Source organism: Cupressus sempervirens, chromosome 10 (genome assembly GCF_028749045.1).
Source record: "Cupressus sempervirens isolate cs-2001-9-10 chromosome 10, ASM2874904v1, whole genome shotgun sequence".
Lineage (NCBI taxonomy): Eukaryota > Viridiplantae > Streptophyta > Pinopsida > Cupressales > Cupressaceae > Cupressus > Cupressus sempervirens.
The window spans coordinates 220899545-220971633 of NC_143127.1; positions in this window are offsets into that span (position 1 = coordinate 220899545).

Consider the following 72089-nt stretch of genomic DNA (forward strand, 5'->3'; position numbering starts at 1 on the left):
TGCCACCGAATTTAGGAAGCCCTTTAATGAAATCCATAGAAATATCAGTCCAAATCCGTGTAGGGATGGGCAATGGTTCGAGCAAGCCAGGAAGGAGGGTCATTTCACCCTTGTGGCGTTGGCAAGTATCACATTCAGCCACCATCTGTTGAATCGTCTGTTTCATCCCTTTCCAAAAGAAGTTTCTCCTTGCTCGCTCATAAGTTTTGAGGAAGCCTGAGTGCCCTGCTGAAGGAGAAGCATGGAGTTCATAAAAAATAGCCTGATGTAGAGCTGGGTTCTGAGGAAGCACTAGCCGACCCTTGTATCGAAGAGAAGCACCATCCCAAGAGTAATGTGGTATAGCAGAAGGATTATTGGCTAGCTGGTGAATGATTTGAGATAAAGAAGAGTCACTGTCATAGCCCTGCTGAACAGACGCTAACCAATTGGGAATGGGCATAGAAATAGCGGAAAGGGAAGCTTGATTATCAAATGTGCGAGAAAGAGCATCTGCCACAATATTCTCCTTACCCTTCTTGTAGGTGATCTCATAATCATACCCCATGAGTTTGCTGACCCATTTCTGTTGTGTAGGAGAGGATACCCGTTGTTCCAGGAAGTATTTCAGACTTTGGTGATCAGTTCTGATGCAAAAATGACTCCCTAAGAGGTATGGCCGCCACTTCTGTACAGCATGCAAAATAGCCATCATTTCTTTTTCATAAGTAGAGAGGGCTAGATTCTTACCAGAGAGGGCTTTGCTAGTGAACGCAATAGGATGGTCATCTTGCAGGAGAACAGCACCCAATCCATTGCCGCAAGCATCACTCTCAATAGTGAAGGGTTTGGAAAAATCTGGCATCGCGAGAACAGGTGTACTGCACATAGCCTGTTTCAGTTGTTCAAATGCAGTCTCAGCAACAGGGGTCCAGGAGAAGGCATCCTTTTTTAACAGAGCTGTCAATGGTGCTGCAATTTTCTCGTAATCTTTGACAAACTTGCGGTAGTAGTCAGTCAACCCCAAAAAACCTCGAAGGCTCTTGAGAGTTTTAGGATGCGGCCAAGTTTTCATGGCATCTATTTTTGTAGGATCCACCCGCACTCCATGGTGTGCAACAATATGCCCGAGATACTCCACTTCCTCCTGGCCAAACACACATTTAGATAGTTTTGCACAGAGTTGATGATCAGAGAGAAGTTGCAAGACAAGCTCCAGATGATGGAGATGCTCAGCCCAAGTTTTGCTATATATGAGGATATCATCAAAGAAGACCAGAATGAATTTCCAGAGGTATGGTCAAAATATGTTATTCATCACTGCCTGAAATGTTGAAGGAGCATTCGTGAGGCCAAAGGGCATGACTAAAAATTCATAGTGACCATCATGTGTGCGGAAGGCAGTTTTAGGTATATCCTCCTCATTAACCCGAATTTGATGATACCCAGAACGAAGATCTAACTTGGAGAAAAAATGAGCCCCATGAAGTTCATCAACAACTGGAATGGGAAACTTGTCCTTTATAGTGAGATGATTAAGTGCTCGAAAATCAATGCAGAGTCGCCATGACCCATCTTTTTTGCGAACAAGCAGAACTAGAGAAGAAAAGGAACTGGTACTAGGGCGAATAATACCTTGCTTCAGTAAGTCACGGACAAGTATCTCGATTTCGGTCTTCTGATGAAATGGGTAGCGGTAGGGCCTGATGTTGGGCGGAACACTGCCAGGAAGGAGCTGAATACGGTGGTCCTCTGGACGAGAAGGAGGTAATCCCACAGGTTCAGCAAATACACCAGAATACTTGTCCAAAATGTGTTGGAGATCGGCAGGAGTGCTAGAGACTGCTGATGGCTGCATCTGAATGGAATGGAGCTGAGCGATGACACCATGTGAATTCTTCTTAAGAAGTTTTTCCATACGGTGTGAACTGATGATGCTGAGAGACCCTGGTTGTAAGCCTTTCAAAGTGTGTTGGTGCCCCTCGGCTGAAAACTACATCCAAAGTTCAGCAAAATCCCAGAGAATGGGGCCAAGAGTGCGTAACCATTGGGCACCCAAAACCACATCACAGCCACCTAAGGGTAAGGCAAACATGTCAGAGCGCATGTTATAATCTCCAATAGAGAGACGCACATTGCGACATTTCCCTTTACAAGGTAAAGTGCCCCCATTGGCAATCATGACTTCAAAGCTAGAGCAGGGATGGATAAAGCAATTAGCCTGTTTGGCTATTCGTGGATCAATGAAGTTATGAGTGCTACCAGAATCAATGAGTATAGTAAGAGGGATCTTCTTGAAGAAACCCTGGACCCGCATGGTTTGTGGAGTAGTGACTCCTGCCAAAGCATGGACAGATATCTCTGGTGGAGCTTCTGGTGAAGGAGGTTCAGGCTGGTGAGGCTCAACCTCATCATCCACTGTTTCCTGAGCATCTACATATTCTTCCAGTTCCAGTGGAGAATCCACATCCAAGAGATAGAGCTTTTGCTGAACACATCTATGGCCCCGAGACCATTTCTCATCACAATTATAACAAAGCCCTTTGTCTCGCCTGACTCGCATCTCTATTTCAGACAAGTGCTTGATCGGAGTAGTTCTGGGAGCTGGTATGACTGGAGGGTTGTGAGAACCTGTATTTCTGAATGGAACAAAATTAGATCTAGAGCGTTGTAGAGCACTAATCTTGTCTTCCGCTAACTTAGCCAACCCAAGGGCTTCCATCATTGTAGTAGGTCGAAACATTTTGACTTCTGAGCGAAGTGCATCCTTCAGACCACTGACAAAACAACTACGGAAGAATTCATCAGACAAGCCCTCTGTGTAATTAGCTAATTTTTCAAACTCTGTCTGGTATTCTCTTACAGTGCCTGTTTGCCGCAGTTTAGTGAGTGCTCCTGTGAAATCATCAAAGGAACTAGGGCCAAAGCGCTCCAAAATGAGGGTGCACAATTCTCTCCACGTTGGGCCTACATTAGCCTTGATGTACCAACGGAACCATTGAAGAGCTTCATGTTCCAAATGAAAAGATGCAAGGGGGACTTTGTGGTTATCCAAAGTATTATGCAAGCTGAAATACTGCTCTGCCCTATAGATCCATCCAGTCGGATCAGAACCATCGAAGCGTGGAAAATCAAGCTTTGGTCCACGGAAATTGCCAGAAGAGGACCCAGTATCTCCTGAATGGTTTCGGCTCATGGCTGACTGCTGAAAGTTAAGACCCAGAATTTTGTCATCCAGATCTTGAAGTTTGGTTTTGAGGGATGCAATTTCCTCTTCCATGATTTTTGCTCCTGTACGTGTAACAACCATAAAGCAAGGTTTTTTTTTTTTTTTTTTTTTTTTTTTTTTTTTTTTTTTTTTTGTTTTTTTTTTTTGGAATGGGTAGAAGATGAGAAACAAAAACTTTTTTAGTTACGGCAAACTTGGATTTGGGTAAAACTCATATAGGAAATGGGTGTTCGACGGGTGGTGGGAGACTATCTGGGGACAAGGGAAAAAGAAAAATGAGGGTTTCAAGGGTAGGGAGGCGAAATGAGGCGAACAGTCCAAGAGGGATAAGGGAGCAAAATGAGGAATTGAATCTTGTGGCTCAGTTTGGTGGTGATTGGATGAGAGGTGAAAAAGATAGGGCAAACCCTAAAATTAGATAAATGAGGGATTTAGGGCTTTGATATGTAAAATTTGGGGTTGGGTCGCCAAGGAAGGAAGTATGCGAAATGATATTGCAGACGTTCTGCGGAAGTATGAGCAGAAATAGAAAGCAAACAAGGAAGCTACGACTAAAAAACAGAAAAATTTTTACTCTTTTTTTTAATTTTTTTATTGGAACAGTCGACTTAGAAAAATTCACTCACAGACAGAACAACTGAAAAGAGTTATTGCAATAACAAGAGATATTAGAAGTGAGAGGAACCTGAAGGCCACGACAGAAAAAAAATTTGATGTAATTTCCACCCAGCGAGCCCAAGAGAGTGCTCTGATACCAGATGTGAAGAACCTCCTTATAGCAATATCGTGAGAATGCTTGAAATAACAGAATACAAAGTGATAGCAGAACTCAGAATGAATCTACTGATCGCAGGCCACTTCGAGGGGGTAACCTCCTTTGAGCAAGCTCAATACAATAAATTCGTCCGTGCCCATCAAGGGCCTCAACCTATTCTTATATACTGAGTACGATCTAGAAAAGTAATACTACCTATGCATGTGGGATAATAAAATATACTCACGGGACGACTTACAAAGCATATGCGTCCAACAACACTACTCTGACAAAATAAACAGAAGGAACACACAGGTTCCTAACACTAAGATTGAATGCAATATTCATCAATCAACTTCTTAGTGGAACACTTAACAATTTTACTAATCCTCCAACTTTTAACTTTAATAACTTGAATTAGTTAAACCTCTAATTTATTAAATATGTAATCAATACTTGGCCTTCTTCATCTTTTGACTCCTCAAGTCATGCTCATTCCAAGACTTATTATATTAATTAAATTTTCAAATATATGTATATATTTCTTATCTAATTATCTTCCTTGGCAATTCTAAATTTAAATACCCTAATATAAGTTAAGCACTAGATACCCATTGAACCTGGCCACTAACTAATTTGATTACAACATTCCTAATTTAGGAAACTAATTTCTTAGCTAAATAATCTATTAATTAATGTTTCTTGCTAACTACAATAATTAAATAAATATGATTGTTCTAATTATTAACTATTTACATGCTACTCACAACATGTATTGCTAACTATCCTAAACTATCTAACTTACATCTAAAATGTTCAATACTTCTAACACAAAAATAAAAAACTTCCTATCTAATTTTTTAAAGCATTAACTAAACTAACTTATACAATATACCCATGCCTAAATAACACGTATTAAACTAACATTTTAAATTAACATTAATCTTATGCACATGAATTTTCTACTAACCAAACCTACTCTATACTACCCCCATCCCATCCTACATCTCTCCCTAACACCAAGGCGTCCAAGTTGTCGAGGCATTTATTTTGACCTTTTTACCATATATGGGGTGTTTGTAGCAAAAAATTTAAACTCTTTATTATCCATGCACTAGGCGTTTGGTGCTCTTTTAATGCATGATGTGATGGTATTAAAAGGGAAAGCTAAAGATTTATATTTTAAACTTTATCTTTCCCCAAAAAGGTGGATGCCAAATGGGAGGCTTGCTGACTTATGTCAGATTAGTAATCAGCCCCCATACTCCAAAACTCTCGTGCCCAAGGAATGAAGAAAAGGTGGGGATGTCTAGTCCACATCCAATTTTTATAATAATAATTATTTTTTATTTTGAATGGAGCTTTGATTTGATAGAAACTTATTATTTGGTAGAAGCATTTATAGTTGTTTTTTTATGTTTTTTTTAGTGTCTGCATGGATACTATAGCATTCATTGAAATGCAACTGTTCCATTTAATTGTCCAATGAGATTTGAGTATTTTTTGAAAACTTTTTATATTTCTAAAATTTTAATATAAATTGAATTTTTTAGAATTATAGAGAAAACATTCAACTTCAATATGATTGGCTGCTTTTTGCTACAGTAGTATTTTTGGCTCACTCTTTATAGATTCCAATGTGGAAAAAAAGATGAGTAATAAATAAAGTTGAAAAAACACCATAAATATCTTGTACTTATTCTAAGGACAATAATAAATGAATTTTTAAAAGTATCATAAATATTTTGTACTCATTTGAGAACAATAACAATCTTGAAAATTTTTTATTTTATTTTTTTTCTACATTCCACAATATTGTTGAAGTATTTTGATAGATCAATGTAATTATCCAAATAAAATAAACCTACCTCTACATTATTTTTCAAAAACTATTATTTGTCTTGCTCATCATTAATTGCTTAATACAAAGTAGACATTCTCTTGGTCACATATGATTTAAATGTATTTCTATATTTATCTTTTACCACAACAAAATCAATATACATTATGTACAAATGACATTTCATTTTTTTAATTTTATATTAGCTTATTAGTCAATGTTGTATTTGCATATACAAGTATAATACAATTTTTTTTTTAACTCAAATTATTTTACGAACTAACTGTATGACTAATGCAATAAAAAATTATACATCGACAGGAACTAGACGCTATGCGTCCTTGTTATAACTGGAATCTACACTAATTATGTTTTATGCATATTTTTTTATTTATTATTATTATGTTTGTATAGGTCTTACCATGATCTAAAGACATGAGATTCAAGGCTGACACCATAATAATGAGGTGGTGATTTTAAAACTATTTATTTCTATCTTCTAAATTTCCAAGATATTATTATATTATTTAGGCTTATTATTTTATTGTTTTGTATTAACAAGAGACATTATTTTATTTGCTCAAGTATACAAGAATATTCTCTATGAAGTAAATATTGGACTGTAATAGACATCCTCATATTTTGTTTTTCCTCATACATTTTCTAGAGAGTTGAATAGGCACCTACAACAAGTTCATATTTATGCATTCATGTCAACCATATATTGTCCTATATCTATGTTTCAAAGTATTCATAATTTTTTTTTGTAATGATAATTTAGAAGTTACTTATTATGTCATATATAGTCTAGACTGGTGAACTTATTGATTCATTTAGACAATATCTCAACACTAAAGCCAATATAGAAAACATGTCAAAAGTCTTATATGAATAAAACAATTATTCTTATCTTGCGAATAATGAAATTTGGTAAATCATCTGCTCAAGATCTAAACTAACATTGTATTCACACGCAAGGATCCACTTAAATGATGCATATACACTTATTATTCAATATCATTCCATAAAACTAATTCTCCTAATATGGCTATTTTTCCATGATAATTAAATTCAATCTTGCAATCTACATAGAAGTAAAGGAGCTCAATAACTTTAAGAACCAAGATAACTTATCTTTCTACACACAATATATGTTTCCTCCAATAATCCTTACAATGCACAAAAGGTGGTGAAATCTTCATAGTATGATAACACAATGGAAATGCTATTCACTAAACATAGATGTTTCAAAAAATCTTCTTGTCAATGAGAAGCAATAGCACTACCCTTGTAATGCATTTAAATGCCCGCAACAAGATGGAGTTTTCTCATAGCCTCAACTAAAATACAACAAGGAATGTCTTCATCTCCTATGCACATGGAAAGACAATAAGGCTCCAAGTTTTCAAGACCATACAATAAGGACCTAAAAATGAGAGATAAAAATGATGAACCATGGAGGCTCACCTCCCAACCTAGGCCTTAAGGAGACCACCCCCTTGTTAGGGAAAAAAGGCTCAACCGAGATACATTCAAACAACATCACAATAACAAGAACCAACATGAATACCATAGTTTAACAACACATTTACAATCCCCAACCAAGGCTTGCACAATGATTCATAGATGGAATCATAAACATTGCATGAAGGTGGGCTCTTTAAGAAGGAGAATGTCATATCCTTGTGAAACAACAAATCTTGCAATTGCAATATTTCAATAATGCTTCCAAGAAACATGCCACAAAAGGGCTATCAATAACACATGCCTCAACAAGGCTATCAACACTTACTCATCTTCACATTTCCTCACTTATACCTCCCATAGAATAATAGAAAGGCATATGGCTTCAATGAAACCCATACTCCATGAAAACTATCCCCTCTCCAAGAGAAGGGTTTCTTAATTCCATTGAAAAGCCCAACTAACCCCTCTACCCCAAGGCTTCTCTTCCCTCCCAAGGGTGAGTGAAGCCTTCACACCCAACACAACACACAATCCACCACAACAAAATCAAGAAACAAAATCAAATGCAAGTGAATCCAACATGCTCATTTACATACACAACAACTACTACATACCAAATGCAAACACATAGATCTTACAAGAACATTCTTCCAACTTTCATGAGATGAGAGATAACATGGCATGAAGCACTAACCTCTTTCCAAGCTAGGGTTATGAAAAATGGTGATGGAGAGCTTCCCTTCTTTTCTTCCAAGTTTCTCCCTTCAAACCCTAAGTGTCTCTATGATTAGAGAGTGGGTGAACAACCACTAAGTTTGGCACAAGCTCCCTAAAAAGACCTCCACTTCCATCCCCACCTACCTCTCTTACACCCTTGTACCTTTCTACCAATAGGAATTTGACCAAGTGGTGGGATGAGGAAAGAAGTCATGTAACACTCTGATTTTCGAATTGGTTTGAAAATGACTAGTTTAGAGGGTCTCCTAAGTCTCCTAGACCAACTTATGGGTATATTTAGACCCCCAACCCATACTACTACATGTGGGTGACTTATTTTTACCAAAATAACAATTGGGAACCACTTTTAGGCTCCCTAAAGTTCTTATCAAATTTAATTTGAATTCCATCATGAAGGTGACTCATCCTAACACTTTCTAAGGTGAGTTAACTTAATTTCATAATGGGATTAAGTTTAGGTTAAGTGACTTCATGCCCAAAATCCTACATGACTTGTCATTTACACATAAACATCACAAGTGTCAAATGACACACACACATTAAATAATTACACATCACGATGACATGTCAAAAATTAACCATGATCTTTAAACTTATAACACCCATGCACAATCACATTATGAAATAAACACATTACAATGAGGTTTTGAATCGTCCAAAGATTCACCTTGGTTGTATCATGTTCACATAGGTTTGAACTTTGTTTCCTTGAATAATTTCCATGGTTCATCTTTCTTGCACACTCAACTTAACCATCAGTAGCCCAAATAAAATATTATAGAAATACATACAGATGAGTGCAACATGATTCAATATCACATAACTCACATTTGTATATGAGAAATATGTTAGCAAGTAATAATAATCTATTAAGAAAACAAAGCATTAACTAGCATAAAAGACATAACATATATGAGAGACAAAGTGAAACCCTCAAATGAGAATATGAGCCATGGAATGGCTCTCCCAATGAGGATAGTCACTTGATTTAGGGATGAGTCTATTTGATAGGATTTGGGATGTATGCTCAAGCTTCAAACTAGCTTCAATGGAGATTTTTGAGATTTTTGGTGTGGATGCATGCAAAAGTATGAATTTTGGCTTCAAAATGGCATTATAACTTTACTTGATGGATTGTGATTGAAATGGTTTGGGATAGGATTCCTTAAATAGGCAAAGGGATTGAGGGATGGAGGGCTGAGATGGAAGGAAAGATGAAAGCTTAAGGAGCGCTGGGATGTACTCAAAGGGGAGCACATGGATTGTGCTTGTTTAGCAGCAATCAGGGAGTGACACATGTCACAAGGTGAATGGATGGAGGAAAGGGGAAGGATGAGTCAACAAAGGACGCTCAAAGGATAATATCTTCATAAAGACCCTTCTTTATGGCTTGTAAGAGCTTGTAAGAGTCTTTATGGATTTTGTAAGAGCATTCATTATTGGGTGGTTGGGATATTTTGGAGGGAGTTGATATTGTTGACTTTCCTTGGCTTAAGAAAGTCTTAAGCTTGCTTAGGGAATGTGACAACATTAGGGGGTGGATTATGCTTGGGTTTAGGATTAGATTAGGGATGTTAGAGATTTGCAAGTGGATGGCATTCATGAGGGTGGGTGAGTTAGTGGCTAAGCTTAGTTAGTATGGGTGGATGGGGTGGATTAGGCTAAAAAGGGGATTTAGGATAGGTTAGGGGGTTATTAGATTTGAGGGTTTTATTTATCAAATAGGTTTATTTAATAAATGGGGATTTTGGAATTAGATAGAAGAATAGGATTTAATTGATAAATAATAGGTTATTTGATTTATCAATTAGGACTATAGATGATTAATTAAATCAATCAGCTAGGGGATGGCAAAGGATTAATTAAATAGGAATTTAATTAATGATGCCTTTAGAGATAACTAAATAGGATTATCGATTTCTTCAAAGGTTTAACTTGTAGCGTGTTGTGTTCTGTAGCTTATGTCTATTTAAGAATTTTAATTTCAAGTTATTTGATTTCATGTTATTTTCTTTTAGTTTCATTATTTTCTTTGCTAACCCCTCTATTAGATTAGGACCTCATACTAGTTGCATTGATAGAGTTGCATTCATTGAAAAATAGAAAATAAAAAACTATTGTTCTTTTGGTGTGATATTTTGGGATAGCGAACAGATTTTACTTGATTCCAAGGTAAAAGAGTTTTTGGAACCAGAAAAGGCTTCCTTGTGAACATTCACATTTATCTTTTATTGAGCAAATTTTGGTACATCGCAAGACAAACATTGAACCTTGGAGCAGATCCTTAAAAAGATTTTCTTTTCAAGAGAGGAATTACACTATGGATTCCTACCATTGACCTCGTGTAAAATGAACACCCGACAATAACCATCAAGATATTGATGCTATTTGATATAATGTAACTTATTATTATTTAAAGTATCATTAATCACCTCCAAAATACAAGAAATGTAATATAGTATAAAGAAACATGAGAACATGAAATTGTGAAACCAATAAATAAATAAATTATAATAACTACAACATGTTAATTTTATAACAAGTAACTCTAATAATATACTAATTTGAACTTCCAAATTGAATAGATCAGTCTATGCATCAAATCTCTAAGGTAAAATAAGTATATATAATTGTTATTTCCTTTGATTATAATTGGCATCTCTTTGAGGTAGTATTGTTAATGACTAAATTAGTAAAACAAGTTAGTTTAGTTACTAACCAATTTTCATCAGTGAATAGCCATTGATTTCATGGAATAAAATTAAGGCCGACCTAGAGAGGGATATGTCCTTTCAAGGACATGTCCCCTGGTTGTTGCATTTATGTAGGATATAAATGTGGATAAAGGACACTTAGAAAATAATCTTCTCTTTTAGCATCTACAACCTTATATGATTTATAATAGGTATAAAATATTTGTAGAAGAATTATTATACTCCAAATAACACTTCATGTATAGGTCTGATATATTCAAGACCATCTTCAACAAGTTAAGTAAGGCATTAGATCAGTTTGGTTGTTCAGAATTTATAGAAATTTTACATGGTATTAGAGCTTTGGTAGTTGAACCTAGGTTCTAAAAATTGACAATCAGATTTAAAATATCTAGAAACATTCCTTTACCTTTAATGGCTAGCATAATTAGACTTAAAGATAGGTTTGATGGAAGAACACTTTGTTGCTTGGAAATTTAGAATTATGATGATTCTTGAAAACAATGATGTGAAAGAGTTTATTGATAAAGAATCCAAGCAACCTAATGTTGATCCTCATAAACCTATCTAGAGTAAACAAAATAGGAAAGCTATGCAAATCATATTAGATGGAGTTAAAAATGAAATAGTACCTATGATAATGAAACAACAGACACCATTTAATATGATGAGTGCATTATTAACTGTCAATGAGGTTAACAATGCAACTAGAACCCTTTCACTAAAAAGACAACTAAATCATATACAGATAAAGAAAGGAGAATCTATGAATTCATACCTCCTAAGGGTGGCTAGTCTAAGAAATGAACTTGGAAGTATAGGGGCCATAATTGAAGACAAAGAGCTCACACTTATGGTTATAGATGGGTTACTATATTCATGAGAAAAATTATCACAAGGAGTAAGTGCTAGAGACAATCTTCCAAATGAGATTGCCTTCAAGAAGAATCTAGGAAATCAAAGAAAGGTGGAAAATTGAAAATTGAAGGTGAAGAACTTCATGTTCTCAACACAAATTCCTATATAGGTAAGGAGAATCGCTTCAAGAATAAGAAAGGTAATTAAAGAAATGGAAATCCTAAGAGAGATTTATCCAAAATAAAATGCTTCAAATGTGAAAACTTTTGACACTATAGATATACTTTCCCTAAGAATACAAAGAAGCAACTAAACTATACAAATGTTACTAGGAAAAAAGAAAAATATGATCCTGAGAAACATTTATTGTATTCTACACTATCAAATGAAGTATCAAGGAAATCATAGGTAATTGATAGTGAATCATCTTGATACATTAGAGGATACAAACAAATACTAGACTCAATATCATAAGAAGTGTTGGAAATATTCAAGACTATGCTAAGTTATTGAGAGGGGAGGGGTGAATTAGTAACTTCTAAAATTTCTACACCAATTTTAATTCTTGAATCCAATAAACCATTTGACAATTAAATTATCACATCATATCTAATTGCATGCATGTGAAACTAAAAATATAAAAGCATCCACAACACTTGAACACAATGATTTGGTGACCCAAAAACCTTCCAAATAGAAAGTAAAATTGGGGTGGGGATGAAATCCACAAAACTTCAATAATATAGCATAGAGTTGGCCTATTAAGGTTTACAATAATCATTTCTAATGATTTTCCCTATTAGGAGCAATTAGGACTGCTAGGTCCACCTTGATAGAGGTTTTTACAAACACACAATGAAGTATGCACTCTATTAAGAGATTTAAGAAAGATTGTTAAGTCTACCTTGTTAAGGGATTATGATTAGTTCACCTATTAGAATGAAATAGTAGATCTTTGACTTACAACTAGATTGTTGGTAGAGATTCCTTAATTGCACTGATCACATTTTTGTGATAGATTTTTCATTGCTGCTCCTTATTCTGATATGGCCTTCATAATTCACTTCTTATCTCCTGTTTAACTTCACATTCACATTATTACATTCTTATTATCTTTCATTCTACTCCATTGGATATGATACAATACTACATATATATACCAATCCAAATTGCAAAATTATAAAGTCAACGATCATACAAGTTAACACCAAAATTACAAAGTCAGCCCAAATGAGGATACTCAGGTTCTGAAGACTATCTTGGTGAATTTTTGATACTCGACATCATCATGCACTCAGTAGACATAGAGGCTCAGTCCATACTAATCACTTCAAGGTAGTCTTGAACTCAGTCTGCACTGGTGACTTGGTAGATACTTGTAACTTGACATAATGTGAATCACTTGATAAAAACATAAGCTTAGTTTACACTAGCTTCAAATTCAATGAATTGTAAACTTGGTAGAAATTGTAATGCTCAATAACCACTGAACTACTTGAGTTGAACTGCTAGACTAAATCTGCTCGGTTTGAACTGTTGGGCTTCACACTAACTGAATATACTTGGTAACCATTGAAATGCTTGGTAGCCACTAGATTACATGGTAAACACTATAGAATATTCAATGAGCTTAGTAGCCATACAAAATCTGAATAAGTGTGTGTCACTAATAACAAACTTGACTGATATTTCAACAATCTCCCCCTTTGGCATTAGTGACAAAAACACTAATTAGCCAAAATCTTATATACATCACCATGTGATACTAGCTCGGTAAAATATAGTATTTTGAGATTTTTCAAAATTTATCTTTGTAAGGTATACTATACACCATCTATTTTATGTGTTCTCCTCATAGCATGTTTCTCCCCCATACTATGTGTCTTTATATACAACATATCATGACTCAACAATAATAATCTTCCCATTTTTGACAATAATGCCAAATAATTATTCAAAACTTATTTACATGGAGATATCAATATGAGATAATAAAAAAAATAGAATGTACCTTAAGAATAGGTCCAGGGTTTTATCCCATTTTTCTTGCAAAATCTTGCATGTATGTATAGTAATTTGCACTTTTGCAGAGAGTTCTATCATGTGATCTGCAATAGAGAAGTTGTTGTCATGGATCAAGGTTTCTGAGTAAACAATATGTTTCTACATTGTATCCATAATAGGAAGGATCATATTTTGAATATCAATCAGTGATGACCAGATCCTTGCTTCTTCTCTCAACAACTCTGCATGCATGTCTATCAAAAATTTGATCTTCATATAATGTGCAGTGCTTGAACTATGGTCAAGTTGCAACTGTTGAGCACTGGCTTTCAAATCCTCATCATTTTTTGACAGTTTTCCCTTTATTTTCTTATTGAAATCAAAAACATCACATAAATTCACAAAAAGTGATCTCACATTGGTGCAAGATGATTCAAGATTGGTCAAAATTGATGAAAGTTCAACTTGATGGATAGTAATTTGCTAAGCAATGTGCTCAAGCAATTTATTGTCAAATTTCTTTTCGGCTTTCTCAATTAACTTATCCTATCCACTAGTGTCCTCATTGAACTTTTGGACTACTTCTGCTAATTGCAATAAAACAGGTTGAGAAGAATCTACCTTAATACCTATTGCCTCAGACAAAATGTTTTTAGCATCATTAATAATCTTATATTCTCTATCTCTTTCTTCTCTCAATTTCTACTGCTTTGCCTTCTTCTGAAGGAGTTCACCAACTATTTACATTTGGTCTGTAGTAAGATTATCAATGTCCCATTTGGTAATTTCTATTTTCTCATCTAAGTCTATGTCCTCATCTATCTCCTTTCCTCTACCCAAAAATCTTGTACTCAGTTGAACCTTAGGTTCAACTATCCTTGTACTTAATACCTTTGAATCTAGGATGGAAACAATTGTAGATATACTAAGACTTGTAGTGAAAATTGATAAAGTACTAATCGATGGAATACTAATAGGAATGTTTGTTGAATCCAAAATTGAAGTAGATAAAATTGTAGTATTCAAAACTAAAGTACTTATCATTGAAGAGCTCAAAATTGTAGAAGCCACTATATCCATACCTGATGACTCAGTAGCTAAAGAAGTGAGACGTTGCAGCTCAATAGATGAAGTGGAAGTCACTTTTGTTGTAGATACATTGGGCTCAATGGGGATGATGAGTCATTGGAAATTTGAAGTATTTGTGGTTGTCACAATCAAACTTACTGAAGTTGTCTTCAAGCTTGATATGGCTATTGGTTTTCTTGGAGAATGAGGAAGTGAGGCAATGATTGTCACTTCTATCTTCATTGGGTCAGTCTCTTCATCATCTTGTTTTTCTTCCTCGGTAGCTTCCTCCTCTGTATCTTCTTTAACTTCCTCATTGTCAAAATCTATGGGCTCAATGTAAGTTACTTCTTTATCATCATCACTATCATCATCATTATCCTTAACATCTATTGGGAAGCCACTTTGTTTATGTAGATGATAAAAATTCTTCCACATTCTTTTGACATTCTTAACCACATGCTCTATATCCTTGATCAAAATTAAGCATTTATTAAATCTAAGAATCATTTTTTGTTCATTTTTCTTCAAAGACTCTTTTACCTTAACATCTATCATGCTAGGTAGCAATTGGCTAAGGGTTTGTGCATAAATATCTTTAGCTATTTCCATTGCAAATTCCCATCTTGGCTTTATTCTCTCTAATAATTCATAAGAGATTTGAGAGGCTATTTGATCTAGTGAATACTTCCATTTTCCCATTTTGGTCAACACCAATTCTTCAACCTGTTTCTTCTTTGTCTCTGTCCTTATTTCATACTTCAAAGATTTGAAGTTTTTTATGCCTTCACCTTCTTCCATTTGTTTCAATTTTTCCTAGAAGGTGGGAGGAGGTTTGCTAAAGATAATATCACTGCCCTTCTTCCTGGACCTCCTTGTGAAGATAGCAGTGGATGGCTTGGATGGCTTGGTGATGATCACCTTGGCTTTCTTCTTCACGGGTTCTTCTTCCTTTTTTGATTCCTCTTCATCCTTTGCCTCTTTTAGATCTTCTCCTTTACCTTTAGTTAACATGAGGGGTGTACTAGATTTTAGTTTAGCTATCCTCCTCTTTCCCTTATTAATTGCCTAAGGGAGTTTTATCTCTAGTTCTATTTTTGCCTTGGCCTCATCATATGTTCCAAAGTATTGTGACTTTAGATCAAAAGGTTAATTAATTAGAGCCTCAATAATATTCTTTGCCTCATCAATATTTACCTCATAAGGAAGATGTTATACCCATAAAATTTTGGGCTTCACTGCCTAAATGTAAACTCTGTCATAATCAAACATAAAGCATATATCATCTTTGTAATCTTCAACTAACTTCTTAGGTATTCTAAACCTATTATTCATTTTCTCTTTGAAAAATTTGAAGTAGTTGTCCATAATGCTAACATATTTCTCTCCCATTTCTGCAATGTATTTATTTATCTAATATAATATAGGCACATCTTTCTTCCATACTACTGTGCCTTTGGATGGGAAGAACTTCTGAACATAGAAGAACAAACATGTCAATAGTGAACTGAATTTATAGGGGTTGTTCTTTGATGTCATAATACTTTCCATGTTCTTGTTGAATTTCCTTAACAATAGATCTACCAAGTCATAAGATAGATTATTTTTCACCACTTTATAAGCTAAGTCCACAGCTTCACAGGATACACTATTAAGAAGGCTCAAACTGTATATCTCATGTGCTATGACATGAATTCCAAATTTTAGTTTTGTATCTGTTACATTGCTAATTTTATGCCTCTTCCATCCCACTCTACTAGGGTTTTCTTTTTTAGCTCAGCCCTATTGGGACTCAAAATTGAAGCTCCAATTTTGAGTACCATTGAGAATTTAAGCCTTATAAGCCCTTTTTGATGCATATGTACCTGGCTATCCATTTGAAGCATATGAGGTGTTTAATGTTTCTAACATGTTTCATTCAATGCGTATATATATTCTATGAAGATAAAATACCATTCTGAGCAATTTATAATTCTGCATTTTTGCCCAAGTGTCAAACAACAATAGGAGGCTATGTTTGTGATTGAATATCTCACACCCAATAATGTTTCATGACTTTTTGCTTTGGGAGTGTTTAGTTTCCATACTAGAGAGCCTATGTTTTAGATTTTGAGTCATTTCAAATCTATTTTCCTAGGTTTTGGATCCCTCAAAGTTGGTCATTTAATGTTGTCATGCTCATGTAGTTAATTCTAAATTTTGGGAAGCCCTATTTGACATGTTTTAACTTTGACCAAGTTGACTATTGAGAAAATTTATTTTGCATTGAATTTTAGAGGTCAAATACTTTCTATATTTCAAGTTTGAGCTTATAAAAAATCTGTTTGATTAGTTTTCAAACATGATTTCAAATGCAACTTGTAACTTTTAAATGGTGTCAAGAAATGCAGATTGATCAGTACCCCTATTCATGATGTCATAACTCTGAATCTATGATAGGTGAGATCAAATGGATTGTGCCACTATGTTCTCCTCTAAAAATACTTTAAGTGTGTCAATTTTCAAATCATGTCAAATCCATTTGCAAAAAATGTTTTTTGTCAGTTTTTCCAGTCTATAAATTTGAGTAGCCCACTTTGACCGCTCACCAAATGCATCGTGTTATTTATCATGAGCCCAAATCCAAAATTTATACTCTCCTCATGATAGTGAACCAATACCCCAGTTTTCATACCTCCAAGTGTTAGTTTGCTCTATTTTTAGAGCTAAATCTGAATGCATTTTATGGTTTTTTGACTTTTTTTCTTATAGGCAATTTTAAGAGGACAACTTCTATGGTCAATATCTTTTGACTAAGAATCCATCATGAGACAAGACTCGACAGAGTAAGAGTATGTAGAATAGAGAATCATTGTGTTTGATTTCAAAGCCTAGTCAGGTGTTGGTGTCAATTTTTAAAGCCAGTTAAAGGACCTCCTGGCACAAAGTCAAAAAAATGCAAGAAAGTGATAAAATGAGCTTTTAATGACAAAGCACTGGTCAAATTTGTTTAAAATAAGTATCTGGCAATTGGTGGACTAGTTTGGAGTATCACTTATTCAGAAATGATTTTTTTTTTAGTCTGACCCTCTATGGGGCCCGATTGAATGGTGTTAGACTGATAAGGTATATTGGAGATTAAAAATCTTCTAAAGGAGAGGGTTATAATGATTGTAATAATTATAAATTCCAATATGGGTGCATGTCATTCATGAGGTATATGAAGAAGAGAGTATGTAGGGAATCATGATTGATTTGAGTTGTTTTTCCTTCTCGGTTGACCATTTTAAGTTTCTCAAAACACATTGGAACCCTTGTTCATGGGAAGGCCATATTTCTTGAGGGAATAAATTTAGAGGTGGAAAATTGATTGTTTTCCTTGTAGGAACTTGTCAAAAAAAGGGGAAAATATCAGAGGTGTATAGTTCCTCACATTTGAACAAAACTTTGGATATGAGAGTCGATGTGAAGTTTGTAAATCAAGATGAAGCTAAAAGCTTGTTACATAACAGGGTCATACCATTTTGTATATTCATAACAAAATGCAATATCATCATGGCCTCATCAAATCATGTTATCATGCTCCTCTCTTTATAGAAAACAATGACAATGACCTTGATATATGAGTGGAAAACCAAAGACTATAAAATCTGAAGCTGCAACAATACATAAAGGAACAATAGGCCATGACATTTGAAGGGGCAACAAGTATGTAAAAAGGAAAGAAATCCCATGTCATGGGGAGTCCACATTGAAAAATGCTATAGGTAAACAAGGATCCACACACTATAAAGAGCCCATACATGAAAAGAACAAGGGAGCTAAAAAGAAAACAACAAGCAAAGCCAAGGAAGCCCACGCAAGGCATGAACAATAGGGGCTAACTAAATGTAGAAGCCATTCGAAGGGGAGACACCTATTACAAATAGGGGGAAGCATGTCGTATATAGCCTGGAGAAATCTACTAGTCAAAGGTAGGCAGCCCACATAGGGAAATAAGAGGACCAAGCCACAATTTGAAGCAAGGAGCTGCCTTTGAGTTATTTTAAGAAAAAAATGAGCTTCCCTGGAACGAGAATTAGTGTTGTGTTAGTCATTCTCAATATAGAGAGTTGACAAGGTAGTCTACAAGCATGATTCAGATGCACAAGCCATGAAAGATGTCCTTGAAGGTATGAACAGATGTGACTTGGATGGAAGAAATATTACTCTAAACCATGCCCAAGTCAGAGAAGGAGAGTGAGTGGCACCAAAAAAGAAAATGCAGGGGCAAGATGAAGCCACAAGATAGAGAAAATGCATGAGTGATATATCCCACATTGACCATGATTAAGATTTCCTATGTCTTTAAGACTGCCAACACACAATTGGTAGGTGTCTCAAAGGCACTGTCTTTTAAAAGGCAAAGTTGCTCTGCATGGGTCCCAGCCAGCTAAAATGGAGGAAAGTAATAAATTTTGAATGAACATGCTGATGTCATCACTAAAAAAGTTAGAAAAGGTGCTGAAAAAGTGGAAGTTTATTGATGGTTTCCATGTCACCACTGAAAAATGGGAGGGTCTCATTGGTAGCGACATGGAAACCTCTCAAAAAGTGGAAATTTCAACAAGCAACTTACTAAAAAATTTGGAAACTTTGTGAAAACAAGGTGTGCAGTGACTCAGCAATGATGTGGAATGACTAGACCAACCATAAGGTGCCATGTGGCACAAATTTTGAGGAAGGCTATGATGTGGCAATCCAGATCTCATGGTGCATAGGATGGTGACACATGGCACACCCAACAATGGTCGTCATGTTGCCAAGGAAAAGATGCATGACCATAAACATAGCAACATGGTGACCCAATGAAATGTCGACACATGGCAGTGAGCTAGTGGTGAGGTGGACTGACCACTTGGTGCTAATGTGGAAGAGGATTACACATGTCGCAAAGTCGCTATGTCATTGATGACGTAGTAGAATGCTAACTAGGATAGCGACATAGCAACCATGACATGGTGTGATGACATGGCATGCTTATGTGGAAAAATAAAAAATGAATCAAATGATTCCACGTGGCATCTAGGTGGTAGGGATGGATAACCAAGCATAGGAATGAGCCAATTAGAAGATGACAAATGGTGAGGTTGGTCAAACTATGTTTGACCCGAATAAAAAATGAGGGAAATTTCAAAGTTAAAAATTAATTTTTTATTATATCTTTCCTGAATCATGTGCAAGCCAGAGATTTTTAAATAAATGTGGATTTTCTTCTATAGCTTTTAGTATTGAAAAAATCAAATATTTGTGCAAATGTCATCTTGAAGCCTAGTAGGAGCCTAATTTTCAAATCAAGATTCTGGGAGTTCTTGATAAGCAAATATAGGCTTATTATATATCGTCAGAACTGGGAGAAGACAAACTTCTTGATTATGGAGTTTGTTTTTGCACAAGTCTTCACTGGTTTGTGCTATAAGTAGAAATGTAAAATTTGGGCTTTCTCAGTGGAATTGGTAAAAATTGAAAGCAAAATTATAGGCTTGGTAAAACATGGTAAAAATGTAATTGGGGTCAATTTTGGTCACCTTCAAATCAGTTTAAACCCAAATTTTTATCATCTTTCATGATACTTTGAAATATTTTGGGCAAAGAGAATAGTTTTCATCATTGAACAAGAGATATTTCAAGTTTGTTATAGAGTAATGAAGAAAACTAAATCAAATCAAAAAGGGTAGAAAGAGGAGAGATGATTTACAGTTGCAAAGCATGGAATTTCATGTGGACACATGTCATCTTTACAATAGATCTAGGAATTCACTTCCTCCTATATCGTTCTCTTTCTTTCTCATTGTAGGGGTTCTAGTTTTTGGGGAGAAAAATCACTCACTACTGAGAGACCATTCTTCAACAATTTCTTCTTGTATGAATAGCAAGTAAGGTTTAATGTAGATAGTTTGGATTTGAAGGGTGATTTGTTAGGTGATTTGTGAAGTATTTTTGTAAATCTTTCATGTATTTGTTTTCAAGGAAAATAAATAAAGCACAACAAAGGTTTTACATTCATTTTGAATCTTGTCTCCTATTTATGGATCTATAATTTCTTCTAATTTATGAACCAAGAGTGTAAATTAGGTTGCATTTTGTTCAAAAGTGTATATGATTGAAGTATCTCACTGATGGACCAAAGAGCCATGTAATTGCTTGATGTTTATCATCGGGTTTGCAGATTTCATGATGGGATAGTTTGAGTATGAGATTCATTTTGATGCAGATGTCTATTCACAAGGTGAAAGATAGATTAGGGATCTTGATGTAGGGTTTATGTCAAAGATTTCCAAAAGATGTATGGTTGTAGTTCATGTAATTTCCCAATAGATAAGGCACTAATCAGAGATAAGATCATTCAATTTTGTTGCTTATACCTAGGTCTTGCTAGTATCAATATATTAAATCATCTTTTCCCTTTTATGTTGAAAGTTATTCAAAGTTTAACCCTCACTTAGCTTACTAGTTTCATGAGTCATGCTATTAGCTATTTCATGCTTGTGATTTCTTAGTTAAGTATAGAATATTTAAGGGTTTCATCTATTATTCTAGATCCTAATTATCCTCATTGCACTAGTCACATAATTAGATCTTAAGACGTTCACCCACCTAGGTTTTGTAGAGCCTAAAGTACAAGAAGGAGTGTAGCCTTATAGTTGGCCCAGGTTCTTGGTGAATTGTGTCCATTATTGGAGATAGCTGCCCATAGATGCATTCTTTCCTTGCATACTTGGTTATTCAAACTCTGTTAAATCAAGAGCCAACAAGCCTGACCTAGGGTTTTGGTGGTTTTGGCTTTAGTGAGCATGGGGAGGCTAGTAATGTGATGGATCATTTTCTTTATGATTACAACTAGTTTCTTAAGCCATATCTGACCATTATGCACTCAGCTTAGAATGTATCTAATCCACTTGATTTGAAAACCTTGGGGCATATGAGGAATATGCGTTAAACCTTTGTCTTCCAAGTGCTTATGCTCAAGTTTGAGAGTTCTATTAACACATAATTCACCTAGGGAATCATCCATTTCTAGGGTTCTAATTTCTTGAATAGAACAATTGAAATGAGTATGAATGTCATTAATAATGAGTACCTTTGGAGGAATTTGCAATTAAGCTTTGGCTGAGTCAAGGGTTTGTGCAATTGTGGGCACAAGTTTAAAATTTGGCACTTTCCATTTGACTCCTTGAACCAACATCTTAGACCCTCTCTTCACTTTGCTACTACTTGATGCCATTGTACTCAATAAATTATGAAAACCTTGATAACCTATTTAAGGTTGCTTGATCACTTTGTAAATCGCTTCTTCTTAATAATACTATAGATTTCATGGTGAAAAATGAATTTGATTTCATGCTTTTTGGAAAAACTTCACCATTAATGCTCAATATAAAGGTAGTTGGGTTGACATCATGCTTGACATTATTTTCAATGGCCTCTCATCCACTATTTTATTAAGTACTCAATGTAGGCTTTGTGATTCAGTAACCATGTGTGTTTTGTTACTCCTGACCTTGCTTGGTAGAGTCTATGACCTGACCTTACTCGATATAGAAGGTAACTTGGTGATAACTAATACTGATCTTCCTCTATAATCCTTTTGTATCTTAAATACCAATTTGGATCTTTGTCACCTTTCAATTGGAATTGTTTGAGTGTGATATTGAAAACATAGTTCTAGTTTTCCTTTGGAAAACTAGTTGAAAATGGTGGAGTCACCCATTTCTTGAGTGACATGACCATCATTACTTGAACTAACATCCTACGTAGATTTAGGAATCCATTGTTGCCTCATCTACTTCCAAATATTATCTACTTTTGCATTCTTTTCATCTTTAATTTTACCTATGTTCATGCAATTTTTGGCTAGATAACTAAGTTTGGTACAAGTGAAACATCTTATGGTGGTATCTCTTTTCCTTGTCTGATGTTTAACACAATTCATGCCAATGTGTCCACATTCTCCATAGTAATGACATCTACACCAAGTATTGAATATTGCTTTCACAATTTTCTTTGCTGGATTGAATGACTTAGTTATGCAATTTGATGCCTTGTGACCTTGTTTCTTTCATTTGTGACACTTACCCTCAAATTTTGGTTTCTCTTTGCATTCATTAGCCTTGTGACCATGCTGACTACAATTGTAGCATTTACCATTGAATTTTTCTTTACCATTACTCCAACATTTTTTTTATGTATGACCTAACTTACCATAGTGATTGCAAGTAGTTGTTTGATTCCTTTGAGCACCTTGTTCAAAGGATTCACCTTCTTCTTTGTATCCAATTCCCACTTTACCCTTTTGTCTATAGAGATTTTTCTCATTTAGTTGAACCATGTTTGCTTAAGATTTCATCATTCTTTCATTGATTTTCTTTTCAGTGTGTAGGTAATTTTTCAATCTTTCACTAATTTTCTTTTTAGATCTCAACTCATTTCTTATTGTTTCATTGGTTTGTCTTTCTAAATTTAGATCATTTCTTAATCTTTCATTGATCAGTCTTTGGCTCATAATTTCCTCATTTGATTAGAAATTTGATCCATAAGATCTTCATGCTAAAGGGATTGGTTCTAGATCTCATTATTTCTTCCATCCATTTCTTCTTTCATCTTGTTCCTATTGGAAATATAGAAGGACAAACTGAGAGGGGGGTGAATTAGCTACCACAAAAAAATTCCTAGATCTCCTAGATGTCAACAATAAAAATTGATTGCTGCTGATATTTGGTAAATACACAAAAAGCTATAACTCAGTAAATGGAGAGTGTGATTTACTTTTAGGTAATCTTAAAGTACTAGCAGTAATTTATTTGCAAGCATAAGAGAAATAATATGAACACATGAGACACTAGAATTTAATGTGGAAACCCAATATAGCAAAAACCACCAATGTAACTAGTTACTATTTTCACTCTTTTGAAGTGAGCCCTGATCTGAGCCAACCTGGTTAAAGGTTACAAAAAACACAGTTAGGTGTGATCTTGTTAGAGGATTTTATCACCCTATAAGAAGTGGCCTTGCAAGAGTTCTTAAAACAATTCAATGGAACTGTCAACTTGTTAGAGGATTTACAACTGGCTATTAAACCAACTCTATTAGGAGATTTTACATCACTGCTACAATGGTTAGAGAGTAATAATGAAATGACCTAATTGAGATGCAATTAAATTTCTAATTACAGATCTCTATTTAGCTTCATACTTGATCCTTCTTGATCAAATAATATTTTTTTGCTCCACAAGGATACTTGCTTATCCTTCAAGTTTTCTCACACTCTTTCTTTCTCAATATAATCAATACACTTGCACACACACTAAAAATCTCAACATCACCATTCATTTATACCATCCAGATTGTTAAGTCAACTCAAATTCAAATTAAAATAACTAATAATCATCACCATAGTTAGCTAGGAACAATACTTAAAATAAATAAGCTTCTCATTCCTAAACAACAAAATCCTTCCTTGGCCAACCCTGCTTGGTAAACACTGGTTCTAAGACAATTTCCTGTGTTAACTAACAAAAGCTTGGTTAACACTGCAAACTTGCAAAAATCCTTTGGCAACCAAGTGAACTTAGTGAACACTAACTATGTACAACTTTCCTCTACTATCCATGAGAACTTGGTTAACACTATTTCTTGCCTAAATTCCTTCAATGCCCGAGTGAGCTTGGTAGACATTGTCTTCGTAGAGTAATCTTCAAGAACACTTGGTAGACAAGGAAACTATCTTTTTGACCAAGTGAGCTTGGTAAGAACTAATTGACAACTAATATGACATTTGTGTAACATCAAGATAACACACAATTAGACAATTGCATCCAACAATCTCCCTTTTTGGCAACACAACATGTCATAGCACAATGAAATTTGAGAACAAGACTTTCTCTAATAGAAAGTTTCTTTCTCATAGATTTTTACCAAAAAGCTTCTTCACTTCCATGCAGTAATCTCCCTCTATAAAAGAATTACATAACTTCTATGATAGTATACTTCTCTCTCAAAAGATATAAACAAATTTTAGAAAGATATGATAGTAATCATCTCCCTCTTTGACAACACATGCCAAAGATAACACATACCAAATGAGTATCAATGCACCTTGAGTACTGATTCATGTGCAATATTCCCTTTGACTATGCTACATCAACTTATTGATCTTCAACTTGGTTCCTATTGATGCATCACTAAAACTTTATTTAGTGAGCTTTAGTTAGGGGAATGGCCTCTAACTTACCTCTTAGATACATGAATGCATCTTTAACTAATGGCTTGGTGAATGTATCTGCAATTTGTTCTTTTGTGTGAGCATATTCCAATTTGATTTCTTTATCCTACACCAATTCTATGACAAAGTGGTATTTTATAGCAATGTGCTTAGTTTTGGAATGCATCACTGGGTTCTTTGATATGTTAATTGTGTTGGGGTTATCATAGTATATGACAACTAGTTCTTTGATCTCAACCTTCATGCGTTCCAACAACTATTTAAACCAAACAATGTTAGAACAATTCACTACTACTGCAACATATTTTGCTTCTACTATAGATTGTGATGTGTAGTTTTGCTTCTTGCTTGTACAAGATACCAACCTTTTACTAAGAAAGAATGCTTCACCACTTATACTCTTTTTGTCATCAAGATTTCCAACCCAATCAACATCAGTGAATACATTTAGGTCTAAGTTTCCTCCAATTTTGTACCATAGACCATAGTCATCAGTACCTTTTAGATATCTCAAAATTATTTTGATTGCCATCATATGCTTTTCTCTATGTTTAGTTGAGAATCTTGCCACTATCCCAACTCCTAAAGCAATATCAGGCCTTATATGAAATACATATTGTAATTTTCCAATCATTGATCTATATAAGGTCTGATCTACCTCTTTTGAATCATCATCTTTTCTAAGCTTCAATCTAGTACACATGGGGGTTCCAACTAGTTTAGAATCTTCCATTCCAAATTTCTTGAGTATCTCTTTGATATACTTAGATTGAGTAATGTAGATGCCATTCTTGCTGTGTTGTATTTGAAGTCCAACAAAGAATTTTATCTCACCAAACATAGACATTTCAAATTCTTCGTTCATTTTTTTCTAAAAATTGTTTGCATAGATCATCATTCCCTATAAATAAAGTATCATCCACAAATATTTTTGCCAATACAATCTTGTTATTTGGTCCTTCCTTGGTATACAAACTATTGTTATCATTAGTTCTCTAAAAACCGATCTGTATAAGGTAGTTGTACAACCTCTCATACCATGCTCTAGGAGCTTATTTCAGACCATACAGTGCTTTGTGTAATTTTTAGACCACGCTCCTTTTGTCTGGATCAACAAAACCTTCTAGTTTCTCAATGTAGACTTCTTCGTCAAGAATACCATTTAAAAATGTATATTTAACATCCATCGAATATACTTTGAATCCTCTATGAGCAACATACCAAAGTAGAGTTTTAACACCTTCTAATCTTGCAACAAGAGCAAACGTCTCACCATAATCAATTCCTTCTTCTTGAGAATATCCTGTACACACCAATCTTGCTTTGTTTCTTGATACTTGTCTGTCTTCATTTAGCTTATTTTTGAATACCCATTTTATTCCAATCACATTTTTATCTTTAGGCCTAGGAAAAAGGGTCCAAGTTTTGATCTTCTCTATTTGTTCTATCTCTTCATTCATATCCTTAATCCAACGTTCATTTTCCAATGCATCTTTAACATTTTTTGGTTCAAAATCAGCAAGTAAACATGTACCATTTAGCTTACTTCTTGTCATAGTCCTTTTGATTTATCTCCAATAATCTGATCAGGTGCATGATGCCTTTTGACACACTTGGCTAATATAGGTTATTTTCCTTTTGAATGAATTGTAATGTCATTATTTTGAATTCCAACTTCTAGCTCTAGTTGCTCAGACTCGATATGCATTAGCTCGGTAGCTTCAAAATCTAACTCAGGTCCTTGTGACTCAGTTTGAACTTCTTGCAACTCGGTAACTGAGGAAGACTTGAGAGTAAAAATATCCTTATTGATAGATGTGTCTAGCAATGTATCAGGTTCAAAGTAAAAAAATCTCTTGTAATCTTCTAGTTCCTTTTTTCTTTCCTCTTCAATCCTTTCTACAAACTCATCAAGTCTTACATGTGCACTTTATATAATTTTATGAGTAGACAAATTCAAACATCTACAGACCTTACTTCTGCAAAATATCATAAGAATATACCTTCATCACTTTTTACATCAAACTTTCCTTTTCTAGAATCTTTCAAGATATAATATTTACTTCCAAATACCTTCAGGTAACTTACATTAGGTTTATAGCCTTACCATAATTCATAGAGAGTTTTATATGAGTCCTTCTTTAACTAAACTCAATTCAAAGTATGAACTATAGTGCTGATGGCTTTCTTCTAGTATTTGATAGCAACATTCTTTTCAATCATTAGAGTCCTTGCACAATCCATGATAGATTTGTTTCTTCTTTCAGCTATTCCATTCTGCTTAGGAGAACCAAGGGCTAATACCTATCTTTTAATTCCTCTTTCAATGCAAAAGTTATTGAATTCATTAGAGATGAATTCAGCACCTCTGTTTGATCTTAAGAATTTTGATATTTTCCCTATTTCCTTCTCAATTCTTGCTAGATACTATTTGAATTTCTCAAATGGTTTTGTCTTTTCTCTAAGATACACAATAGTCATCATTCTAGAATAGTCATCAACAAAAAGAATAAAGAATTTTTCTCCACTATAGCTTTCTATTCCAATGGCTCCATATAGGTCAGTATGCACAATTTTCAATTCATCTTTAGACTAATAGTTTTTTCTTTTAAAACTAGTCTTTCCCATTTTGCCCATTTGACAATTTTTGCATAAACCAACATCTGGTATATTCAAACTAGGAATACCTCTTAATTTTTTGAATGTTATTATCTTGACTATATTATAAAATTTTACATGACATAATCTTATGTGCCAGAGCCAAATTTCTTCTATTTGAGCAATAAAACATGAACAATCACGAAGATCAAGATAAAATATGTTACCTCTTGTTTGTTTGCCTGATCCAATCGGATTTCCTTTATCATCCATCAATCTTGCCTTGTCATGCATGAATTCTACCTTAAATCCAATGTTAATTACTTGTTCCACACTTAGCATATTATGTTTTAGTCCTTCAAACCAATAGGCATTATCACATACAAGTTCTTTGGTTAAATAGATTCGGCCTTTCCCTTTTATGCAATAGGGTTCATTGTTTCCAAACCTTACACTATCACCGTCATAGTCTTTAAAGTGTTCAGACTTTGTTTTTTCTACATTCATATGATGTGAACATCGACTATCTATGATCCATGTATCATTTTTTCTGACATGAGAGATAAGCACCATCTTATCTCCTTCTTCATTAGATTCATCCTTCACAATAATTTCTACTATTTCATCTTCATTATTATCATAACTTTAGCCATTAAACAAGTTTTCTTACTTTTTTCCTTGAATGATTTGTGATTTTTGAAATCCCTCTTGTCATTGCACTTGTGACTTTTCTTCTCATCCTTGCTTTCTTTGTTTGGGCACCTGGTAGTAATATGACCAATTTTTTCACATGAAAAATAGAATAGGGAACTTTACCTTTGTATTTTCCTCTACCTCTAAAATATTTTCTTGCAAGTAAAGCTTCAACAACTTCAAGATTACTTTCAAAAATTTCCTTTGATTCCTCTTCACTTTCTGACTGAATGTCCTTTATTTTCTTGTCTTTTTCCTTAAGTGAAAGTTTGGCTTCAAATGCAGATTCAATATTCTTGGAAGCTAGAACATAATTGTCATAGTTGTCTAGCTCAAAAGCTATCAATATTCCTACTAAGGTATCCAAAGTTATCTTGTGATTTGGCTCACACCTCTTTTCTTGAATAGCAAATAGTCTAATTGCATAGATAGGAAGTAATGTTCTGAGAACTTTACTTACAATGGTTTCATCATTGATTTCTCCTCTAGAAGCTTTGATTGCACTGACACTAGCTTTTATTCTTTCCACATACTTGGCAACATTTTCATCTTCTCTCATTTCATTTGATCAAACTATCCTCAAAGGATTTCTACTTTGGCTCTCCTCACATTTTCATCACCATGATAGATGTCCTTTAGCTTGTTCCACATATCAAAACTAGTTTTGCAGTCATTGATCTCATCAAATTCATCATAGCTAAGAGTAGATGCAATATCAATCATCATGGTGTTATGATTTTTTTCTCAACAATATCTCCAATAGATAATGTACTAGTAGGAGTTGTGTATTCTTCATCAAGGTATTTCAATCTTGAATCACTAATGGAGGCTAGATGAGATTTCATGAGTCCCTATCATGCTAAAAATTTGTCTTTATTTAACTTTGGAATCTCTCTTTTGTAAGACATCTTGATCTTTAGCTTAGGTCCTTGAAACCTTCTTGCAAGCACTAAATGCTCTGATACCAATTGTTGAAAATATAGAATGAGTAACTAAGAAGGGGGGTGAATTAGTTACCAAATTTATTTTTTTCCAGATCACTTAGATGTCAACAATAAAAACTAAATGCTACTAATATTCGGTAAATACACAAAAAGCTATAACTCGGTAAATGTAGAGTGTGATTTACTTTTAGCTGATCTTAAAATACTAAAAGTGATTAATTTTTAAGCATAAGAGAAATAACATGAAAAAATGAGACACCAAGATTTAATGTGGAAACCCAATATGGGAAAACAACCAATGTAACTAGTTATTGTTTTCACTCTTTTGAAGTGAGCCCTATTAGGAGCCAACCTAGTTAAAGGTTACAAAACACACTATTAGGTGTGACCTTGTTAGAGGATTTTATCACCCTATAAGGAGTGGCCTTGCAAGAGGTCTTAAAACACTTCAATGGAGCTATCACCTTGTTAGAGGATTTACAACTGGCTATTAAACCAACTCTGTTAAGAGATTTTAGATCACTGCTACAATGGTTCGAGAGTAACAATGAAATGACCTGATTGAGATGCAACTAAATTGATGATTAAAAATCTCTATTCAACTTCATACTAGATCCTTCTTGATCAAATAATACCTTTCTTCTGCATAAGGATACCTACATATCCTTCAAGTTCACTCACACTCTTTCTTTCTCAATATAATCAACATACTTGCACACACACTAAAAATTTCTTGACCTTTCATTTATACCATCCAGATTGTCAAGTCAGCTCAAATTTAAATTATAATAACCAATAATCATCAAAATAGTTGGCTAGAAAAAATACTTAAAATAAATAAGCTTCTCATGCCTAAATAACAAAATTCTTCATTGGCCAACCCTGCTCAGTAAACATTGGTTCTGAGACAATTTCCTATGTTAACCAATAGAAGCTTGGTTAACATTGTGAACTTGCAAAAATCCTTTGGCGACCAAGTGAACTGATTGAACACTGACTATGTCCAACTTTCCTTTGCTAACCATGAGAAATTGGTTAACATTGTTTCCTACCTAAATTCCTTCAACCCCTCGAGTGAGCTTGGTAGACACTATATTCATAGAGTAATCTTTAGGACTACTTAGTTGACAAGGAAAACTATCTTGCTGACCAAGTGAGCTCGATAAGCACTAACTAACAACTGATATGACATTTGTGTAACATCAAAGACAACACACAATTAGACAATTGTATCCAACAATTTCTCTATTCCAAGATTTCAGATAGCCTTACTAACTTAATTTCTTGTTCTCTTTTGAGCTTTCTTACTTCTTCTTGTAGGGAACCATTCTTCTCTAGGAGTTTTTTAATTGCATCATTTTCTTCATCTAAACTGCTTAAAGGGAAAAAGTCTTCAATTCTTTCTTCAATGTACTAATGATCATTTATTTTATTTGCAACTCCCTTCCTTCTTTTTAGGGATTGAGAAAGTTGCTCCTGAGCTTTCTTGAGTTGTGCAATGGCCATTTCCAGATCCAACTTTTCATTGTTAATTTCCTTATCAAGTCTGAATATCTCCATATCCTTGATCTTTTCTCAAGCTTTAAAATTTCTCCTGAGAACCAAAAAGCTCTAGTACCAATTGTTGAAAATATTCAAGACTATGCTAAGTTATTGAGAGGGGAGGGGTGAATCAATAACTTCTAAAAAATGTATACCAATTTTAATTCTCAAATCCAATAGACCATTTGATAATTAATTTATCACATTAGATCTAATTGTATGCATGTGAAACTAAGAATATAAAAGTATCCACAACACTTGAACACAATGATTTGGTGACCTAGAAACCTTCCAAATAGAAAGTAAAATTGGGGTGAGGATGAAACCCACACAACTTCAACACTGTAGCATAAAGTTGGCCTATTAAGGCTTACAATGATCACTTTTGATGATCTACCCTATTAGGAGTATTCAGGACTGCTAGGTCAACCTTTTTAGAGGTTTTTACAAACACACAATGAAGTATGCACTCTGTTAAGAGATTTAAGAAAGACTGTTAAGTCTACCTTGTCAAAGGATTTTGACTGGTTCACTAGATAGAATGAAATAGTATATCTTTGACTTACAAATGGATTACTGATAGAGATTCCTTGATTGCACTGATCACCTTTTTGTGATGGATTTGTCACTACTACTCCTTATGTTGATATGGTCTTCATAATTCATTTTTTATCTGCTGCTTAACTTCACATTCACATTCTTACATTTTTATTATCTTACATTATAATCCATTGGATATGATACAATACATTACATTTATATACTAATCCAAATTGAAAAATTACAAAGTCAACCATCATACAAGTTAACACCAAAATTATAAATTCAGCCCAAATGAGGATACTCAAGTTCTAAAGACTATCTTGGTGAACTTCTGATACTCGACATCCACTGTCATTACTTGGCATCATCATGCACTTGACAAAAATAGCGGTTTAGTCCACACTGATCACTTCAAGGTAGTCTTGAACTTGGTCTGCACTAGTGACTTGATAGATAATATGTAACTTGACATAAACTAAATCACTTGATAAACACATAAGCTCAATTTACACTAGCTCCACATTCCATAAACTACAAACTTGGTAGAAACTACAATGCTCGATAACCACTGAACTACTTGGGTTGAACTGCCAGACTAAATCTACTCAATTTTAACTGCTAGGCTTCCCACTAATTGAATATACTTGGTAACCATTGAAGTGCTTGGTAGCCACTAGATTACATGGTAAACACTATAGACTATTGAATGAGCTCGGTAGCCATAAAAAATCTAAATAAGTGTGTGTCACTAATAATAAACTTGACTAATATGTTAACAAGAAGTTAGTGATGAAGTTACCATAGGTGATAATTCCACTCATTTAGTAAAAGGAATTGGGAAGTGCACTTTGAAATTGAAGTCATTTATTTCTCTCCATCTTAAAAGAGTACTCTATGTACCAAGAATAAAGAGGAATCTAATATCTATTACAACACTTGAAGATGATGAACATAATGTTGCATTAATGGATGGTAAAGTAATGACTTGGTCTAAGAACTCTTCATTTAAGAAATCAAAGTTGATTCGTCAAGGAAGGGATACTTGTATGAATTAAACATAGAACCTATTCAAATCTTAATTCTTGAAGCTACTAATATAAATGAATCATTCCATAGAAATTTAGGACATCTAAACTTCAAAGCCTTATAGACTATGGAGAAGATGATTGCTATTTTACCTAAGTTGAATAAAGCTCATTCCATCATATGCAAAGGATGTGCTCTAGGTAAGTTCACCAAAAGTCCATTTTAGGATAGCATTAGGAAATGTAACAATGTTTTGGAATTAGTCCACTTAGATTTATGTGGACCTATGTTTGTTCCTTCTCTTGGAGAATTCTAGTGCTATACACTTTTTACAAATTATTTCTCTAGGAAAACATGGATTTACTTCTTAAAATGTAAAGAATAAGAAGAAATCCTTAAGAGATTTAAAGAATTCAAAACCTCAATTGAAAACCTATTAGGACAAAAAATTAAAACTCTGAGGACTGATAATGGAGGGGAATATACTTTAAATTTATTTAAATATTTTTTTAAAGAAGAAGGAATTAGGATGGAGTTTATTGTTCCTTATAACCCACAACAAAATGGGGTAGCAAAAATAAAGAACACAACAATTATAGAAGCAACACGAACTATGATATTTGATCAAAATTTAGAATATTATCTTTGGGCAAAAGCCTCATGTATTACTATATATATTCAAAATAAAAGTCCTCACTCCCATCTTATAGATAAAACTCCTAAACACATCTTTTCTAAGGTTAAACCAAATATAAGCCATTTTGGGATATCTGGGTGCCCAGTATACATACATGTTCTAAAAGAAAAGAGAACTAAGAAATTTCTCATAGGAAATGTATTTTTGTCTAGTATAATGAAACATGTAAGGCATATAGAGTTTTCATACCTGGTTAGGAAAAACTTAAACTTAGTAGGGATGTAATAAATGAAGAAGATTTTCCATTCAAAGGAGCCCTTAGTTCTAAAGGTCCTACATATGTTGATCTCAAATTGGTTTTGACAAGTGGGTGCCAAGACACTTAAGTCATTTACTTAGTTCATGCCAAAATAGCAATGCATGCTGAGTACGACATGTAAATATTAGACCATGCCGAGTTGCAATGGGTGTTAAGTCACTCATGTGCCAAGTCACTCAAATGCCAAACAAATAGATCATGTCAACTGATTCAAGTACTAAGTAAGTAGTAGATAATGAGTAGTTCAAGTGCTAAGTCAAAAGAAAAAACATAGTGTATGCTGAGCATCAGAGACTCCATATGTTGAGTAGCATAGATTAGACATATTTGTTTGTTATGGCACAAACAACTACATAAACCATTTTTTAGCCAAACCAAGGATATATTTTGATATTTTAGAGTTAAGGACAAATCTATATGTGGATTCCCCATGCAATTAAATGTAGACAATTAGAAAATGGGAAGGTTTAAGTGGAAAAATGGATGAATCTTAGCTATAGATTTGTATCTAACCCTAAGCCACCTATGTTTTCTTAAGGAGGATAAAGCTCTAAATTTTTAATGATGTTGAGAGTAATGTAAAGGGGTGAATTATCGAATTGGAATGGCAAACAAGATAGTTTGCAAAGCATTCAAGGTGACTTAGTAGTAAGAGTGAATTGTAGAATCAGTATATGAAGAATAGAGGAGGAAACAACATTTATACATCAGATCATAAAGGATCAAATGAGAGATTGGACAAAGGTGATCTATTACCAGGCAAGCAAATGCTAACCATAGGATCTATGTTAAGACATTTTGATAAGTAATTTTAGTTAAATCTCTTAATAGAGTAGTCCTAATAGGTTGTATGAAATTCTTTAATAAGGTGCTTACTCAATTGTAAGTTGAAGTCCTCTATCAAGGCACACTTCCAATAGGGTGTTGAAATCCTCTAACAAGGTGGGACTTAACTATCTTTATAATCCTTCAATAGGGTAGGCCTTTCATAGGGTAGATCATGATTCATGGTCAAACCATTGTAACATTAATTGGATACACTTTATTGCTATCATAGTGAAAATTTGTGGGTGTCATCCTCACCCCAGTTTTACCTTCACATTTGGAGGGTTTCTGTGTAATCATATCTAGTTTTAAGTGTGTGTGTGTGTGTTTGATTACTTGTTTACATGATTGATGGATATTTTTTATATGTTATTTCAATTTATTATGCATGTGATGTATGAATGGTGAAAGTTTTATGGGTCCAAGTTTAAACTCGTGTTCCAAACCCACTCTCATAATTTTACTCCTTTCCCACTTGTAATTCCAACAATTGGTATCAAAGCCTTATTCTCTAAAAGAGAAACTTTGCAGCTTAGAGGAAAGATCCTAAAATGGAAGTCTAAAAATTAGGAAAGACTATTGAGAACCATGAGATTGAAATACATCTTATACTACATCAACTAAATGAAGCTAGAGATGCTTTAAAGAGTTCCTTGAAGAGAAGGAAAGAAATTTCTATTATAGAGAATGACACATTATACAAAGAGATAGACACCACGAAGGTATTTGCAGATGGTAATTCTAGTGAATTTGATGCAATAGTTACAGATCTAATGGAAAAGAATAGAATTCAAGTTGAGGAAATTAGAAATCTCAAGTTAGAGAAAAAATCACAAGCTATACTGCTATGTGAGGTGAGTGAACAAAAGAAGAAAGCCATGGAAGACAAAGCCATGATTGAAGAAGACAAAAGTATTCTAGCAAATAGATTAGAAAAAAAGTCAACAGAGCTAACCAAGATATCCAACATGCAATTGGATACTCTAAGTCAAATGATGAATGCTAACTATGAACTAAATTCCAAGGACATTGAGATAACTACATTGAAGTTGCAAAATGAATAATTGCAGAATGACATGAAAAGAGAAAAGGAATTTGCTGAAAGTTTCAACAAGCCAAATGAAGCCATCAAATACTTTGAGAAATTACTAAGATCCCCTGGATCTAATAAATATACATCAATATTGGGCTACAAAAGCACAAAAGAAGGAGAATCATCAAAAGTTGTTGAAGAAAGGAACAATAGAAGTAAGAACTCTAAACCTACTTGTCATAGTTGTAAAAAGAAAGGATATACTACTAATGTGTATAGGAGCAATAATAAAAATTAGAATTCCAAGCCTAAGAACATGATTCATTCCCATAAGTGCAACAAACAAGGTCATCAAACACATGAATGCAGAACTAGGACCATGAACACACAAAGATTTGAAGGGTATTGCTACGATTGTCAGAAGTATGGACATAGAGCTTTTGAGCATAGATCCAAGTCCATGTGGTCATCAAACAAGCCAACAAAGGTAAGAAGATATGGAAACTCTTATAATTGGGATTACAATACACGATATATTTGTCACTATTGTCAAGAATATGGACACGTACCTAATAATTGTATTAGAACACACTTTAGTGGTAACTACAAAAAGTGGTTGAGTCAAACTACATGTTTTAGCTATTTGAAGACTTGTCACATTAGTAAGAATTGTCCAACTAGGTCAAGGGCACCAAGTTTTAAATTTGATAAAGGAAAAGGAAAAGAAAATATTGAGCACATCAAAGATGAGATGAACAAGACATGGAAAAAGAAAGATGCTTGAAGCACATCAAATGCAGAAGAGATCACTTCACCCAATGGGTCAGGTGATCACACCTCATCAAATTGAACAATCAAGAGGTATGTGGGACTAATATTTAAAGTGTTATATCATACATTAGTTCTAAAAGAAGTTAGTACTAAAAGGACTAAATTAGCATGAGTGAAGATGCAAGATGTTGGTGAAAATTCAAGATTAAATCTTTAAGTTTTCATGTTGTTTCCAAGCATGGAAAGTTTTCAATGTATGCCAAGTGGAATGCTAGTTGATGCAGAGCTTCTAGGCTAGCTAGTTGATGTCAAGCTCATAGTAGTTGTCATGTGATGGAAATGTCTATGGATGTCGAGTAATTCTGAAATTGATTTATGCTAAGTTTATACCTATACAAGCACTAAGCATTAAATGCAAGGGTTTTGAAGGGTATAGGAAATTTTTCACTCATTTTTTGTCATTTTGAATTCAAGAAAAGAGCAAACAAAGTAGAAGGAAAATCAAAAACTTATTCAAACTGTTTGCAAATATTTTAGTGATGATCTCAAACTAGCATACAGATTTTACAAGGTATTTATCACAAGCTAAGATGTGGAGTTTTATTTTGCACAAACACTAGTTTGACAAGAATGGTATCTAGTTCAAGGAATTTAGAAGGGAAAGAGGTTTTAAATGTTCATCTTGTAAATAATGAAGTCAAACAACCCATATTAAAGGCCATCCCTAACATAGCATATAAATAAGATCCCTTTGGTGCACGTTTAATGATCCTACCAAATGTTATTATGGTTCAAGATGTAAGGAAATGTTACAATTGTAAGATTGGTGGCATTGGAGACCTATAAATCTGAGAAGCTTATGATATATTATGTGATAATGGTGTTCTAAAAGAGGAAAATAAAATTTTTGAGAGAAAGAGTTTGACCTAAGCCCTATATTTTCCTAGTATTTTCAAGACTGAATGGATTAGAATTGTCTTAATCTGAATATATGATGGATCCTTATGGCTAAAAGGAGGACTGATTAAGATATCAAAGAGGATAATCCATAGGGTTACTAGCTACCCAAACCTAGATCAGCCGAAGACTTTAAGGAGTGACTCCAAGGAAGTGATAGAGAGGAACACAGGGACAAAATGAAACAAGAGAGGGATTACAATTGATACTATTGTAAGAATTTTCTTTAGGGAAAAATCACCCAAGACCAAGAAGCTTAATAAATAGCACAAAATAGACCAATAGAGTATGATCAGAATAAAAATATGATATTCAATTAATTTTGATTGATGTACAAGTACACTAGGAGTGCCTAAATATAAAGGCCTATAGAATTCTTCTAAAATGACTAGGAGTTAGCAATATGATAAGCCTCACAACCAAGCAGATGTCTACCAAGAGTGGATAATCCTCCATTGAGCACAAGAGTAAGTGCTATAATGGAAGGATAAGTTTACATAGGTGTGTCACATAAAATTATGTTGTAGACACCATGTACTTAATTAAGAGTATGAACAACTATGTTGTCTACATGACAACTGAGTTAATTATGCAAAACCTAGTGTTATATACACTATGTGCTAAATTAGAGTTTCTTACTCCTGTGTTGTCAACATGACAACTCATATGAGTACACAAACTCCTAGGTGTCTAACCTGATAAATAATAAAATAATGCATTTATCCTAAGTAAAATTAAGTGTAGATAATAATTATTTACACTAACACCCCCCCTTAAATGCAACTTAGGGAATGCACTTAATCTCACAAAAGCTATGATGAAATGCACAATAGGTCTTGACTACTAGGGAATCTTAGGTACCTAAGTACAAATGCAATGTTGTACATATAATGCAATGAAATTTAATGTAATCTCTCTAAAAATAGAGAAAGAGGGAAAACCTCATGGGAAAAACCCTCCCCCAAAAAAGAGAGATAAGTACAATAAAGAAAGATGCATGTATGGATGGAGTAATCAAGGCCCCCCCATTATGAAATACATCATGCATATACAATAGAGAACCCCTCAATGAAATCCCTCCTTAGTGAAGGATCTCCTGATGATGATTGGTTGAAGACAAAAGAGAATACAATGCCTACAAACAACATTTCTCCCTTTAGGGAGAAGATACACCAAGTATAGGTGCAAGTATGCTTCCCACTATGGATAGGAAGATGGAAGAGGGATCCATATGTAGTATGCTATGGATGCTACCTATGAAGTTTTCTCATATGTTGACAAGTCCTTGATGAAGGTAAATGACACAAAGAAATTTGGTAAATGCCCAAAATAAGGTGGCAAACAAGGTAACATGTCCATGTATTTCACTAAATCAACCTCCAAAGACAATGAAGCATTGTGATAAGCAATGTAGCCTCCCCTCAATGATAAATACACACCCATGATAGAAGCCCCTTGATGATTGAAAAAGCCACACCATGAAAGCTGAATGATGTTCCTCCTTATAAGAATAAATGGTTCCATAGGTGTAGTAGGGAATGCTATTCAATTGTAAGGAAGAATCCTAAGAAAATATGATGTCTGAGGAAACTAGAAGACAATCTCCAAAGATAGATATGACTCCTCATAAGTGAAAGAGTCCTCCATCTATTAGAAAGGTGTCAAAATGATCAAGTGGTTGAGGATGAGAGTTTGCACTTGTAATGACTGAAGAAGTCTCCTCAACAAAGAGAAGATGAATGTCATCGATGATGTCTCACACATCTTCAATGTGAGACTCCATGAACAACTGTACAATATCTAGAAGGAAGTCTTTTGAAATTATGGATGGAGTAACTAAGAGGGGGGGTGAATTAGTTACCACAAAAACAAATCCATAGATCCCTTAGATGTCAAACAAGTTACTTACTACTGTCACTCGATAAACATTCACAAAAATGCTATAACTCGATAGATTAACTTGTTACTAATCTTTAATCATTTATAATTATTAACATGCATACAAAATTAAATAACATAAGCACAAGGGACACAATATTTAACATGGAAACCCAATATGGGAAAAACCACCAAGTAACTAGCTACCAATTTTCACTCTTCTGAAGTGAGCCATGTTAGGAGCCAACCCTATTAAAAGTTATAAAACACACTGTTAGTTGTGACCCTATTATAAGATTTAATTACTAGGAGTGGACTTGCTAGAGGTCTTTAGAAAAATTCAATTGAACTATCCACCTTGTTAGAGGATTTACAAAATGGTTGTTAAACCAACTTTGTTAAGAGATTTAGGAAATATTGTTACAATAGTGAGAAAGTAACAATAAGTGACCTAAATGAGATGCAACTAAAATTTGTTGATATAGATCTCTATTTTGCTTCAATAGATCCTAGCTGATCAAATACAACTCTACTTCTCCTCAAGATATTCGATCCTTGTTCAAAATTCGCTTACACTGCCTCTTCACACAATCAGTTCATTGCATACTCATTCCTTCCTATTAGAATCCACAACTTGACCTTTTATATATACATTAAAAATTATCAAGTTAGCTCAATTACAAGTTATATTTACTAATAAACCATACATCAATCAACTACAAATATTATATTAAATAAATAAATTTTATTTCACAAAACAATGAAATCCTTCATTTGCCGACCCTACTCGGTAAACACTACTCCAGAAATAATTTCCTACGCTAACCATCTCAACTCATTAAACACTACACATTTTGTGAAATCCTTTGGCTATCAAGTGAACTTGGTAAGAACTAAATCTCCTTCACTGACCATGAGAGCTCAGTAAGAACTATTCTCTACCATATTTTTATTTGTTGACCAAGTAAGCTTAGTAGACACTAAATTTCCTTTGCTAACCTTGAAAGCTCAGTAACAACTATTTGCACAAGTTAAAGTCTTAGAACGCTTAGTAAACACTATAAATCTTCTTTTCTAACCTTTTGAGCTTAGTGGACTCTGTATTTTTCCCTACTGACCAACTGAGCTCGACAGACTCTAACTGATAACTAATATGACATTTGTTTAACATCAAATACAACACACAATTGAACAATTGTATACAACAATATCCCTCTTTGGCATTGATGGTAACAAAACATGTCATAGTAGAATGAAATTTGAAAACAAGTATTTTATGATAGAATGCTTCTCCCTTTTATATTTCATTCCAAAAAACTCCTCAAGTATAGAAATCTCCCTGTTTCATAGTAATATCTTCCTCTTGCATAAACTCTCTTTTTCTTGCAAATTTTAGAAAGATATGACAGTAAAATCTCCCTCTTTGACATCACACACCAAAGACAACACAACTCAAGTGAGTTCCAATGTACCTTAACTACTACTTCATATGCAATGTCTTCATTATTTCGCTGCATCAACTAATAGATCTTCAATTCTATTCATATTGATGCATAACTAAAACTATATTTTAGTGAGCTTCAAATAGGGGAATGACCCCTAACTTACCTCTTAGATACAAGAATGAATCCTTAGGTAAAGGCTTTGTGAATATGTCAACAATTTGTTCCTTTGTATGGACATATTCCAATCTGATCTCCTTATCCTGCACCAATTCTCTGACAACATGATACTTTATAGAAATATGCTTGGTTTTTGAATGCATCATTGGATTTTTGGATAAATTAATTGCACTTGTATTGTCACAAAACATGAAAACTAGCTCTTTAATCTCTACCTTCATGTCTTCCAATAATTGTTTAAACCAAACAATGTTTGAACAGTTTACTACTGCTGCAACATATTCTACCTCTGTTGTGGACTGGGATGTACAATTTTTCTTTTTACTTGTCCAAGAAACCAACCTCTTTCCAAGAAAGAAAGCTCCTCCACTTGTACTCTTTCTATCATCAATATTTCCTACCTAGTTTACATTAGTAAACACTTTTAAATTTAGATTTCCTCCAAGTTTATACCATAATCCATAATCTCCAATGCTTTTCAAATATCTCATGATCCTTTTGATTGCCATCATGTGATTTTCTCTTGGTTTTTCTGAAAATCTTGCTAAAATTTCTACTACAAGGGTAATTTCTAGTCTTGTATGCACTACATACTGTAACTTTCCAATCACAGATCTATACAATGTCTGGTCCACTTCCTTTGATTCATCATCCTTGGTTAGTTTCAATCCAATACACATTAGAGTCCCAACTAGTTTTTAGTCTTCCATACCAAACTTTTTCAGTATTTTCTTGATGTATTTTGATTGAGTGATGTAAATACCATTCTTATTCTATTGAATTTGAAGACCAACAAAGAATTTGATTTTACCAAACATTGACATTTCAAATTTCTTGTTCATTTTTTCTAAAAATTCTTTGCAAAGATCATCATTTCCTATGAACAAAGTATCATCCACAAATATTTCTATCAAAACAATCTTATTATCTAGTCCTTCTTTGATATACAAGCTACTATTATCATTAGTTCTTTGAAAACTAATCTGATTAAGATAGTTATGTAATCTCTCATACCATGTTCTAGGGGCTTGTTTCAAACCATACAATGCTTTATTTAATTTGTAGACCATGTCCTTCTTGTCTAGATCAAAAAAACCTTTAGGTTGTTCAATGTAAACCTCTTCATCTAGTATACCATTGAGAAATGCTGACTTGGCATCCATTTAATAAATTTTGAATCCTTTGTGTGTAGCATATGCAAGTAAGGTTCTAACAACTTCCAATCTTGCATCAAGAGAAAAAATTTCTCCATAGTCTATACCTTCTTCTTGAGAGTATTCTTTGCATACTAATCTAGCTTTATTTCTTGACACCTTGCCATCTTCATTTAGCTTATTTCTAAATACTCACTTAGTTCCAACCACATTTTTGTCTTTAGACCTAGGTATAAGAGTCCATGTTTTGTTTTTCTCTATCTGCTATATCTCTTCATTCATAGCCTCAATCCATCTTTCATTTTCTAATACATCTTTGACATTTCTAGGTTCAAATTTAGCAAGTAAACAAGTACCTTTCAACTTACTTCTTGTCGTAGTTCCTTCAAATTTATCTCCAATGATCTGATCTAGTGCATGATGCCTCCTGACATACTTGGCTAGCATATGCTCCTTTCCTTTTGAATGACTTGCATTGTTATATTTTTGTATTTCAACTTCTAGTTCTGGTTGCTCAGGCTTGGTAGCTATTGATTCAATACTTTTTGTTTGCAACTCGGGTCCTTGCAACTCGGTAGGCATTAGCTTGGTTTGAACTTCCTGCAACTTGGTTACAGAAGATTTTGGAGTAGAAAATTTTTGATTGATAGGTGTACCTAGCATTTTATCGGGTTCAATGAAAACCAATATCCTATAGTCTTCTAGTTCCCTTTTGCTCTGTGCTTCAGTTCTTTCTGCAAACTCATCAATTTTCACATGTGCACTTTCTATGACTTTGTGAGTAGACAAATTCAAACATCTATATGCTTTACTCTTGCAAGAGTATCCAAAAAATCTTCCTTCATCACCCTTCACATCAAATTTACTTTTTCTAGATTCTTTCAAAATCTAACATTTAATTCCAAATACTTTTAGGTAACTTATATTGGGTTTGTATCCATACCATAACTCATAGAGGGTTTTGAATGAGTCCTTCTTTAGCTATACTTGGTTCAAGGTATGAACTGCAGTACTGATAGCTTCCTTCTAGTATTTGATAGCAATGCTCTTTTCAATCATTAAGGTTCTTGCACAATACATGATAGATCTGTTCCTTCTTTCAACTATTCCATTTTTTTCAAGAGTTCTAGGTGTTGAAGCCTACCTTTTGATTCCCCTTTCAATGCAAAAGTTATTAAACTCATATGAAATGAATTCACCACCTCTGTCTAACCTCAAGCATTTTAGTCTTTTACTATTTCCTTCTATACTTTGGCCAAATACCATTTGAACTTCTCAAATGCTTTTGATTTCTCTCTTAGGTACATGAAAATCATCATTCTTGAGTAATCATCAACAAAAAGAATGAAGAACTTTTCACTAGTATAACTTTCAATTCCACTAGGTTCACACAAATCAGTATGCACAATCTCTAAAACTTCTTCAGACTAATAGTTCTTACTTTTAAAGCTAGTCTTTCCCATTTTGCCCATTTGACAATTCTTGCATAGATCAACCTCAGGTTTCTTTATGTTAGGAATGCCTCTTACTTTCCTAAATTTACTTATTTTCACCAAGTTATCAAAGTTCACATGACACAACCTCCTATGCCATAACCAAATTTCTTCAACTTGAGCAATAAAACATGAACATTCACCAAGTTCAAAATAAAACAAGTTACCTTTTGTTTGAGTCCCTGATCCAATCAAGTTTCCTTTACCATCCAACAATCTTGCTTTTCCATGCATGAATTCCACTTTGAATCCATTATTGAGTAGCTCTACCGCACTCAATAGATTATGTTTTAGTCCTTCTACCCAATATGCATTATCACATACAAGTTCTTTGGTTAGTGAGATTCTTCCTTTTCTTTTTATGCAACAAGGTTCATTATTACCAAACCTCACACTACCACCATCATAGTCTTCAAAATATTCAAACTTAGTTTTATCACCACTCATGTGATGAGAACAATCACTATCTATAATCCATGTATCATTTTTGCTCACATGAGAAATAAGTGCCATTTCCTCATCATTATTAGATTCATCCTTTATAGCAATGTAAACAATTTCATCTTCTTCTTCACCATCAGAATCATTAGAATCCTTAGCCATGAAACATGTTTTCTTACCTTTGTCCTTGAATGATTTGAAGTCATTCTTTCCATTGAACTTGTGACCTTTCTTCTCATCCTTGTTCTACTTAATTGGGCACCTAGTAGCAATATGTCCCATTTCTTCACAAGAAAAATAGATTAGAGGAACCTTACCTTTGTATTTCCCTTTGCTTCTTGAATATTTCCTTGCTAGAAGAGCTTCAACCACCTCAAGATCACTATCAAAACTCTATTCAAATTCTTCTTCACTATCTAACTAAGGATCCTTTATCTTCTTGCCTTTCTCCTTAAGTGAAAGCTTGGCTTAAAATGCTGATTCAATTTTTTTGGCAACTAGAACATAATTATCATAGTTATCTAGCTCGAATGCAGTCAATCTTCCAACTATGGCTTTTAAGTTTATCTTATGATTTGCTTTACATCTTCTTCCTTGAGTTGTAGAAACTTTGATTGCATAAATGGAAAGTAGTGTTCTAAAAAATTTACTTATAACTATTTCCTCCTTGATATCTGCTCTAGACGCTTTGATTGCACTGACACTTGCTTTAACTCTTTCAACATATTTTGCTATATTTTCATCCTCTGTCATCCTTATCTAATCAAATTGACCTCTTAAACTTTCTTCTTTGGCTCTTCTCACATTATCATCTCCTCCATAGATTTCCTTTAGCTTGTTCCACATTGCAAAGGCAGTTTTGCAATCCTTGATATCATCAAATTCTTCATAACTTAGGGATGATGCAATAGCTATCATCATGTTGTTGTGAGTCTTCTTTTCAGCAATATCATTGATAGATAATGTGCTAGCAGGTTCTACATATGCTTCATCCAGATACTTCAGTCTTGTATCTCTGATTGAAGCCAGGTGAATTCTTATCAATCCCTGCCATGCTGAGAAGTTGTCCCTATTAAGTCTTGGAATTTCCCTCTTGTAAGACATCTTGATCTTTAGCTTAGATCCTTGAAATCTTTTCCTACAAGAACCAAAAGCTCTGATGCCAATTGTTGGAATTATGGATGGAGTAACTGAGAGGGGGGGGGGGTGAATCAGTTACCATAAAAACAAATCCACAGATCCCTTAGATGTCAAACAAGTTACTTACTACTGTCACTCGATAAACATTCACAAAAATTTTGTAACTCGATAGATTAACATGTTAAAGAGATTAGATTTCCACAATCCATTACATAATATATTTGTTTCTGGATTTGATTGTGTAGAGATTTTTACCATCAACATTTTGAATCACACTACATGATCCATCATCAGGATGAAAATAGAGCAAGAGATGTAAAAAAAAATGATGGATCACATAGTGTGATTTGAAACATTGATGGTAAAAATCTCTACACAATCAAATCCAGAAACAAATATATTATTAGATTAACCTATTAATAATCTTTAAGCATTCATAATTATTAGTATGCATGCAAAATTAAATAACATAAGCACAAGAGACACCAGATTTAATGTGGAAACCCAATATGGGAAAAATCACCAAGTAACTAGCTACCAATTTTCACTCTTCTAAAGTGAGCTCTGTTAGGAGCCAACCCTATTAAAGGTTACAAAACACACTATTAGGTGTGACCCTATTAGAGGATTTAATCACCCTACTAGGAGTGGCCTTGCTAGAGGTCTTTAGAACAATTCAATTGAACTATCCACCTTGTTAGAGGATCTACAAAATGGCTATTAAACCAACTCTATTAAGAGATTTGGAAAATATTGTTACAATGGTGAGAAAGTAACAATAAGTGACCTAAAAATCTACAAAAAATTGAGAGAGGGAGAGGGAAAGGCCAGGGGAGGGGATGGGAAGCATCTATTCAAAATTCAAACCTAGTTTTTGGTGGTAGTCCTTAAGGAGGAGGATCTTAGAAACCAAGTACAAAGGAGGGTTTTCAGGCAGAGTGTGGAGAGGCAAAAAATGGGGATGGGGACCCATCTGCTGATGGTGAAATCCAAATCAATCCAAAAATGTAACCCAATGTGGTTAGGCCAGGGAATCTTCCAACAAAATGGGCCTCACTCTTTGGTGTCAAACCATCTGGTAAGTCATCTTTTCCTCTAGTTAAGATTGTATCAAGTCTAAAAAAGGGATCATGCATGATTGCCATTCTAGATGAATTAGTTGATCATAGCATAGATTTGATGGCATCCACATTGGTTGGAAAGTTTATTAATCAGAGACCAAACATCGATTTGGTGCGATCCTTCACCTTGAAGAAATGACACCTTAGAGGTTAGGTAAGTGTTATTGGAATGGAAAAGGGGTTTATCTCTTTTGACTTTACCTATAATGAGGACATGGCTAATATTCTATGTGAAGGGCTCTAGAGTATAGGATGGGCAACTCTAGTGTTGCAGAAATGGTCTTCAAAATTGGACTTAAATGAATCTTTTTTTCAGCTAGCTCGAGTATGGGTTAGACTCCTTGAGCTGCCCTTGGAATTCTAGAATGAGGATGTTTTTATGGGTGTGGCTAGTTCCTTTGGAGAACTATTATCAATTGATCCTATTACTACTTCTAAGAGTAGACTTACCTATGCAAGGATATGCATAGGAGTAAGGGAAGGGGATGATATGCTAGAAGTGGTGTGCTTCAAGTCTAAGCTCGGCACCCACATACAATAGTTGGACTATGTGAGCATACCTTTTGGTTGCTATCATTGTTTTAAGACTAGACATAAGGCTTTTCAATGTCCAAAATTGAAGATGGACAAGAAGAAGAAGTCTCTCCCTTCCTCTTATCTCAATAGGGACAAGAAAATTTAGAAGAGGAAGACCACCAGCATAGGCCACAAGGCTAATTCTATTATGATTAGTTAGAAGGATGGAGAAGAGGACATTACACATAAGCCAACACCTTCTACCGTAATAGCTCAGACCAAAGATAAGAAAGATTTTCCCCATTCTAAAGAGCATGCCTTGAAAACTTCAAATGGTGAAGTATCTACAAATCTAAAGGAAAAGCTAGATGCAAATGCCCTAGAAGGAAACCAAGTTGAATTTCTTGAGTTAGAAGACTCTTAGATTATGGAAGGGGCAACAAATTTACAATAGGTAAAGCCTATGGTTAAAGATTGCAAGGGACCTCCATAGCAAATTATGAAGGAAGCAGATCTAGAAGGGATCCCTAAGTCTAAAGGGAAAAGTGTTTTGGCTGCCAAAGATGAAGAAAAGGATAGAGTTAATAAGGATATAGTTATCTATCAAGGCCCAGAGGATAATTTTGTTTCCTCTAGAGGAGGAGCTAAAATTGCTATGGAGAATGAGAAAAAAGTTTTGGTGAGAGTGCTTGATGATTGGAAGGATCCTCCTAGAACTCCAAAGAAAGCTCAAATAGTATCTAGGTCTTTGGACTCTATTTTGGAAAGAGAAGCTTTTCTTTCCCCTAAGTCAAGGAAGAAAATTTTTAGAGAACCCTCTTTGGCTAGAAAAGGTAGAAAATCAAAGAAGCAAACCAAAGAGGAGGAGACCTGAAGATGCTTGGTGAATGGGAACCAAAGAACTCTTCAAGATTTTTCCAAGAATGGAAAATAAAGATCATATCATGGAATATAAGGAGCTTAAACGAAGCCCACAAGCAAGAAATTATAAGGAATTTGATCAGAGATCAAATACCTGATATTTTGATGATCCAAGAAACTAAGATCAAAAAGGAATCTCTAAGTAAAGTTAAGTCTAGTAGCATGATGAGTGGGGAGGCTTTGGATGTAGAGGGTGCCTCTGGTGGTCTACTAACCCTATTTAATACCAAGCATTTCAGAGTTGAAGCAGTGTTTAATAAGGGTAATATTCTTTTGTGTCATGTTCATCATATTCAGTCCAATGAAAATTGGTTTTTGATGAATTTATATGCTCTTAGCAATAAAAGAGATAGAAAAAATCATTGGACTAATGTAGGAAAACTAGTAAAAAGTAGTAATTTAAAGAAAGGCATCATTATGGGAGATTTCAACACTCCTCTTGTTTATGGGGAGAAGATGAGGGGTCTAATCCTGGACTGGGAAAGTAAACTAGACCTCTCTAGCTTCATCAATGGTTTGGCTTTTCTAGATCTGGATCTTATGGGAGGTGCCTTTACTTGGTCAAAGAAACACTTGGTGTAGGACTGTATCTAGGTCAGACTAGATAGAGCTTTAATCTCCCCTAACTGGTTGAAGTATTTCTCTTGTAAGATAGATCTCCTACCTAGAGTGGGATTTGATCATTCTCCTATCTCCCTCTTAGTTGCTCCTATAGAACTTAGAAGGAACCCCCCTTTAGATTTGAAAAAATTTGGACTTCTCATCCTCATCTTTTGGATAAAGTCAAATTTTGGTGGGGTTTAGAAGTGGAAGGCACTGCTATGTTTAGAGTTGCTAGGAAACTAAGTAATGTTAAGATAATGGTTAAAGTTTGGAATAAGTCTGATTCTGGCCATATCTTTCATGAGAAAGATGTCTTGTCTGAAAAAATTATTTCTGTTCAAGCCTCTATTTAGTAAGATAGGTATGATGAGCTTAATAGGGAGGCTAAGTTGTCTATTCTTAATAACTTACATAATATCATCAACAAAGAGGAGAAGTTCTGGAGGCAGAGATCTAGGGTCAACTAGCTTAAAGATGGTGATTAGAATTCAAAGTTCTTTCATCTAAAGCCTCAAGCATAGAGCTAATAATAGAATTATGAGCATAATGAAAGGGTAGGATCTACTGACTAAGGAGAAGGAAATATCAGCTGAAGCTGTCTCCTTCTTCTCTGCTCTCTTATCTTGGGATCCTCTTCTGTCAAAGGTGGACTAGGAAGATTTGGTTGTTTCTATTCCTCAGATTATCCAAACTCATCATAACTTAATACTTCAAGCCATTCCTTCTGCTATTGAAGCTTTTGAAGCTCTCTTTTCCTTACCTACGAATAAATCTCCTAGCCCTGATGGGTTTCCTACCTTATTTTTTTAGATGTATTAGCAAGTGGTGATGGATGATGCGGTGAAGGCAGTTCAGGAATTCTTTGGAGCTAGGAGCATTCTTAAGGAGATTAACTCCACTTTTCTAGTCCTCATCCCTAAGGTGCCTAAGACTAACTCTTTGGACAATTTTAGACCTATTAGCTTATGCAATTCCTTTTACAAGATTATCTCAAAGGTTCTTACCTCTAGGTTGCTCAAGCTCCTCCCTTTGATTATATCGCAACAACAAACGGGTTTTGTCATGGGTAGACAGATTTTAGACTCGGTCATGTTGGTGCATGAAGTGATCCACTCTATGGAATCTAGCAAACAAGAAGGGATACTACTTAAACTGGACCTATCTAAACCCTATGACTAAGTTGACTAGACTTTTCTTAATATGGTGCTCAAGGCTTTTGGGTTTGATTTAAAAGTTTGTAAACTGATATCTCAGCTTGTCTCTACTTCCTCTCTTGCTATGTTGGTTAATGGAGCTCCTTCATATTTTTTCAAACCCTCAAGAGGACTATGATAGGGGGGTCCTCTCTCACCAATACTCTTCATTATCCTAGGTGAATGTATGGGAAGGCTTATTGTGAGAAAGAAGAAATAAGGCAGAACCAAAGGGATAAAACCTTCCTCTAAAAGTGATCCTTTCTCACATCAAAATTTTGTTGATGATACTATCATGGGGGGGAGGATTTTGTGAAGGAGGAAAAAGCCATGAAGGATGTCCTAAATATCTATGCCAGAGGATTGAGACAACTAATTAATTAGGAAAAGAGCTCTTTATATTTTATCAATACCCTAGAGGGTAGATAGAGGAAAATTTCTACGATTCTGGGTTGTAATGTGGGAAAGTTTCCCTCTACCTACCATGGGCTTCCTTTGGGTCCAATTCCTCCTAACTCCTTCTAAAATGGTATTATGGACAAGTTTATCAAAAAGCTTGTTGGTTGGAAAGGAGCTATTCTTAGTCAAGCTAGCAAATGTCAGCTAGTTAAATCCACCCTTCAGAATTTGCCACTATATGCTTTAAGCCTTCTTTGTGATTCCAGTTAAATTTGAGGAGAGGATGGAGAAAATTTAGAGGAATTTCTTATCGATAGGAGTTGAAGGGAAAAAAAGATACCTACTAGTTGCTTGGGAAAAAGTCTCTCTCCCTAAGAATTATGGAGGTCTTGGCATAAGGAAGCTTACTCATCTTAATAAGGCTCTTTTGGCAATGCAATTATGCCGTATCTTCAACAACGCTCAAGAATGGAGAGACATCTTGGTCAAAAAGTACATTAAGAGGCCTTCTATTTAGTTCACCCTTTTTAGTGAGGACATTCCTAGAGGATCAACTATTTGGAATGGTTTTTTGAAAGCCAAGGACCTGGCAAAGGCAAAAGTATCTTGGAAATTGGGAAATGGGGAGGATATCCAGTTCTGGTCTCATAGTTGGCTTACTCAGGGCACCCTAATGAACAATCCTATCTATGATGTTGCTAAAAGTCTACAACTATAGGAATGACTAGGGTTGGATAGATCTATCTATAATATTTGATGATCTAAATCCAATCATGTTAATGTTAAATTCAATGGTTCTCAACAATAAGAGGGATGAAATGATCTGGGGGGACAACTCCAATGGAAACTACTCTATTGCTTCAGGGTATATGGCTCTTTGGAGCTCAAAAGAGAAGCCTCCTTGGTCTAAAGCTTGGATCCCAGGCCTCACTCCTAAAATCAATATATTTTATTGGCTAGCCTTACAGAACAAAATTCTCACTCAGGATAACCTTATAAAAAGAGGACAGATTCTACCAAGCAGATGTAGTTTATGTAAGAACCAGCTGGAAATAGGTAACCACTTGTTCATTCACTATTCCTTCTCTAGGGAGGTCTAGGACTTCCTAACCCAAGACTTAGGGATTAGCTAGTGCATGCTAGATAATCTCTTGGATTTTTTTTGCCAATGAAAATCCTTGTTCAAATCCCCTATTTTGCAAGAATTAGGAACTTGGATCTTACCCCATTACTGTTGGAGCATATGGAAGGAGAGAAATAATAGAATCTTTAGAGATAGAGAGGAGCTAGCTATTGTTCTTAGGAAGAAGATTCAAAAAAATAGAAAGGAAAACTACCTAGTAAGGAAGGGGGAAGATATCGAAGTGGGTGGTAGGAAAATGGAGAAGGAAAAAGAAAGAATGTTAAATAGACATGAAGCCAAGTGGCTTCTTCCCCCAGAAGGATGGCATAAAGCCAATTTTGCCAAGGCCTCTAAGGGAAATCCTGGCTCCTCAAGATGTGGAGGCATAATTAGGAATGAATTCAGGGACTGAGTAGTGGCCTTCTCTCTCCCTCTAGGATTCCAAACTAATCACTTTGTAGAAGCAAGTGTGGCTTGCCATGTGGTGAGATTGGCTTTTGAAGTTGGAGTTACTAATCTATGGCTTGAAGGGGACTCGAATAACATTATTAAATGTTTAAATGGAAAATCTCATTATTCATGGTCGATTACAAATCTTATTGATGAGAAATGTGAGACTCTTGCTAAATTTAATAAAGTCCATATCAGTCACATTTTCTAGGAAGGGAACCCAGTGGCAGATTGGTTTGCAAATAAAGGTGTCCAATCTGACCAAAAAATGACCTAGCAATTGGGAAAGAGTTTTTTGATGGATGTTAAGAGCTTGATCAAGTTAGATAAGATCCAAGGGAGTATGAAGGAGATCAATCTGAAATTATGAATAGGAAAGGCTTATGTAGAAAGGGTATGTCTCTTAAAGGGTGTATTGGTAATTGCAAGAAGTGGGAATAATTACAGTTTATTTGGCATGATTTATGGGTCTTTTTTTGCATTGGTAACTTGAGCAATGAAAAGGCTTATTTCTTTAGTCTCTCTCTAAAAAAAAAGAACCCTATCAGGTGGTGAGGTGTTAGAGGGCTATGCTTATAAGAATTGTGGGGGAGAAAAGTGTCGATATGGTGGGTGAAAGGTGCAAAAAAGAACTAGTGGGAAAAATGGGAAAATGGAGAAGCTAGGAGAAAGTGTGGGAGAAGCTAGTTCAGGGCATGATTTCAAGGTATATGATGAAGCTGCATGGTTAGGACCAAAATGCGATTGACATCATGGTCAATTTGTGGAAGGATGGTAGAGTCAAGGTGAATGGGATAGCTTTTCTAATAATGGAGGAGGTGATTTTGGCTATTATTGAGATTTTGATGGTGGGCTTAAAGTTCTTTAGGGACAACAAGCTTTCGGCTATTGTCATGAAGGACTTTGCTGACAACTCTAAGGAGTTGAATGCCCTAAAAAAGAGTGATACATTTTATGATCTGAATTCTATAATGAAGATTTGGAGGTATGTTCTATGTGCTATCATTGAGTACATTATTCTTGACCCTAGGATTGATCATGTTCACACCCACCATTTCATTCTTTTGAATCATTTTCATCATGATAGAAAAGTTTCCCTCCCTTTCTATTTGTTGAACTCTATTCATGCAAGGTAGTGTCAAGCTTCAAAAAGAAACCCTCTGCTAACCTTTCTTTGCATGAGGGGTTGTTACTGCTCATCTATGAGCACTTCAAGGTTCAGATGATCAATAGCATCCCTTCACAAGCTGGGAATCAGGAAATTGAAAGCTCTAGCTACTCCTCTGACTCAAATGATATTCAGAACATTAGTTCTGAGGAAGTAGGGCTTACTTTTTCTGGTAAAAAAGAAATGCCTAATGTAAAGAAGTCACCCTCCCCCATTACCCCTAGAAGAAAAATCTCTAGAGATCATGGTCAGAAGAAGCTTGGGAATGAGGAGTAGGACAACTATGATGAAGAGGAGGCTATGGAGTCTAAAGATGAGGAAAAGGAGAGGTAGGAGAAAAATAAGGAAACTGAGGGTGGGAAGAAACACAAGAGGGTGGGCATGGAGGATGAGAGGTTGCAGTAGGACCTAGACTCTTCTCTACTCCCTCTCTCCCTTGTCCATCCCCAAGCCCATAGGGAGGAGAAAATAAAGGATAGTTCTAGAGCTAGGGGGGAGGTGCTAGCCAAAGATAGGAGGAAAGCCTAGAGAAATTTTAATGTGAGGACTTTGAAAATTGATATTTTCAGAGAAGTGATGAAACCCCAGATCTTAGTGTACAGCTAGGAGGAATAATGTCTTGAAGAGCTCACTGACCCTACGATTGTGGAAATCTTTGATAATGCCAGGGAATCTAGGATGAACCTCTTGAAAAATGCTTACAACAACATGATAGATAGTTATAGGTCAATCAAGTGGCTTTTTCATGAGTTGGAGGAGGTTAAGGGGGAGGTGGGTCAAATGGAAGGAGCTAGGAATCTAAAGGGTTTAGAGAAAGGGAAATATTATGATGATAGGCATATCCTAGTGAAAATAAGGATCCACAACCTAGAAAATTGCAATCAAAATCTATGAAGCTAGATGATCTCATTGCTCAACTCGATCAATAACAACATTCTATCTTTAACTATTTGGCTTAAAGATAGAGTCATGCAGGGGGATGTGGATGGAAAAGAGAGGGGCAAATCTAAATTTGATGATGATAATACCACTGGTATCACTCTTTCTACTTTGGACTAGGAAGCACATAGGACTCGCTAGCAAGAGGCCGAGGAGAGCCATATGGCCCAGGAGGCTGCCCAAGTCATGCAAGAGATGGAAAGAAAGATCAAGGATTAGTTCCTATCTTTTTCTTTTTTGGCTAGCTTTTGACTATTTCATTAGTCTTGTCTTTTTGATTTGGCCTTTTCCTTGGCCTTTTTTTATTTGGTTGGGCCTAGTGCTTATTTTCAACCTTTAGACTTATAACTTTTGTCGCTGGGCTTCTAATGCTTATTTTGAACCTGTTATGTTTTAACTCTCAAGTATTAGGATCCTTGTAAAACCTATTTATCTAATAAAAAAAAACAAGTGACCTGAATGAGATGCAACTAAACTTTTTTGATACAGATCTCTTCTTTGCTTCAATAGATCCTTGTTGATGAAATACAACTCTACCTTTCCTCAAGATATTTTATCCTTCTTCAAAATTCACTTACACTACCTCTTCACACAATTAGTTCATTGCATACTTATTCCTTCCTATTAGAATCTACAACTTGACCTTTTATTTATACATTAAATATTGTCAAGTTGGCTCAATTACAAGTTACATTTACCAATAAACCATATATCAATTGGCTACAAATATTATATTAAAAAAAAAAATTTATTTCCCAAAACAATGAAATCCTTCATTGGCCAACCCTACTTGGTAAACACTACTCCAGAAATAATTTTCTAAGCTAACCATCTCAACTTGGTTAATACTACAAATTTTGCAAAATCCTTTAGCTGCCAAGTGAACTCACTAAGAATTAAATCTCCTTCACTGACAATGAGAGTTCAGTAAGAAATTTTCTTTGTCATATTTTCTTTTGATGATTGAGTAAGCTTGATAGACACTAAATTTCCTTTGCTAACCTTGAAAGCTTAGTAACAACTATTTGCACAAGGTAAAGTCTGAGAATACTCAGTAGATGTTGTAAATCTTCTTTGCTAACCTTCTAAGCTCAGTAGATTCTATCTTTTGCCTTGCTAACCAATTGAGCTTGGTAGACTATGACTGATAACTAATAATACATTTGTGTAACATCAAATACAACACACAATTGAACAATTGTATCCAAGAAAGTAATCCCAAGAAGCTAAAGTAGGAATACATGGTATATCCTATTGCACTAAATTAGGAGCATCTATGGCTATAATTAGATTAGTAGAAGCAACAGGAGTATTAGAATGTGTGATCTCATCTAGAGTTGAAGGTACTTTAACTAGAGTGATAAAAGCTAGAATGTCTTCTAGATATGCAGGAATTGTGGGGTCTCCATATGCTTTCCAAAGAGCCTTCCAATTTTCATAAGAATCATTAAAATTATCAATGAAATCAAAGCAATATTTATTGACACTGAAATAAATCACATCCATAATTATTTTAATTGGTTTTGAATCATTAGAGTGTCATTCTTTGGAACATAAATAAGGAAATACTTCCTTATGCTCTCTTCTTAGATGATCAATGATCAAGGCACTCCATTTTTTATAGTTCCACATTGTCAACTTTGGTCTTACACCAAACTGACATGTTAAAAAAAACTCCATGAGATCAATGTATGTATGCACCCCCCAAAATGCAAAAATAATCAATCAACCCCCGCTAATGTATGATTTGACACTTTATAAGTAGTGCATTTACAATAGGTAACTTTGTCAAAATAGACTTAGTGGACTTCTAATTTTTTTTGTTTACAACCTCCTCTTGTAGTTCAAATCTGAAACTTTACAATGTAGCTCATAAATACAACAATTTTGAAGCAATATAAAGCAAAGAAATGACCTATTTCTAAAAGTGATATTTATATCCACACAAGCCCATAATCTAATTGTAGATTTGGAAAGTAAATGAAATTTACACACTTTCAAAAAATTAGAACCTAAAAATGTGTCTAGATGAGCCCATATAGAACAATTAAATTTGAAAAATGTAGGATTGGATAGCTATAGTCACCAAAACTATAATTTCTGACAAATCTATGCACCAAAATAAGAAAATAATAGCACCACTAACAAATTAAGAAAATTCTAGCCAAAAAATAAATAAAAATTACACCTAATTTGGAGCCCATATGACTGAGATATGGCCTCCCAAAGTCAAACTATAAAATCAAAACTAAATCTAGAGAGGGGTCTAATTAGCAAATTGTGAGGTTAAAATTCACATCCAAATGGCTGTTGTGACAAAGCAATCTAGCATGTTGATGATGGTCAAATAGATGTCAATTTTAAGCTCATGACCAACTAATGTCAATGAGAAAAAGGCCAATCCTAGTGATGTGGTGTACAAATTGTTGACTAGTCAGTCCACTAGGTGTACAAATAAATGATATTACACAGTATGAATGAGTTGTGTAGCATCTACATGGTAGATCCACATGTGCTAATGTATGGACGTGGAGTTGTTTGGGGTCTATCCATGTGGAGGGGTTTGAAGAATGATGTGTGGCATTTGAGATGGTGCTTGGAGGCCACAACACTTTTGTTAGGTGGTGTGATGGGGCTTTCATGCTATTGCCATGTGGTGGGGCTTTCACTATTAACTATCACCAATGGAGGGTGTATTAGCCAGTGGTGGTTAAGGTTACTGGAGGAGGAAACATGGTAGGACATGCCAAAAATGTTGTTAGTTCTGGAAAAGGTGATAGTTAGTGGAAAAAATTGCCAAAGAAGGTAAGTGGGATTAATCCCACATTTGTAGCATGAGAGATGCTACAAGTTTTTAAAAGCCTGAACAAGAAAGGATACAACAAAAATGTGAGGCACCGACTGTTGTGAGGAATTTGATTAGCCACCAGTGGTTGAAAGCTACTGGTTTGGATTGTAGTTGGCTAAAAATGTTGAAATGCCTAGAATTTGATGCCACCTATAAATGGAATATTCCATAGAATATCCTATGGGGGCTAGGATTTGACCACTTGGTTCCTACAAATAAAATTTCTCTATAGGCCTAATAGGCTGAAATATATTTTGAGCAATAATAGAAAAATTGTAGATCCAAAAATTCAAAAATATTGTAGAGAATATAGATTTGAAATAAATTTGTAGATCTAAAATATGACCATAATAAATACTACAAATTGGGCCTTTGGGTTCCAGTTGGTAAAAAAAAAAAATCTTCAAATTTGACTATGACCTAGGGTAGCTAAATTTATAGTTAAATTTCACCGAATTGATGCTATGGATGCAATAGTGAGGTCCACTCTGGCTCTAGATGCTCCCAATAGCTATGGATACTTTGGATCTAAATTGAAGTGTCCTTAGAGAGGTCAAGCAAGAATGGTCTCCAATGGCTATGAAATGATGCCTCTATGGCTTTGATACCATGTAAGAATTTTCCTTAGGGAAAAATCACAAAAGACTAAGAAGCTCAATAACTAGCATACATAGACCAATAGAGTATGATAGAAATAAAAATATAATATTCAATTGATGTTGATTGATGTGCAAGTACTCTAGGAGTGCTTGAATATAAAGGCCTCTAGAATACATCTATAATGACTAAGAGTTAGCAATATGATAAGCCTCACAACTAAGCACATGTCCACCAAGATTGGATTATCCTCCATTGAGCACAAGAGTTATTGTGATGATGAGAGGATAAGCTCACATAGGTGTGTCACATAAAATTATTTTGTGGACACCATGTGCTTAATTAAGAGTGTGAACAACTATGTTTTCTACATGAAAACTTGGTTAATTATGTAAACTCTAGTGTTATAGACACCATGTGCTAAATTAGAGTTGCTTACTCTTGTGTTGTCAACATGAAAACTCATATGAGTACACAAACTCCTAGGTGTCTAAACTAATAAAAATAAAATAATGCATTTATCCTAAGTAAACTTAAGTAAAGTATAAACAATAATTATTTACACTAACAACTATCATCAATCCACTACCAGACTTTGCTATTAGGGTAATCTCACACAAATTATATGAATTCAATAGATTGAATAGTGTACCCTATATTGTAGTAGATCATTTTGGTTACAAAATTGTGAAGAAAGATCATACTTATGATATAGCTAAGCTATAGTTACAACAATTTATGGAAAACTGAAGAGCTATAAGGAAAACCAAAAGTGCACAATGAAAATTTGGTTCAATACTTATCTATATAGTCTTCTATGTACAAAATACATTTCCCTCTTTTGGTATAGTGAGATGGAAGACCAATAGGACAATTGTAGTATAGATAAATGAATTTATTGCACAAATGGGAGAAAATTTTGAAATATTGATGACTAGCTACTTTGAGGACTTTAACAAGTCAATGAAGCAAAGAATGAGGATACCTATTTCACTAGTTGAGCAACACTACAATGATATATGTTTTCTAGTTGATGCTAATTACCCCTTTATACATGCTACTACACCAAGGGTCAAATGGTTAAGGCCACTTGGATATGAGATCAATGTTAATGAAGCATCAATAGCAATCACAACACTTCTACTAGAGGAAATTGACAAGACTACTAAAATCTTTAGGAATTATGATGTGATAAAAATCAAAGATTGAAATGGAGTTAAAAACTACCTCCACACTCAAGAAGAAAGATAAATTGGTAAAGAAGCTAAAGGCTAAATTTGGTGAAGGTGTAGGTGAGGAAGAAGATGAAGAGGATGAAGAAGAAGAACATGAACAAACACAAGGAGCTCTTGTATTAAGCCAAGGCATGGGAGAAGACAAGGAAGAAGAAGAAATAAAAGGTGCTAAAGAAGAAGAAATTGAGGAAGCACCCACACAATCTAAGACAAAGAAGAGGAAGGCTAAGGAATAACCTATGGCTAAGGCAAATAAAGTTGTCAAACCTAGCCTGGCCAAGCCTACTCCTACTACCAGAGAAAGCACATGTGAAAACACATAGTAGGTCAAGGAATAGACTAAGGCTACAGAACAAGGATACCAGGTGTAGATGAAATAAAGAAGAAAATATTTTGCACAACCTAACTTAGATTAAGAAAAGATTGAATCTGACGATTTAAGTCAATTCAAAGTGGTAAGTCATAAACCACTTTCTGATATTGAAATTTTTTGTGAAAATGTTAGAAATAATGCAAATTTGTCTAGATTTAAGCATATTATTTTTGAGAAACTTGAGAAAGAAGAAAAAAAATTAGTTGAAGAAGCCCTATATGCAATGATCTCTAAATTTAAGACTACACCAAATTAATTTTCTAAATTAGTACTGAAGAAATTATATGATTTAGTTGAGAAAAATGGTATTATTGTTTAAATTTGGAAAAATAAATAAGGGAAACTACTTTGGCCCAAGTAATTCTAGAACTAACAAAAGGATAGACTACTAATGCTACTAAGAAATATTGAGTTAGGTTTACACCTAAGTATAGAGCCTTCAACATAATTCAAAACAATATTGAAGATGTCATCAAGAAGTCTACCCAAATATGGAAACTAATCTATGGGTTAAACACTATAAAACAAGGAGAAGCTGACCCTTTTGAGGGTAAAGATGATGACAAAGAAGATGATGACAAACTAGAAGATGATAAGGAAGATGAGAATAAAGATAATATAGTTGGGGTAGAAACACAAAAGAAAGATGATGAAATAGCTATAACTAAATAGCAACAAGATGAACAAATTGTGTAGGATACACAAGTGTTGAGTGTCAGTCCCACACATGACACAATTAGGTTGACTAAAACTATTATTGTCAAGGATGTTCTTGATGTTTTAGCTCAGAAAATTAATCAACTAACTGAAGATGACTTGAAGAAAATATTGGACCAATCTACACTACAAGAAAAGTTATGTGATAATCTAGTTTTGGTTAGTGTAGATGAGCTCCAAAAGGTAGTAACTAACATCAAAAGGGACAAGGTGAAACCAAAAAAACCACCTTCTGCCATCCCTTTAGTTACTCAAGTACAACCTTTGATTAAAACTATATTAGATACATCTACTAAGGTTAATGCACTTGTGAAAGTTGTTACTCTTGAGAAGAAGCAAGACAAACATATTCATCTATACCTGAAGCACAAGGACAAGGTGTTGTTCAAGTCATTGTATTAGATATGAGAAAATCTAAAGAAGGTGAGAAAACACCAAAAGTAAATGAGAAAGAATCCATCTAGGCACTAGTAACTCTACCAACATCTGGCACTTCTCCTACAAAAGTTTCTTCAAAAGTTGAGCATAAAAGCTATACCATTGAAAATCTTGATGCTAGGCTCAAGCTCTTCAAAAGTTGAAAAGGTAATTCACTATGGTGATATCACTCTTGATGAAGAGATTATTATTCCCAAGTTTGATTATGATATAATGACATTAGATCAAATAATCATTTTGCAACAAATTTTAGAGAAGATAAAGCATCAAGAAGTTCTTAGGAGACCAAGCCACTACTAGAGAAACTTTTAGACATAGTGGAAAAGGTCAACAATGAATACATTGATACAAGTACTAAACTTTTAGAGTGGTTAGAAAATAAATTCCAAAGCAAGGTCAATGAGAAGATATCTGGTGAAATATCACTGACTCAAGTTGAATTAGCAACAAAGGTTGAGCATGTGAAGAAGGTACTTGAGAACATATTCTCATTATACACCAAATTGTGTGACCCTACACTCTTCACCCAAGAGACCAAACATCATGTTCTAAGCTTAAAGAGAAATCTCAATATATCAGGTACAAGGTTACCTCAAAACCCAACTTAGAGTGAGAAGCATTTTCATATATTTCTTAAAACACAAAGTCAATTAGCTATGTTAACAATAGAAGTGGCTAGAATAAGAGCCAAATTGATAAGTAATAGGTGTCTCTCATCCCTAATATGGAGATACCACACAAGGAGCTAGGCTATTTAGAAACTTTGCTAAAGAAAGACCCCAATCTTTCTACTCTAGATGGCCTATTACACCTTCCTACTGAGCTTGCCATCCAACTCAAGTCACTAGATGTTGCATGTGACAACTGGGATGTAACTCTTAAAATTATAATGGAGGTCTATAAATCATTTTTGGATAAACACATTATACATGTATAGCCCATTTGACATAATTGTTAGAAAAGTGGGAGAATATCCTATGGGGGAGATAGATAAAAGGGGGAGACCACAAAAAAGGGAGAGAATAAAGAAAGGGGGAGAAATAAAATATAGAGATAGAAATAGAGTAGCATGAAAGAGTACAAGTGCATTGAAGTCAAAGAGTATCATTCAGTAGAGACAAATCTACTCAGAATAGAGAACAAATTTTGGATACAGAATAGACACATTAACTCAGGGGGATTTATAAATTTTGAGGTATATAGGTTATTGAAATTTTTTGAAAATTTTGAAGTTTTGTAAATTAGCTAAGTCATGGATATGCTATACTCAATAAGATTAGATTGATATGTATATTCAAGTGTTTTTGACACTCATGTCATAGGGGGAGATTGTTGATCTCAGATTGGTTTTGATGAGTGTCAACAAACTTAAGTCATTTACTTAGTTCATACTAAACTAGTAATGCATGCCAAGCACAACATGTAAATATTAGACTATGTTGAGTTGCAAGGAGTGTCGAGTCACTAAAGTGCCAAACAGATAGACCATGCCAAGTTATTCAACTACCAAGTGAATAGTACATGCCGAGCAATTCAAGTGTTGAGTTAGAAGAAGATATACAATGTATGTCAAGAATCAAAGACTTCATATGTCGAGTAACATAGATTGGACATATTTTTTTGTTATGGTACAAACAACTATGTAAACTATTTTTTAGCAAACCTAATGATAGATTTCAATCTTTTAGAGATAAGGACGAATCTATATGTGGATTCCCTATGCAATTACATGCAGCCAATCAAAAAATGGGAAGGTTTAAGAAAAAAAATGGATGAATCTCTATCATTGATTCATACCTAACCCTAATCCACCTAAGTCTTCTTAAGGAGGATAAAGACCTAAATTTTTAACAATGTTGAGAGCACTACATAGGGGTGAACGATCAAATTGGAAGGAAAACAAGATAGTTTGCAGAGCATTCAAAGTGACTTAGTAGTAAGATTGAATTGTAGAATTAGTTAAGTAAAGAACATAGGATAAAGGAGGAAATAACATTGATACATTAGATCATGAATAATCAAATCAAAGATTGGATAGATGTGATCTATTATCAGGCAAGCAAGTTTCAACCACAAGATCTATTCTAAGACATTTTGACAGGTGATTTCAATTAAATCTCTTAACAAAGTAGTCATAAAAAGTTGTATGAAATCCTTTAATAGGGTGCTTACTTAATTGTAAGTTGAAGTCCTCTAACAAGGAACACTTCTAATAGGGTTTTGAAATCCTCTAACAAGGTGGGACCTAATAGTCTTTGTAAGCCTTTAACAAGGTAGGCCTTTCATAGGATAGATCAAGATTCATGGTCAAACCATTGTAACCTTAATTGGATACACTTTATTTTTGTAGTAGTGAAGATTTATGGGTGTCATCCCCACCCCATTTTTACCTTCACATTTGGAGGGTTTTTGGGTAATCATATCTAGTGTTAAGTGTGTGTGTGTGTGTGTTTGATTACATGTTTACATTATTGATGCATATGCTTTATATGTTATTATAGTTTATTATGCATGTGATGTATGAATGGTGAAAGTTGTATGGGTCCAAGTTTAAACTCTTGATTCACCCCCCTCTTAGAAGTTTACTTCTTACCCACTTGTAATTACAACAACATATATACCATGAATTTGAGTTGTATAGGGAGAAAATTGAAGATGAAATTCAAAATGTCAATCTTAAGGAAACTCTAAATACTAAGAATAGATCTTTTTGGGCTATTAAGACTATAGAAAAAGCATAAGAATTTGCTACACCATCTAGAACCTTAAGAGAAAACAAAATACCCAAAAGATTTTCTAGTAATGCAACAAACATGAGTGATTTATTTAAATCAGAACTAACCAATGTTTTAGATGCTATTAAAAATATAGCTTAGAAGGATGCTATGATGGAAGAATACCAATCCATTATTAAGAATGATGTTTGGGAAGTTGTTCCAAGATTTGAAGGAAAATATGTTGATTCTTCTATATGGATATTTAAAATCAAGCATGTTGCTAATGGTAGCATTGAAAAATATAAAGCCAGATTCATAGCTAGAGGATTCTCTTAGAAGGAAAAATATGATTATAAAGAAACCTTTTCTCTAGTACATCAAATGGATATGTAAACAAAATTTTTTAATGAAAAGATTATAGAAGAGGTATATTTGGAACAACCTAAAGGATTTGAAACTCATAAGCCTCAAGTTTTTTTTTGCAAGCTCAAGAAACCTCTCTATGGGCTTAAATAGGCTCCAAGGGCATGGTATGAAAGAATTGATAGTTATCTCTCCAGTTTAAGATTCTCCAATATTGAAGCTTAAATCTCTATTATAAAAAGGATAAAGATGATATGACAATTTTGATACTATATGTTGATGATTTACTAATAATAGGTGATGATCATCTTATAGATCAATGCAAGAAATATCTAATCAGAGAATTTGAAATGAAAGATTTAGGAGTCCTTCATTACTTCCCAGCACTAGATGTATGGCAGAACTCTGATAGTATCATACTTAATCAAGAAAAGTATACATTAGAAATATTGAAGAGATTTGGAATGTGGAACTCCAAAATTATGTCTTCTCCTATGGAGACTAATCTACACAAACTTAAGGAAGTAGCAATAGAATTACCCTCCATAGATTCTACTATTTATAGACAAATGATTGGGTCTCTTATGTGCTTGGTAAATACAAGACCTAATATTTGCTATGTTGTTAATGCTTTAAGTCAATTTATGTGTGAGCCAAAGGAGATTCACCTAGTTTTAGTCAAACACATTATTAGATACTTACAAAGCACTCTTAATCTTAGGCTAAAGTATGAGAAAGTTGACTTGGACTAACATGGGTACACAAACTTAGATTGGGCTGGAAGTGTTATTGATAGGAAAAGCACTTCAAGATGTTGTTTCAGTTTAGGCTTAGTGATTATATCATAGATATGAAAAAGTAGGCATTAATAGCATAGAGTTTCATGGAAGCTGAATACATTGCAGTAGTAATGGCCTCTCAAGAAGCAGTGTGGCTTAGAAAGTTACTTGTGGGATTATTTGGTCAACTCATGAATCCTACTATTATTCACTATAATAATCTAAACTTTTTCAAGCTTTCTATAAATCAAGTTTTACATGATAGGTCCAAGCATATTGAAATTCATTACCATTATGTAAGAGATATGGTAGATAGGAATACTATAAAGTTAGAATACATTTACACTCTAGATCAGACAATAGATATTCTTACCAAACCTCTCTCTTGAGTGAAGATAGATCACTTCAAAAAAAGATATGGTATGGTTGAATTATAATACATTTGTATTCTTTAATTATTAATGACATAATTTTGAGTTTAAATTTTATTGTCAGGCTATTGAGTGTTATGGGCTTCACCATTTATATTCATTATCTAAGAGGTGATTATTGTCACTAAAGTCTGCACCCTTGTCCAAAGTTGTTACCTAAGGATGACCTCATGAAACATGGAAACAACCTCCAAGCTATGGGACTTGAACTATGAGGTTGAGTCTCTAGAGAAGGCCAGCTTCCTCTTATTATCAGGATGCACCTAACTACTTTTGAAAAGGAAAAGGGAGAAGGAGAGCATGAAAGAAAATCTACCTAATCTAATCTAAAGAGGTGATGCACCAAAATAGAGTGTTTAGACTAATCTCTGCCCATATATGCACTATTGAACATGAATGAAACTAAGGATATACACATTTAGACTTGCTTTAATCTAATAATCACATGCAGATCAAAAGACCAAGATGAATGAAACAACAAAAGAGAGACTCACTTATATTATCATTCATAGGCCAAGGAAATACAATCATGCAGCTCATAGATCTCTACAAAACACCAATAAGAGGCAACAAGTTCTTGCACTTTCATACCAATCGCTGAAAGAGATAAGGTAGATAATTATGTGGTTCAGAGGCACAGGGGAATTTACACATGAGATTGTAGAGCAATATTAGTGAAGTCAGAGAAGGATCGACCTGGACAAAATTTACAAAAAATTGCCTTTATAGTTCAGGCATAACTAAAATTTTCCCTCCCAAACTATCTTGCAACCACCGTCATCAAGGCTCTGCCAAGAACAATCATAGAGAAAATATTATCTAGATATGGATCTAGATGCAATGATATTTGACCTTGGTTGGAATAGGGCCCCGAGAAGAAACAACACCATAACTATGCTCTGACCAAGTAGATAGATTAGATAGGGGTGGTAGAGTGTCTCTGCATGCTTCACATTCACTTTTGGTGGTTGGAATTGATCATGAAGATTAGATTTTTATAAAACCTCAATTTCCCCTCTTTTTGGCTCATGAATCAGCATGATTAGGAAGTCAACCAAACATTGTAAGTGAAATAGGCCACGTGGCCCAATTAGTTCATTCTGTTTTGCCACCCTGCGGGTCCTCTTGAATTTGATCATGCCTTATGGACTAACCACACCACCCTTTTTAAAAATCCTAACCATGATATTATATTAATTGCTGATCACTAACTGTCAATTTCTTAACCAATCCCCACTGAGAAAAAGGTTGATCCACCTGGATAGAATGAAGGGGAAGAGCTGCAAGCCTTTGCTTGCCAGAGAAGAAGGCACATTTTTCACACTTCCTGACATACCTATGAAAATCATGGAACAAGGATGGCCAAAAGTAACCAGCCCTCATGATCTTCATTGTAGTTGTTCTAGCTAAGAAGTGGCCACCATCAGGACCATCGTGAAGTTCCTTGATCATTCTTTCAGCCTAGTCTTTGTCAATGCATCTCTGTAGGGCTCCATTAAAATCTTTCCTAAAAAGGATACCATCAACTATGACATAAGGGATTGATTGCAATCTATACTATCTCCTTTTAGCTTTATCTAATCCTTGAGGGTATCCATTTCCTAGTAAGAAAATCCTCATATCATCCATCCAATTCCTTGGATCATCATTTCTTACCTCCTATTCTTCTGTTAAAACCATGGCAACTTCCTCATCTAATTCTTGAGATGATAACATTTGTTTACACAATCCTTTCCCTCTTACCATCTTGGTGACCTGGATGTCAATGTCATATTCCATTACCTTTTTAATCCAACCATCTCTTTTCTCACTGACATCATTACTCAAAAGAAACTCCTCCACACTAGCATGAGGTACTAGCAAATTAATCCTATTATGGGACAGGAGATGTCTAAATTTATTCAAGGTTCTAATCACTACAAGGGCTTGCTTCTCAACATAGCTATACTTATCTTCATATTCCTTAAGCCCTTCACTAAGGAAGGCTATGGGCTACTCTTTATTCTTGTCATTTGTTTGAGTCAAGACAACATAGATACTTTACTCACCACCTAAGGTATAAAGAATGAAATCCTTCTCAAAGTTTGGATTGATGAGAGTAGGGGCTAAGGCTATGGCTACTTTGATCTCTTCAAAACTTTCCTTCCTTTCCTTGGTCCATGCAAAAACCATACTTTTCTTAAGCATAGCTATAAGGGGTTTCACCATGGTAGCAAGATCAGGAATGAATCTTCTCACAAAATTTATCCTACCAAGGAAACTTTGTAGTCCTTTCTTGTGTTCAGGAAGAGGAAGAGCAAGTATTGGTTTTGGTCTCTCTGAATCAATGGTTAAGCCATCTTTAGATACAATGTGTCCTAATAATTTTCCTTGATTGGTAGCAAAGACACACTTGCTTGGGTTAAGAGAAACTCCAAAATCTCTACACCTTAAGAATGCCTATCTGAGATGACCAAAATGATCATCTACATTCTTTGAATACACTATGATATTATCAAGGTAAACCAGCACAAACCTTTCAATCATATTCATGAAGGCCATCTCCATTTCTTTTTGAAATGTAGCACCTGCATTGGTTAGTCCAAATGGAATTTTGCAATAAGCATAGGTACCCCACTTGATAGTGAATGTGGTCTTGTATCTATCAAAATCTTTGACCAACACTTGATTATAACTAGAGAATCCATCAAGAAATGAAAACCTCTTTGAACCGCTGACCTTGGACAAAATCTGCTCCATAGAAGGGAGAGGATGGTGATCTTTAAGGGAAGCTTGGTTAAGGTCCCTAAAGTTCACACACAATCTAATTTCTCCATTCTTCTTCCTAAAAAGGACAAGGTTTTCTACCCATGATGAGTGTTTGATAGGGAAAATTGTGTGGGCCTCAATCAATTTGGATAGCTGCTTTCTCATTAAGGGTTTAATTTTAGGATTCACTGGTCTATGTTTTTGTCTTACTGGCTTTACATCATCAGTTAAATCTATGATATGTTGAAAAAACCTTGGGTTGAAGCCCTTTAAGTCATCATACGTCCAAGAAAATACATCATTAAATTCTTGACATAGATGAATAAAATTTTCTTGTTCAATTTCAGAACATACCTTCCCCATGTTTAAGGACTTTCCATCAACAACCATGACTGAAGTGTAGTCATTTTTGTTAGTAGCTAGGTTCATGGCTCTACCTCTTGCTTGATCATCAGGATTGAAAATACTCTCTAAAGTAATGAGACCTTCAGGTAGCTTGTTAGAGCTGAGATTAATGATTTGGTCCCCATACTGATCCTGCAACCTTGACTGATTTCTCTCTAAAAACTCTGCCTCATTCTGCAAGAAGCTCACAATTTTCTCATCAGACTCAAACACTTGCTAATAGATGTTGTTATCAAGGATAGCAAGCCTTATTACCACTCTAATTTTTTGCTTCTTCTCCTCCTTAAGATTCCCTGGCACATCATAAGATGCACCTATTGATGCAAGTCTATCAGCATATATGTTTTCCTTTCTAGGGATGCTTTGAATATTAAATGTATTGAAACCTTCAAGAAAATCCCATACCCTATTTTTATAAGACTTGAGCAAACCATTCTTGGTGGTATTCTAATTTCTCACTTGATTAACCACCAACTCACTGTCTCTATAAACCCTTAAGGCTTGGATCCCTCTTTTTTGAGCAAGTAGGAGACCTTGAATCAAGGATTCATACTTGGCTACATTATTAGTGCAACCGAACTAGAGCCTAAAGGAGAAGTAGTGCCTTACTTGTGTATGAGAAATCAACATCACACCAGCCCCTAACCCAATGTTATTCCAAAAATGATCAAAGTACATACTCCATAACCCACTCATATCTTCTTTAGTACCGAAAAGATTGGGAACTAGAGCATCTTTCTCCAATATACAATACGTACTGAGGCCTGTCTCAAGGGTTTCCAACATAGGGTCAAATTGATACATATTAGCTCATTCATCCAAGAAAAAATTAGGTATCTCTACTAGGGGGTGGTGGGCTCATTCACTATGTCATTCTCACTCATCTCTAGAATAGGGCAATTCATGTTGATGGGGTTGGGGGTGTAGGATTCAGTATGATGGTGGGCTTGAGGCTCTACTCTAATTGAAGAATTAGCTCCATATCTCATTTTAAAAGACATATATGACCAATCAGAAGATATGAAACCACCTATTTGGGCAGTAAAGTCTCTTGACATACAGATGACAAAATATTGCTTGACCTCAACAATAGAGATATCTTGGGTTACAGTAAAACCAAGGCATGCATGTAAGGCCACCTCCACATTCCTAAGGATCCCTATAGTCTTGATAGTACTACCATCCAACTGTAATACATCCTTAACAATGGGTTCATATTTCATTCCCAAAGCATCAGCAACACACCTAGGCATCACTGAACTGCTAGCCCCTAAATCAATCATGCAATTATGGACTAGTTTTCCCCCTATAATTAGAGAAACATAGAATGGAGGAGGTCTAAAATTTTTAATTTTTTCTTTCTCCCTTGATGGTTGTACTAGGATTGTGGCACTTCCCATACTAGGTGGCTGATCCTTTGGTTCAATTCTTTCCAATTCTTTCTTTAGTAACTTCTTTTGCATGGGTATAGTAGCAATAGCATCCCACATGGAGATATTAAAATTTTTCTTCTTCATTTTTTCTACCACACTAAATGGTGTAGTAGGTGCTTTGGTAGAAACCTTGGGAGCTGCATTTGTGAGAGGTTGAGGTGGAACAACTAGAGGATCATTCACATCTCTTCTGGTATTATTTTGCCTTTTCTATTGAGAAACATTTGATTGATCATTTACTTCTTGCTCATGAGGTCTTGCATTTGAAGTTGAGGCCTGATTGGGAGGAGGAGGGGTAGCATCTTCAATAGCTCTTCTTTTTCTCCTAGTATTATGAGCAATGGAATCCTAGTTTACATTGCAATGCTCCTCCATCTAATGATTCATAAAAGAGAAATCACCTTGTCTTTGCATATCTTAGGCATCTTTAGATTGGTCCTCCTTGTATGATTGTTTTTTTGTAGGTTCTTGGATGGTCAAAGCCAAATAAGATTCAGCATTTTGACACATGCAATGAGCATAAGAGTAATTACAAGAGGGACAAAAATCTTTATCTTGGGCTATGTTGTTTTGAGGGACTATGGCCCTACTTTGGTTTACATTTGAGGTTGAAGCATGGACACCCTACCTATTCTGATCAAAAGAATTGTTCCAATGATTAGGATTTGGAGGCCTAGCACTTCTTGGAGTTTGATATTGCAATTTATGAGGCTTACAACCTTGAGCTTGATGTCTTTCTAAGGTCACCACCTTGTTGCTTACTTTCTGCATCATAGAGAAATTATCCTCCAGCCTCTTTCCTTGGTCTTCTAACTTCTTCCCTTGATCTTGCAAACTTTTATCAAGGTTCTTCTCTTTTTTGTCCATGTTCTGCATCAAAGATTGCATCATCTCCTTGATTTCATCTATCCCATTTGAGGATGTGGAAGCTTGAGGGACTAGAGTAAGGGATTGTGATATAGAAGTTGTGGGAAGGGGAGCCATTGCTAGTTGATGATTTGGAACATTAGGAAAGAAGGGCATAGGAGGCCTTGGAGCTAGCTTACCTCCTTGTATTAGGATGTTCTCTGATTTTATTGCTATGTCATAAGAATCAGGTGAGGTATCTCCTCCCATAGTTTGGATTGTAGTGGCAATGTCACTATTAAAAGTTCTAAGGTAGTGCAAGAAGGCATTACTAGGGGTAGGCTTCACTAAAATAGGTATTCTATCCCATGTCTTTTGAAATCTATAATTGAAATTAGTCATACATTCATGGGGGGCTCTTGTTATAGTAGTCAACTACTCTAAAAGTGACAAATAGTCACTTTTATCCTCAAAATGTTTGCACAATCCTGCTCCTAATCCATCCCAATCTATTATAGAACCATGAGCTAAACCTCTATACCATTGTAGTGCTTTTCCCTTCAAGGATGAGGCTAGGAGCCTAACTAAAACATCATCCTCTGTAATACCATGGATATTGTAGACATTTGCAACCTCTTGGATGTGTTCCGAGGGAGAGATAGAAGTTTCACCAATAAACTCTAGTATACTTTTGAGGGCAGCTACCGGTATGTCATGTCTTTGGGCTAATAAGAGAGGGCTCACAGCATTAAAGGTGGCAAAATTATGAGCTCTAGGAAATTCCATATAGACAAGTGATCTATTGATATGTATTGATGGCAGTCTAGGCTAAGATCTAACAACAGGAGGAGTAGAGGTAGATCTTGTACTTGTAGGTATATTTTTTACTATTGCACTCCTAACTAGTGATAAAGATATTCTAGTCTTCCTTCTTATAGGGTTTGAAAATGAAAGCTCTTGATACTAAAACTTACCTCTAGAAGATGCCCTTGTTTTAGCTCTGGGCATGAATCAATGCAACTTTGGTTTGGAACCAGATATGTATTTGGAGCTTAGAGTTGCCAAGTACTTTGAAGAATGAGCCTCTTGAAGGCTTAAAAACCGAAGCTAGTACTATCTCCTCGATATTGATCTTGAAATCTTCCCTTTTGACACCAGTAGGCTTGAGAATTTTTTGAAAAAGTTGTCCCACCGGGCGTGCCAAAAACTATTTTCACTGAAGTCTGCACCCTTGTCCAAAGTTGTTACCTAAGGAAAACCTTGTGAAACATGGAAAAAACCTTCAAGTTGTCAGACTTGAACTATAAGGTTGAGTCTCCAGAGAAGGCCAACTTCCTCTTACTATCAGGATGCACCTAACTACTCTTCAAGAGAAAAAGGGAGAAGGAAAGCATGAAAGAGAATCTACCTAATCTAATCTAAAGAGGTGATGCACCAAAATAGAGTGCTCAGATCAATCTTTGCCCATATATGTACTATTGAACCAGAATGAAACCAAGGATATACAAATTTAGACTTGCTTTAATCTAATAATCACATGCAGATTAGAAGACCAAGATGAATGACACAAGGAAAGAGAGAATCACTTATATTATCATTCATAGGCCAAGGAAATACAATCATGTAGATCATAGATCTCTACAAAACACCAATAAGAGGTAAAGAGTTCTTACACTTTCATACCAATGGATGAAAGAGATAAGGCAAAAAATCATGTGATTTGGAGGCATAGGGGAATTTACACATGAGATTGTAGAGCAATATCAGAGCAGTCAGAGAAGGATCGACCTAGACAAAATTTACAAAAATTGCCTTTATAGTTCAGGCATAACTAAGATTTTCCCTCCAAAACTATCCTACAACAATTATCATCAAGGCTCTACCAAGAATAATCATAGGGAAAATTTGATCTAGATACGGATCTAGATGCAATGATATCTGACCTTGGTTGGAATAGGGCTCCAAGAAGACAAAAATGATGCCATAACTATGCACTAACCAAGTAGATAGATTAGATCAAGGTCGTAGAGTGTCTCTGCATGCTTCACATTCACTTCTAGTGGTTAGAATTGATAATGAAGATCAAATTCATGTAAAACATTGATTTCCCCTCTTTCTAGCTCATGAATCAACATGGTCAGCAAGTCAACTAAACACTATAAGCGAAACAGGCCACATGGCCAAATCAATTCATTTTATTTTGCCACCTTGTGGGTCCTCTTGAATTTGACCATGCCTTATGGACTAACCACACAACCCTTTTTAAAAAATCTTGACTGTGATGTTATATTAATCGTCGGCCACTAACCATCAATGTCTTATCTGCTTATACCCTAGCTAGACCTCATGATCCTAACTGGCACCAAACAATAATCTCATAACACTCGGCCCCACCCTGCCACATGTTGCTGAGGTGCTATGTTGCTATGGGTAATATCCTTGTAGCTTTCCATAGTGAGATAGCACCCACCATGGATCTAGACTGATATGATAATTGTGAAGACTCATCGTATTACTGTACTTTTCCCTTAAAACTTTTGGGCCCATGAAGCACTGTCAGCACACTTGGCACAACTTGGCATCTTCATCTTAGCATGACCTGGCCCAACTAATCCATGTGGTACAATGGAACTATGTCGCTATGGGTAATATCCTTGTAGCTTTCCATAGCGAGAGAGTGCCTACTGTCGATTTGTCTTAGATCTATGGTGATCAAAAAAATTGCACAACTGCACACTGAGTTGGTTGAGTGGACCAATGAAATATTGCCATTGTACTATGACCCACCTGACAACTGCCACCGAGGATGAGCTGTAATATTACTTTGGAGAAGGGTAGGACCATGATGTCATTTGTGCCACACGTCGCCAAGGTGTTATGTCCCTTTCCATAGTGAGATAGCACCCACCATTAATCTAGACTGATCCAAGGGTGAGGAAATCTTCATGTATTTGAAAGGGGCATGGGTCTAGGTAACTGATGACATCAATGAACTACCCAGCTGGCGATGAATCAAAGCCTTGTTTCAATCATAGTCATCCTTCCACATTGCTTGAGGTCCCACCATGTGTGCCAAATTTCACCACTGGTATCTGATGGGGCATACTTGGGACCCACCTTCCTTCTGATGTCACCACAGGATCACTTTTCGTCTGGGTGCTATGTTGCTAATAGTGAGGAACACAAATTTTTTGATAGTGCCATAGCACCCTCCAGGGA